Consider the following 50,926-nt stretch of genomic DNA (forward strand, 5'->3'; position numbering starts at 1 on the left):
AGACCTGTTTGGGAGTCAATCACCAATATTTGGCGTCTCAATACCAAGTTTGTACCGAAACAAACTCACCAAGATCACTAAAAAAATTTTTCAATCAAGAACGTTAACATAATTTAAAACGAATTCTTATTTGTTTTACAAAATTTTTTATTTATCACATAACAAATTCACAATATTTTCGTTTAGATTCGTTTTAATTTTCAATTGAAAATATTAGCGTTTTTAATTCTCTCTTTTAATATATCAAGTAGTTTTTGCTAGTGTGGTTTCAATACCGAAGCTGCTCCTCTTAAAGACCCTTCAAGGGGATCTGACACTACTCGTTTCATTAGGTGTTTTCTTGCTGCAGTGAAGCTCTGAACTTGAGCTACTGTTATGAGAAGGATTATCGTCAGAAACTTGATATTAGATTTGTTTAAAAACTTCATTTTTGATTTGAATAAATAAATTATTTAATTTTAAGGTTGTTCGTTTAATCGTTTTTCGTTCGTTATTAAAATGTTGTCATAAATGTGCCCGTATTTATGGCATGAGTTCAGTTATTATGCCCATGCGGTTGCGCAAAATAATAATAGAATTATATATAACTGTGGAAACTAAATACAGTAGAATATAGCTTTTTCATTGCATGACGTAAATCGTAAAGACTGGCCACTTTTCAGCTGATGATGACGATTTGGGAAAACCCTGTCTTTGTCATTTTTAAATCTTTATACTTTTTCTTTTAAAGAGTTTATAATGGACAGTAAGCATTTTGGGAGCTTGACTGTATATTATGCAGTGTGTGTATTTCGAAAGAAACCTGATGGGAAATTTTATTCCTTGGCATATAAGATTACAGGAGATTGGAAACCTTTAGAGGTAAATATTTATCTGCCAATTTTTTGACCAATTTTTTGATTGCCCCAACAATATTGTTTAACGTCAGAACCAATTCCCTGCAAGCTATGTAAAGCGCAGTTACAATGATATTTGACATATGTTTTTGTAATGCGGTTTGACGCACATGGTATCACTCATTTCCGTAAGACTAATTATGCCGCAAAACCGTTATAAATTACTAAAAAGAAACTTGGAATTTCCAATATCTATTAATAGTCTTACATATCATCGGCTAAAGTGTTGTGTATAAAGATCGCTAATATTATGGTCGGAAAAACAACCTCATACAGATTGTGCTATACCGCAAAAAAATTACTGACGAGTAGCTCAGTTTCGGAGAAAGACAAAGCGGACTTGAAGTTTTGGTCCGAGTATTTGTGGAAGCGATTCTGATTTGAATTTTAAACAAATTTAAAGGGTGTAATATATTGAAAACGGGTTGCTACTGCATATATACATATAAGTATATAATAGCGACCGTCAGGAATTGTTGTGATGAACTTCAAAGTGCTCTCACGTCGGTTTTTTAAGGATGATTCACTTTCATGTGTTTCCAAATTAGATATCTAACGTGGAAATTAACATAATCTTTTGTGGGATTCACAAAACCATATCAGCTACCTGGAAAAGAGCAAAACAGTCACAGCTCTACTATGCCGAATTATTGGGCTGATTTGATGCCTAATTCCAGATAAAATGCCCCATTTAACAAAGGAAATTTGTCACTTCACTATGGCAGCGCACCGGTATCACACCTTCATACCAATGGAACGTTTTCCGAGCATCTTTCAAACAGAAGTCTTTGCTATAAGCTTGAATTTGTTCGCTCTGCGGCAGCGTCCAAGATGATGGCGCCAGACCCATGCGGTTTTGTGACATAATTGGTCCTACACTAAAAAGGAACTCCTCCGCACGGAGGAGAGAGTGGGGAGAAAACAGCATTGGCAACATACAGCAGGGAGAGTCAACCTTGCAAAGTTTAACGAAATGAAAAACCTCCATACACTTCCGTCTTCTTGTTACGCTCTGTACACGTAACTGCAGACTCAGAAAGTAATTGTCCAACATGGTCATAGCTTCATGCGCAAACTGCCGGTTCTGCCGCCATGAAGCAGGAAAGTCAAGAACACCAGGATTGCCCTGCAATTTACAATATCAGGCTCAAGGCTCTAGATTTTATCTACTTAGACATGGATCATATAAATTCAGTCGCGCCAAGCAGGCTCCTGGAGTTGTTCAGGATACTGGACCTTTATGATCGTACATTATATAGGGGAGGACACAATAGACCTAGCGCAAAGCCACAATTTTCCTATTAATTACCTAGTTCAATTAAGATCTCTAAAGCAATAAACCACAATTTTTTAATCAATTTTAATAAAACCGAACAAAACTGAGGTATCAGAAGAAATGTTAAATTTTTACATAAGTTACCCTAGTAGTTAATAAATGGGCACAAAACTGATAAAAACGGATTTGCTAACTCTTAGTAAAAGGCACAAATGCTCTTTAACAACGACTTGTAACCAACTATGAATATTTTAGAATATACATAATCTGGCTATAATTTCTGTTACAAAGTTTTCAATGCACATCAGATGTTGTCATCGTTTACGCCTCTGCCTCATATAGCAGGACGGAAATCATGACGTATAGAGTTTGTTTTTTGTTCGTCGAGAGAGGACTTTACTTCTCAGTTGCCTACTCAGTGCGAAGTGGCACCTGTTTTTGGCAAGTGGTATTCTGCGTTGGATTTTTGTCTGACATTTTTGTTGGTGTTAATACTGCTTCCAAGAAAGACGAACTTATCTACGACTTTGAAGTCATGTCAGTCAACAATATATTCAGTTGACGTAAGAGCCTAGTGGCAAGTGCGACGACTGTTTGTTTGATGACAGGAAATATTTTGTTGTGCACTTAAATTCCAATCGTCGGGCATGCTTTCATCTAACCATATTCTACAAAGAATCTGATGTATGCTCCTTATCAGTTCTTCGCTGCCTTATTTAAATAGTTCGGCGGCAATCATTGGCACAAGTGGCCTGCCCAATATGGTATCAGTATTTAGTTTATTTCCTCTGATACAAATATACAGAAAAAGTCTTATTTGTTTGTAGTTTGTGTTCTGTGTTGTATAGTTTTTTGTCACAACTCATTCTTCTTAAAGATCACTCCTTTATTTTCGGAAGTTTAATGAATACTCCACCGCAAGAATTCTTTTGAAAATTGTCGTGTGGTTTAAAATCTCAACTAATAAAGCAGGATCGTTCCAATTGCGAACAATACTTTTAAATTAATTGTAATTGATTAAGAAGTTCAGCTCCACATGTTGTTATAGTGCTCTTTTTATATTGCTCTGCATCTTTGGATTTGGAATAGAATTCTTATGGCTGATAAAATCGGTTATCAATGTGCGTTATGCCGACGTTGTGACATTTTGTACAATAATGATAAACCCATAAAAATCATATCTACTATGCATTCGACATATCTTTTCTAATATGCTAAATACTCAATTGAAATTGCTTGACGTATTTTCATTGATCACTAAACGTCTTGATTATATAAATTTGGATCAGTAGAAACTGTTCGCACTGTAACAGATACTGTTTGTATATATATTTCATTCACAATTAACCAGTAAACCACGTAAACTTTAATCGTTCTTTACGTCGTTAAAAGTTGCTGAAAAGTGCTCTGTTAAAATTTACTTGAAATTTTAACATGCGGTTTAAAATGTAGTACTGGGACACTAAGCGAATCATTACTAAGAAATAATTTTGTATAAAAGACTGCACATGGTAATTGCAGTTTAGTTAACAATCAAAAGCCAAACAAGCAGCTGCTTCAAATCGTTCTATATCTAAGATGTGTTACTCCATTTGTTCTAAATTCGTCGAAATGAAAATTTTTGGAATCATCTTAATAATCTGCATGATATATTGCGCATTCATTTGGAGTTCGCCTGTGTCTGAAACATATCTCATACAGCAACTATTATCATCTCCAATTGATGGTTCGAAACGAGCAGTAGTTTTGACAAACTTAAACCCTGTTTATATGTTGAAAAGAAGGCTGAATGCCATTAATGGCAAAATTTCACAAACTATATTAATAGTGTTTAGTCAAATTTAAAAAATTGTGATTTATATAATGGAGATGATCATGATTGTATGTTTGCTATATTTATTTAATATTAATAAAAAAAGATAAAGGGCAAAGCAATTTGTATAAATTTTATCATAATATATATATATATAAATAAATGAAGTTTCTAACACTTAGAAGGAAACTTCGGAGACCCTATAAAATATCTATATATTACAATGTATATGTGTACAATTTCAAACTGATTCTTCCTCAAAAATTATACAATTGCTAAATATTGGGATTGGTAGAATACGCAGTATAATGGGTCATAGCTGACTCAGTAAACAGCCGATGAATATTATGCCACGTGCATCCCAAAAAAACTGATACCATAACATTGCTAGCCGACTTTTTCGTCTTTCCACGCTTGAGTACCGGTTCATCATGTGCAGTCCATTAGGCGGACTGTAGATTGAAATCCAGTGTAAAATGACGGTGCTCATTTCGCCTCGTTCTTACTTTGCAAATTTCTTTACAAAGGTTGATTTCCCTATTGTTAAGCCCAAGTTCAACCAGTATCCACCAAAAAGCAATGCTTTATTAACACACGAAATACTTTTTAATCAATTTTTTGTAAACTAACACAAATTGATTCACACAAAATGCTATAGCTCATTAACTAATAGTTCCTCAGTTGTAAAATTTCTGTACGTATATATCTTTTAAGGGTAGGGGCTGACTATAAATCATATAGATTGTATTAGTCTTTCTCTGATCTGTATTAGAAAAGCCTATAATGCAGCACATAGTAGCAGATTTCATGACAGGTTGAGAAAGAGAACCTAGTTGGTTAAAGCCCGTAAGAGTGCCGCTAAGAGTTAACTTAATATTATCCTTAAATTCAGAACAATTAGAAAATATATCACTTTGAGATGTATTGTAATTTATAAACATTCAGTGTTGTTGTGATTTGAGTAAAGATTTTTAATAATTGAAGGCGCTTATGATTATTTTTTTTTTTTTTGCAGAAAGGTTAACCTATTTCCAGTATGGTCTGATAAAATAAAACAATCGAGTTAGATATGTTAGTGGTATACATACATGATCACGTATTCATCTTTTCCAAACTAAAAATAACTTTCACGGCAAAGGAGTTTTAATTTGAATTATATACCATGAACAAGGAATATTATATTTTCCTCGAAGTTTGTAAAACCCATAAAAAAGCGTTGAAGAATTTAAAAATTACATACATATACAAATATACAAATTATCGTGACGATCTCTGCCGATTTGCATGTCCGTTTGCCTGTATATATGCGAACTGGCTTCTCGGTTTCTAACGGCCAATACGGGATCAATGTAGCATATAGCTGCAATGCAAATCGAACGATGGAAAGCAAGTGCTCATGTGGAAAGATTTTTCATTTGACAAGATATATTCCCGAACTTTAGCATGGGGTGTCTATGGTAATGATACAGTCTCCAAAAAATTGTTCAGATCGCATCACTATGGCATGTAGCCATAAAAACTGAAAGATCGGAATCATATTTTATCTCACGATTAATAAGTTTTATTGTCCTATATCAAGCATTTTCACAATGTAGCTTGAAATCTCAGAAAGTATGTTGTTTGGCATGCCTGCCGTTCTAGTTTACGAGATATAAACATTAAGCATATTTGAAGGCGTAGACACGGTTACTTTTTGAAATATTTCCTACCATTTGTGCACCTTCTTACTATGACCCTCAGTACAATATTCGCTTGACTACAGTACCAATCTAAATAGAATGCCATGGAGCACTTATAACAAGCTCTATTAAAACTTCTGAATTTGTATTCAAGTTTTCGCTTGTACTCTCTTTGTTTATTAATACACTTTTATCACAATACATATATATTTAATACTTCATATAATACACGCTACAGGTATAACTAAATATTTCTGTTGACTAAGTACTAGCAGCATTCAAACGAGCCTTAAATATGTTAATTAAATCTTGTTTCCAATGTTCAGTACTTCGCCTTTTTCTGAATATTCAATTAGATCTGCCATCACTTGTTAAACTGAATACGTTTTTGTCAAAATCAGGCATTGCACGTGCTCGAAAAATATCAGCATTATTACCTGCGGATATAGTTATTTTTTTCAAATAGTTGTAACCAAAAAATATCCTTCGTCGAAGTCTTTAAGAATTGTATCTCAAAGACCTAGGTAACATTTCATGAAGAGCGGTTGAGTAGTTCTCGAGATATCTTGCCAACCAACTTCAAAATCATAGTTTTGAGAAAACGCGTTTAAAGAACGGCGCACTAAGTCTAGCTAGCCTCGAGTGCACAAGTTCTCCAGGCTGCAGCTCCGGAACTATTACTCAGATCAACTTGAAAATTCAGTACAATATTCTAGAGGTTTTGTAACCCATTATAGACTAAAATTCATTAATACTTGTTCCTATTTAGTAACTCCAAGTAAGTTAACATCTCAAACCACATCTCAATAGCTCATGAATGATATATTTACAATAAAATATATGATATGAGAAAAGATACTAAAATAATATATACACATTATGACACATTAAAATTTTGAGAAAACCATATAATTAAGCTTAATTTAATGAGAAACTCGAAATAACGTAGAAAATACCAGAGTTTTTTTTTTTGTTTTTCTTTTTGTTTTTTGTATTGCTTTCTTGTGTTATTCCTTATTTAAACACTCTTTATAGCGTTATAAACCGCTTTACCTCAAATTCAGTAATCAACTCAAAACCATTCTTTCTAAGAAATATTGTATGATGCACTACGAGTTAGTATTATCAATTGAAGGAGTGCATGCATAAAATCAGACAAAAAACTACTATCAACATGATTCACGCCGTTAATTTTTATTACCAAACTTGGGAAGTGGTAATATCGGAAACCTTTTTATTAGGGATTTGCGGTTTAAATTAAAATTTGACCACTTACTTCCATATTAGGTGCTAAGCAATATTGTGATTAAGAGACCGACTTAATTTCATTTAAGCGTCACTTATCATACCAACAGAATCGGTGTTAAGTCAGATGGAAAAGCCGAAATTACCATACATGGCATATTGGGCCCAATGGAAGGTCTGATCTGATTGCACTCTCTTTTAGTATTACTCAAGAATAGTCAAGAAATTATTTACGGGCAATTTGAACCAAAGTCTGCTAAATATCAAATATTTATATGATCACAAAGGGTTAAAGTACTGAATAACAAGAGGGTATTGAAAAGAGTCTGTTAATCACCGAAATCTTGGGCAAGTTTAGGTGACATGATAATTATTTTATTTATTAAAAATAATTATATTATCCATGAAAAAGTATGCGAATTTATTTCAAGTCGAATACTTAGCAGACGAAATCTAAGTGTATAAAACCATAAGTTATGACACATTTTTTTAAGTGATGTAAAAGATAATTCAATTTACGAAATAAAGGGTGATCCATTTCGAGATTCCCAGCTTTTTTTTTTTTTTTTTTTTTTTTTTTTTTTTTTTGTTTTTTTTTTTTTTTTTTTTTTTTTTTTTTTCTGTTTTTTTTTTTTTTTTTTTTTGTTTTTTTTGAAGAAAAAAAAACAGCAACTTGAAACTTAATGGGGAATATTTATAATTATTCGAAAGAACATTTATTGTTATTGATGTTTTGAATTTTATCTCTTTGTTGGCCATGGCTATGTATCAGATAATCCATGCATTGAGTTTAATTTTCAACGACTCTCTCGAGCTATTTCGATTGGCAACTGGGGAAAGACACGCGTGATATTTTACTTCAAAGCTTAAAGCGAATCGGGTCTAATGGTAGGATATCACGTGATATTGGTGGCCAATCTATCAAACCAAAATGTAAAATTATCTACGCACCGAAGAGTTCTCTAAATATATCCATTGATTGATGCGATGTATGGAAGTAGCGCCGTTATGTTGAGACCAAGTGTAGCCGAGATCACGAGCTTCAATTCATCATGGTTATCGAGACGCGATAACGGTCGTTATTGACGGTTACGTTCTCACTGGCATCATTTTTGAAGAAATATGGACCAATGATTCCAACGGTCCACAAAACCACACTAAACTGTTGTTTTTTTTTTTTTTTTCTTGTATAAAATGACAGCTTTTGAGTCTCGTCAGGTTGCTCTACACGCCAAATGCGGCAATTACATACACATTGAGGCCGAAATGGGCTTCAGGGTTAAAAAAAATTTTTTTCGAAAACGTCGGATCTTGTTGGAACATATGAAGAATATCGACGTAGAATGTGCCAAGTCGTTCCACACGTCAGTTTGAGTGCACCCTATCAGCTACGACTGCTACATTTCCTTCACTGCGTGCTGGACTTAGTATATTCGGCCTAATAATATCCACTATTGAATGCTGGGTCTCAAGAGGGGTGATGGTGTTGGTATAAGTTGATAAGTTGAGCGAAGCGCACGAAACATATTGTTTACAGAACGTGATGTTTTGTAATAAAATTAAAACTTTTGGAAGCGTTTTTCAAACGCAAGTAACTCCGATGAAATGCCAAGTAATACTGAGCAAAACAAAAAAAAAAAACCTTAACAGGTTATTGAAGAAAGTACTACTTGGATCGCCTGTTATATAATTCATATTTATAATTTAGTCCTGCCTCAGTGTCCTAGTGTGATTCGAATATCATATTACATTTGGGTTCTGTCCTTTTGCTTCTAATACAGAGACATGAGTAGAGCTTTTCAAAAATTAATTTATAAAAGAAAATCCAAATATTTAAACAAACCTCAGTGCGAATAGTGATTAATGACTCTAAAAAGTGACACATCTTATCTAAATTTATTCGAAATCGGGCAACCAGGGAAAGTTCGGAATATTAGAAGCTCCAAATATATGGTTTATTTTTTATCGAACATATCAGTCTATATATCTCGCTGACTTTATCTGAATCTAATCTTTCTAACATCTATCGCATATGTCAACTCTTCACTTCTGGTAAAAATACATCTGGTGCAGCGAGCAGTAACAAATCCCAATGAAGATCTGGCAAATGGAGTCACCGGTAAACGAAAGACATGACGAATATGCTGTTAGATCGATTAGAATATGACAATTCATATCCATTTTTATTCATTATTCCCTAAATGCTTAGTGTAATTCACCTGTTATAACTTCCGCAAAACAGTGGACATTATCCGTATGAATTGACAAAAGGACTGTTTTCGCTTTCATAGGAGCAGGTTCTGCGAGTGACTTTTTCTTGATATCTGAAGTGTATGAACAATTTAATTAGCTTGACGGGTTTTTATAGTTTTATTTACAAGAGAACTTCAAGAAAAAATATATTCCTGAGATTTCCTTTGTTTCTCGATAGAAAAAAGTATGAACAATAGTTCCCCATGGCAGAACTATGAACCAAAGTCCTCTCTGATCTGCAGTTTTCTTTGCACTTCTCGATCTCGTCTTGCTCGTCTACATGTTCTCTAAGTTACAATCGATACATATTTATATATATTTATTATTATTACCTTAAAAACATCTTATTTTGCTCAGGTATGTTGAGTAGTATTCAAGTGGGAAACCGGCCGCCTAATAACAGAAAATAACTTACCAGTCAATCAAAAGAACATAAACAGTTGTATGAAGGTAAGGAGAACATATGAAGCGATTTTCGATATTATTTTGTTCATGTCCAATACCAGTCTCCGGCAGATATAAAGTAGCCTTCATGTATCTTTTTTACTCAGATGAAGAGATAAACGGCTAGACAAATATCTGCTATGCATAATGCTAGACAAATTTCTTTATGTTTTCTTCACATTTAATTCAATCACAATTTAAAAGCTTACTCTTTATACATACAAACAGTTGATGATGTTTACATTTTTAGCTTGCTCTTTACTTAAATAAATAAAAAATCTCATACATTCATAGACAGTCACAATTTAAAGCTAAATTTCATATGTACTATGTACTATGTACTATTTGTATGTATGTATAGAGTGTTGAGGTAGACGATCTCAACTGGCCCCGTGCAAATAGCAGCCATCACCTTGAACCCATGGTAGCAGCGCCAGGCTGTACAACATTTTCCGGATCAATAATAATCAGTGCTGTGAATGGTAAAGTATTTAAGTATGTAAAATATTTAAATTAGTTTTCTTCCACAGCATAAACAAAATAAAAATATACAACGGTAATAAAATTAAATTATTTACAAGTAGAAAATAAAAGATGCTGTGTACGCAAAGAGACACACGCTCACCTTTTCTGCTCGTTCTTCGATCAGTGCGATATTTGCGTTGCTGCTGCCGCGCTATCACAGAGTCTTTCGCTTTCGCTTGTGCTCGCTCACGCTCTTCGTGCTCATCCGAGCTGATTGGCTGCTGTTGTAGCAACACATTACCATCGCTACGATACCGACGCACTGGGAATACCTTTCTTCGTGCCACCTGTGGCCCTAGCTCCGTCACATTCAACAGGCTAGCGCATGTACGCTCTGCAGCGCTTACGCTCAGCTGCTCATGAGCGCCGCTGTCCGACAGTTTGAGTGAGCTCTTCGAGCCACTTCCTTGACCGCTCTGTATATTTTCCGTAGATGAGTTGCGTAGCTTACGTCGCCGACGATAGCGGCTAAAGCTCTCCTCTTGCACCACCAGAGTGCCTGCCTTGCTGGTGCGCAGAAAATAGCGCGGTGCGTGATAGACTTCGTGTTCCTCAGCATCTTCAGGTGAAGAGAAGCGTCCCTTATTGAAACTAAAACGTTCCAGTATCGACTCAGAAGTTGCCGGTGAACGCCCAGAACTATGCGAACGCCTGTAGCGACGCTTCTCACGTGGACCCGACGATGAAGAATTACTCGGTGTGGTTGGGGTCGTTGTTGTAGAAGGCGGTGTGGGCAAATCGGCTAGATTGAATGAGTTGTGTGCGCTCTTAACGTTGCCATTTATATCGGAGTTTTCATCGGGAATTTCGTTAACTTTGAAACGTACACCCTTCAAGGAATTGGCGCGTCGCTGTATTTTGTAATCGGGCAGATCATTGGTGAAATAGTCAATTGTTGAAGATAATGTAGGGGTATGTTCGGTGGACGGCGTGGTCTCGAGACTGTTCTTGTTAGAAGGTACCGGCGAGGGTGTCGCCTCTTGTATTTGCAAGCCACTAAATTGTCGTTCCAATGCTTGTTTTATGGATTGTGCCAAGTTAGTAGATGCAGCTTTGCTGACCCGCTTGCGTGCTGGCTGCGCATTATTTCTTTCTTTAATCGGTTTTGGAGATGTAGTCGTTTGTGGCTGACTATAGCACTGCTCCTCTTGGCTGTCCACATCCACCAACAATTGACCTTTATGATCGTAGAGCAGTATACGTGGCAGCGCGATGTTGGAACATGAACGTGATGTAGTCAGCTCCCAGCGCCAATGCTTCGGTTTGCGCAGTTTCAAGCTTAAAACATTGGCGATCTCATCGCCAACATCTGCATCAGCATAATCGTCATTAGCGGTGGCACTGGTGGTCGTTGCCGAATGCTGTGATGAATAAGCTGTATCAGGTGTTCTGGTGTATTCATTGTTTCGGCCATATGAAGCGTTGCCGTGCCTCTTGTTGTTGCCATTATACTGTCTATTTTTTCGTTGATTTGCAATTTCCAATGCTGCAGCTGTGCGCCGCTGCTGCATATCTACAAACAAATCGGACATTATGTTCGCGTGTGCTGAGGCGTATGAGTGACCTAAGCTGAGCGCCCTGAGCTTGCTGGTCTGGCGGGTGGGGAGAGGAAAAAAAAATCACAATTTTTCAGCTGTTCGTCGACACCGCTCATCAAATGATATTTATATATGCTGACAGGTGTGCTCATATATTCGTTTGTTCGTGTGCGCACGTCGCTCACCGCCTTCATACATTTCTTAGTCAGAGTATGACATTCAGCCCACTAGCAACACACCTGTTCTATTTATTTATATTTCTTTCTTATTTAATTTATACTTATTTCTGATGCGCTTAGTTAACTTTAACGCTATTCACCACTCGCAATGCTCTTCCTTATGTGACAGCAGCAGCCTTAACGTTGAAGCAAACAATGCTATGTACACCAACTGCCGCGATAAAATAAACAAAACACAAAAAAACTTCGATAATATTGCCAACATGAAAAATATTTTTTTTTTTTTTTTTTATTTAAATATATTTTTGCAGATAAAGCTGACGCTGAAGATGAAGATCACCATTAAGCCGCTGGCTAAGTGCCAAATAAAAAATGTACAAACAAACGAATTGTTTAATATTTGTACATGCATTTGTATATAAAACAGCACACATACAWACATGCTTATGAGAAATATTCGTATCAAAGTATTTATATGCGGAATTTCAAAAGCATACACCTCATTTGTGAAATATTTCTGTTTTTGCACTGAATATTTTGTGCGTTTGCACTTGATCAGCTGCTCTTGTGGTTGCTCTTGTTGTATATAATTCAGCTTGTTGCACTTTAATGAAATATTGTTGTTGTATAATTTTGTTACTTTGCATTGATTCGTGTTGGTTATCATAATTGCTAAAAATCTTGCAGTTATAACATAATCGCTTGTATTTAACATAATTAGTGTAATAATCGGAGAAAATCGCTTGACCTCTTCAATAATTATGCCCGCATATAAATGCAAACACATTATATGTCTTGTGACCTCCAGCTTCACTCACGTTTTATTCTCAAATATTATTTATCTTAACAGCAAAGCATTGGCTCTTGTCGCACCAAACGTTGACATCACCCGCACAATGCCCCGCATTACTTCGTGTGTATTTATAGAATGCGTGCGCCGTTTTCGAATTTATTTTCAATCGACTACGACACCAGCGACACACTGTGGGACATGGTAGGCGGTATTGAATGAAAGAATTTGTCAAAAAAATCTTTCAACTGAGAAATTGCAATTAAATAATTAACTTACATCGTTTAAGGGTTTCCCCGGGTAAAACCTATCTTTATTCAGAAAGTGTTTTCTCACATAAAAATTAAGATTTTTACTAGAATTTTTTATTGTTGCATTATTAACAAATAAATGCTGAAATTTTTGGAAAAAATATTTTAAACTCAGCCTTTCGACGCCATTTTTCATAATCAATCGGAACATAAAGAATTGTGTTTCAAAAACTTGTGTAAAATTTCATGAAGATCGGTTGAGTAGGTCTCGACAAATATTGCCAACCGACTTCAAAAACACATTTTTGCGTTCAAAGGCGGCGCACTTAGCCTAGCTAAACTCGAGCGCACATGGTCCCAAGACTGTATCTCCGAAACCATTCCTCGGATCAACTTGAAAATTTAGGAAAATATTCTAGAAGTATTGTGGAATTTAATAAGAGAATAAAAAATATATATTTTTTGAAACCCGTAAACTGTGTAACCCATTAAGAAATTTATATAGGAAAAACGACAATTCTAAAACAGTTCTATTAATTAAAATTAACCTTGTTTTCGAGCTGTTCATATAAAGTTTTGTATCAAAAAAACTATTTTATGTTAAACATTAATGACCATCAGTAATAATTTTGTCCAATTTTACTACTTTCTACCCACACTTCTTCGCTGATTATGCGTAAAAAAATATTAGCCTTCATCGATTCGCCATTGCTGTGATCGTTATCTTGTTATCTTTAGGTATAACAGCTTACCAAAATAAACGAAGACAAATTTATCGAGTTGAAAACAGTGCCAGTCTTAAAATAGATTTCTTAAATGTGATCATTTTTTATTTTTTTTTTTCTTATTTTTTTATTTTTTATTTTATTTTTTTTTTTGAATTAAGACGACTTTTGTTATTATCAACTTAAGACATACAATCCAAAGTTTTTATAGATGATCAGCAGATCATTCCTTTTACCATCCCACTTTGACGGAGAAAACCTTATATTAACGATATGATTTCAACATAGAAATATTAGTATTATTTCTATTTAATTCCGACCACGAATACTTCGTAGGAAGCTAATTGGGCGAGTGAGCCGCGCTGAACTTTATTTACAACGGCTTCGCTCTCTGTTCGTTCGCCCATCTGTGCTTTCAAGCTACATCTTGAATATAAATTAAGATATCTTGCTGTTTCTTGGCATCATTAGAAGTCTGGTATTGTTGAAATAATATCTCAAATCAAACAAACGCACGTCTGGTGAGTTTAAAGTGTGAACTTGGTGACGATAGCTTTACCACATGGCAGTGTGGAATAGACACTCTAACTGCCTTAGTAGGGTTCGAGGCCCTCTGCAATAATTTGGGCTCAGCATCCGATTGCAATACAACTCCACACTCAACTGACAAAGTGTTCTTTCCTCATTCGTTTTAATCACAACCACCACGATACTGTCCGAGGGATCAGTCCGCTTGAGCACCTTAGAGCGAACTCCAAGGGCTCCTGCTCTCGTGATATGAGATTAATATTAAGTCTCCGGTCAGACTTAATAGTCGAAGCTATTACCAGGTGAGCATCCATACTGTTCTGGACTAATGACCAGGGGTTAGATTCCATACACGCATCACATATACATACCATTCACGCTAAAACTGAACCTAGTTCCTCGCTAAACTCCTTCGCCGCCTAAATAATTCACACGGAAAAGACCCTAGCTTTTCGGCACACCGACTAGTGGAGATCGCACCGCTAATATCTAAACGTTTATCAATCCTATTAATCCCCATATCACCCAGATACTTAAAGTCCAAGTACATCGGGTATTATGTAATTACATGCACCCAATCCTCGAATCGCGCCCCACGCACCCTGATCTATCAGATAGGTGCAAAAATTTATTCAGAGGCCAATGCTCCGTAAATAGAAATCCCAGACTCAGATATAATCTAAAGTCTGATTACTCTCATCAAACCTACAATCAAATATTTCCTCTATATAATATAATTATAGATAAGGTATGAACTCTATCTGGTGTAATATAAAGAGTTCAATGCGTTACTCTTTAACGCTGCGTGAACCAAAAATATCTACATAACGAGCGCCGGTAGAGATAATTTAGTTGAATACTGTCACCTGTTTTAAAATTTTAGGTCACATTAATTGAAAAGTTAAATGAACACAATAAAATGGGTCTAAAGCTAATGATAATTAAGAAGACCTACAACTGAGAATATTTATAGAGGGTTGCCACCTTATAAAAAGCTTGATTAAATGATTAAACGAAAATAATATATAACGATAAGGAAGTTTAACTAAAGCTTTAGTAAAGAATTACTTATTATTTAAATACACCTACAACAGAGTGTAGTAAATTTGTCACGAACTTTGTAACATCCAGAATGAAAGATAGGAGACTACAGTGATACTACTGTGATCAAATGGAAAGGTGAATTTTTAATTTATACTTCGCGTGTTTTTTGAATCGGTAAATTTCTTTTTCTGTAAGTTGGTAGTACTATTAGTGCTAAATTTCACGTCAAATATTCATTGGTATTTGAAATATGTGTCGTTTTGTGAGATCATAAAAGTGAATTCTTTGATTTTTACTATATAGAAATTTATTGAACAAAGAAGTGCGATAATGTTATCATTTCGCCACATTTTCCACTAATATCGCGGACAAAATTCACCTTTCAATTTGATCAGTATATACACATATGTATATATGTTTATAATGTATATAAGCGAACTAGTACCTTAGTTTTTAAAATATTGATCTGAAATTATGTGCACGGCCTTTCCTCACCAATAATTGCTCATTTGACGGAACCTCGATATCGAACACTATAAAATATGGCAATCATACAAAGTGGTTGATCAAATGCAAGTCCCTCTATGGAATTGACCGATCAAACTCAAATTTTTGTATGGACAACTTTTTCATTTGACAAGATATCTTCACGAAATTTAGCGCATATTATTGTCCAATCTTAGAATAGAGATCGAAGCGCTTTATAATATATGTAGTTGCCACACAAATTGAAATCAAGGTAAAAAAAAAAATTTTTTTATACCCTTTTAAGCTAGAGTATTATAGCTTCGGTGTAGCCGACGTTAACGTTTGTTTCTTAGTATTCGTGTATTTCACTTCACTTTTAGTGCTTGCGCTGAAGTTTTGGCGATCGCCTCTGTGCGTCCACTGTGCAATATCAAAATCGGCAAGTACTAACATATCAACGACAATCAATTGAAATGTTGCCCGCACGATTGCACTATTGATGTGCGTATTCTGAGCATATGTATGTACGAACGTATGTGCAATGTATGTATGTATATAACAACGTCTTATAAGTGGGTCAGAAGCACTTGTTGTGGTTATTGTCATCAGATTAATTGCATTTTTATTATTTCAATTGACTTTGTAGGCATAGAACCACTTTGTTGTCAGCGATTATTAGAACAGATATATAAATAAATTATAATTAGTTCGGAGGTTTGTTCGCTTCAAAAAACATTTAAGTCTTTTAGTGCTTAGATCACATTTTAAAATATTATTTTGTGGCTGAATTTTATTTGTTTTTATTTAAATATACACTTTACTGCTTCGTCAGATTATTCAGAATTTTTGTATAGTCATATATATAAGGTATATAAAAATACACATTTTATGTCATTAAGGCAGTATTTTCAAAAAGATATGCATACATTATTTGCAGGCTTTTTACCATACACTCCACCAGCTATAAATTAATAAAAAAAAATTTCGCGCTGCTTTATATACAAAAACATATGCAATCAGTATATATACATACGTATGCATGTCAACAATAAGCATATATTATATACTATATTTTATATTATGTACAACTCTTGAAATTAATGTATACCACATACTTAAAAAAATATGTATATTTTTTGTTAGCGCAGCAACAGGCTGACGTCTGCCAACAATCACAAAAACAAATACAAAATTCAATTGAACGTCGCGTCGCTGTCGTGATCGTCTATGTGACACTCCGCTTTTCAATAATCGAATGTCCGCAATTTTCAGCTCAAAATTACCGAACAGCTGTGCCCAGCGGAGAATTTCACACTGGCACGAGCGCCAGCGAATTCGGCTAATGTGAGCGATTTTCCTGCCAATTTTCCTATATGCAAAAACAAAGTCAAACACAAAATATTAAATTAGTAAATACACGCTCGTACTCGCACGCTAAAACTTAACGCACCGTCACGCTCAAATTTCGAAAACAAGTTCTCGATTTCTGCAAAACCGCTTTCACTCATTCAGATTTCAGAAAATCACAATGCATTTTTGCTGGCGCAATACTCTCAAAACGGCGCAGCATGCTTCTGCGAGCAGCGGATTTTTGTGGTGGGCGGCATTTAATACAAACAAATATTTATTTGTATATACTATATTTTGTGCTTTGTTTTTGAGTTAACTCATACAAACAATTATTCGAAACATAATTTATTTGAATTGGCTTTCGAGTTAAGATTGATGAGATTTATCTCTATATATAAACCAATAAATTTGTGTTTATATAACATAAATTTACATGGGATACATACATACATATGTTCACTTCTACGATTTTTTACACATATAGATTAGTTTTAGCAAAAATTATTAACAAAACTTGACTCAAGAATAGAAATTTACGATATCCGACTCGAATTTAAAAAGTTAAATTGCGTAGCTCGAGTGCCTTATGTTTATGTACTTTATTTGCTCTATTTAAACGTTTGCTAGCTACGGTAATTTGTGAACCAATTCTCCAACTGTTTGCACCAATTTATATTATGACCCACTCTTAGTCTAAGTCACCTAGTATTTTAGAAGGTATTACTGATTCATTTACTATTGTTGATAAAAAATAGAAAGACCTATTATTTTCAATTTCGCGCGAAAATCCATTCGTCTCAAAAATTTGCAGTATCAGTGACATCTGTGCCAAATGTCACATCAAAATAATCATTACTCTTGAATATACCTTCGCCTTTCTAAAGTTCCTAAAGTTTGCTGGCAATTAATCAAAAAATTAGTTCCATTAATGTTTGTATGTAGAATCAAATTGCTGGTGCTGACACGATCAGAATGTTGGAAAATGCCTACGGTGATAATTGTTTGTCACAATTTTTTAAAGATGGTCGCGATCTCATTGATGACGCACCACGTCCAGTACCGCCATCAACATCAACTGCTGATCAACACGTCAATAATACAAAGGAATTGTTGCTTGAGAATCGACGATTAACGGTCAGAGATCTTACTGTCATTATTGGAATAACGGAAGGATCAGTAAGAACGATTTTGAAATATTATTTGTGCCTGAGAATAGTGAAAATACGATTGGCGCATTGAAGGCATTGAATTGGAAAAAAAAGTTGGCATATGTGTATTGGGGCCAATAGCTTTTCTTTGAGAGGCGTTGTTGTAGAACCACCGGAGCGGTGACTTTACCAAAAACGTTTTTGAAACGTAATTACACACCCTCTATAAAAAAAAGAACAATTTCTTTTCCAAAACATTAAATAATACGTAAACTATTTTTTTAACTATAAATTTATATTTATTTTTTTTGATGATGGCATTTTCGCCTTCGTATCAGAAATATTTATAAGGGTTTGATTTCTCGAAAATTTCATCGATTTACTAATGAAAATTTATTACCATTCGTTTTGTTTGATTTCATCATTTGGTTTAGTTAAAGGCGGCATTAATGTACGACTAGTGCAAAACTTCCTCCTAAAAGTAGACTATGTTTCATTTACTGCTGCAGAACAATGCGAATGCTTGCCTAATTTTAGCCTGCACTGTGTCGAAGCATCCCTGTAGGAAAGGTATAAATTATTTCTCCATATATACTATGCCGATTAAAATGAAAAATATCAGTATGAAAGTATTGTTGATGAACTAACTCGATATCAATCACTAGTTTAATAGCTCAACAATTTATTCATCCAAAACAAGATACGAATTTTACTGTTCACAGGGTATCTACAACACCATCTACATATTATAGCGGTCTCCCTAGTCAATCTCACACTCATAATGTGGAGTCTTGTCACATTTTATAATTAATTCTGTTTTCCTAACTTTTGTTTGTATTCAAAAATGCCTATGTATATAGCAGGTATACACTCAAGTTTGTTTGTTCATGAGTATGTAAGCTAAACTGAGGTATCCAATATGCAAATATACGTATGTACATATTTCACTCTAGACTCCGATGACTATTACTGAGTTATTTGATATTGTAATTGATATATTCGGTGTATATGGACTTTTATCAGTCAGTTTTCTTGTTACACCGAAATGAATTCTAATCGAATTAGGAGAAGCTTTAAAGCGATTTTATCCACCATTTTGCATGTCGTATTATGTTAAGAGTTACTCAATTTTCTTAAGAGAACTCCGATCGCGAATAAATTACTACACCCTATATACATTAAATATTCACCGGGAAAACTGTTGCCTATAATATACGCATTGTGTCAAAAAAGTACCAGGAAATTTTAAACAAAACGCAAAATATTTAATTATTCAAAAATATTTATTTTGTCGCCTTCAAAGTAATCGCCACCAATCCCAACTGTCACAATCGTGGCTCGATGCGATGGTGTATTATCATCGAGTAAAATCTATGAAATGTTCATCCATCAAGCAAACGCCTCAATACGACCAAATATAACTTAAACGTCTGTCCCTCCTGTAACTTCATCATGTACCAAACCACAAATGTCGAAAAAACAATTATCATTCAGCTTTCTCAGAACAACTCCAGCAAGAACCCGTTTGATACCCATAATATCCACCAAAATCATTACATGTCGAGCTCTCTTGCCATCTCTCTAACATTTTCCTGATGATTTTTAAGCACCTTCATTTTTTTAATATTTTCATGAATTTAAGGGTTCGAAGGTCGTTTGGAACGAGGCATGTCTTCAACGATCTCTCGACTGTCTTTGAAATCTTTGTAGCACTCGTAAGCCTGTGTTTTTGATAAATCTAAATTAAAATAAGCATTTTCTAACATTCAGAACAATTTCGCACAAGAAATTTTATGTGAAATACTAAGTTTGAAACAAATTCTTCTTCGATATTTTGTACTGACTTAAGTAATTGCTGTAAACAAACTGGTTGACAGATCGGGCTCATATTTGGCACCGTAATTATTGACAGTCCTAACTACTTAGCAAAATAAATTTTTTTGGAATATCATTTTCCGGGGAATTTAATTATAATTTCCGGTTGCTGTTTTGTCTTAATGTATATAGGTATGTACATAAAGTGTATTTTTTATGATTAAAAGGGAAATATTCGCCACATTCTACCAAATTCATTCCAATTGATTTGATATACTTGCACTCCTGTACATACTATGTATAATTTTACGAGTTCCTTCACTATTTTAAAGTGTACGAAGAAACAGTTAACATAAATCATTACTACCGTCTATTCAACAACTTGTGAGAGAATAGAAAACATAAAGCTAATTGTTACTAAAGTTTTGTAATGTTTACTTTAATTGCCCCTGTTAGTACGTATGTAATGTGCGTTCAAATTACTATTTCCCAATTCAGATATTTCATAAATAAAGGGGCTTTCAATAGAGCCTCGTAGATGATATGATAGAGCATGCATGGAGTTGATGTTATTTTGAAGACAAAATTCGCTGAATAGGGTTTATTTTTGTCGAGTCCTGAAAATCGCAAATTACTGTCCAATTTGCCGAAAGTTACACATTTGCTGTAGTATAACAGGAAATAGTAATGCTCATATTGGTATACTATGTCACCGAAAGCATCAGTTATTCCAATTCAAGGCATACCTAACAAAGATCTCATTATATCAACAAACCATCCTCATATATATATGTACATTATTTATATATGTATGTCACATACATACAATTATCATATATATGCTTGTACGTATGTACTTATAACACTATCAGAAAGTTTAAAAATAAGATGTTCCGCTTAATAACATTACTCACTCCAATTTAATTGATAAAAGCCTTGGTACGAAAATACATACCCACATAAGTATATAAATGTATGTAAGTGGCTAGGCTGAAGCTCCATTACTTAATATAAAACAAGTTGCAGCATTCATTAACTATTACGGCTGAACTTGCGCTCAATTGATTAGCAGCAACAAATCGCATTCCGCAAATGTCAAGCTCTGTGTTCTAAACAAGGAGTATAAATATCTCAAATAAGGGCATACATATCTATACACACACACAAACATATGCGTCTTCTACCGTTTGTAGATACTCTCATTACTTGTTTTTCTTGATAGCGTTCATGCGAAATACACATATAAATCAAACAATAATCAGCATAAGAGCACATAAACCGAGACGAGAGATATAAAATTACCGCAAAAACGGGTGTCTACTTAAGCGTTCGTAAATATGTAAGTCGATGTGTGTATATAAGCAGTTATATTCATACGATCCACTCATGACGCAGTGCTGTTTTCGCGTAATTGTTTGATTGAATAAATTCTTTCGAAATTTGTCAATTAAATAAAAACCGTAGTAGTCGCCTGAAGACAGAATCAGTCACAGTTATCGCGTACCCGTTGGTGGATCATAAACGCGAGCGCAACGCCTTCTATTGTTGGGCAAAACACGAAAAAATCAAGAGATAGTGAAAGTGTGCATAAATAAATTGAAAGAACAAAACATTAAACTAAGCTGAAATGAGAAATCTAATCTACGTGTTTGCAGCAGCATTGCTATGCCTCTGCGCTACCTCGGTACAAGGCGATTTACTCGATTGCAATGAGAAAATCATACCCTCGCTATCGGATTTACCGATCATTGGACCGAAAGTGAGCAGCGCTGAGGAAAGCTCTGAGCATCAGGTGCGCGATTTTTTCAAAAATGTCGGTTGCCAAATTAAGAAGGGCGCTGAAAAGGTATCCGAACAGGCAAAGAAAATTGGTACCGAGCTGAAGGAGGGTGCCAAAAAGTTTGGCGAGAAGGCCAAGGATCTGGGTTCTGATATAAAAGACAAACTTGGCGATATTAAAGATAAATTCTCAAAGGATTCTTCGGAGGAACTTACAGCCCATAAGCTGCTCAATGTGGAACTGATAAATCCGGATATACTCAAAGCTGAGCAACAGTGCGGCCATGGACATATTTTGGACGCTTTGGGCAACTGCAGTAAATTGAGAAAGTGAGAAGTGAAAACATATACGTATTCTCGATTTTAAGGAAGTGATGATTAATCCCAAAGAATTATAAAAGTTAGCGCATTACTAAAATTAGGTGTAGCTTAAAACATAGTTTATAGAAGTTCCATGAAACTATAACAAACACATTTAATGAGTATTCGGAGTCACAGAAATATTTGCAAAGATTTGCCAATAATACTGGAGATTCTTAGTATCAGATGAACGATTTGTTGTTAGTGAAGTTAATATTGCTTAAAAATATATTTTTGTATATACATATGTTTAGATATGTTTATCTGTATGTTTAGTATTTGTTTTTGGTATACTGAAAACAGGCAATGTTATCAGCGTGAGCAACGTGTATAATATTCTCAAACTAAATAAAGAAAAAAAATTAGAGAGCATTAAAATAGCAAAATTATTTTAAAGAACTAAATGTGGTAAGTATGTAAGCAACATTACAAAAAAGAAAACGAAACATGGTCCTCTCAATAGAAGGTATCTGATGGTTGTATGGTATAAAGGTATATTATATGGCTTATATCCAGCTACCTGCCTGACCTGCGGTTATTGTATGATACAGAAAAAATTTTCGGCAACGGGAGGAGTTCCATAAGGTTCTATGCTGGGCCCATTGTTGTGGAACGTATTGTATAAAGCAGGTGCAAATCACGTGGATGATATTATCATAACTTGAGAACCTCTGCAATCATGCAGGGCAACAATAAAAGAAAACGGCAACAAACCTTCAATTTCCTGAGCAAATAACAGACGCAAAAGACGTATGCTAAGAAAACGAAGTTCGCAATGCGGCACATGTCATCAGATATAATGACCTTGGAACTCAAAAGAGCATGGAACAGGTCCATAAGACTTGGCAGGCGACTAACGGTGGAAGTGAAGAAGGAAGGCAAACAAGGCTCAATTAGTGCAGCTACAACGGGGAGATGGACCCACAGGCTAATTAAAAATGTACAAGCATGGCTAGGTGGGAAACATGGAGAAACAGATTTCTACCTGACGCAATTTGATATAAATATGAGAAATATGGACATGACGACGGGGCGAATTGTTGCTTCTGCGACAGAAGAGGAGAAAACGCGCCGTACATCTTCTTTTTCTGCCGGCAGTATGAAAAGTAGAGACCCGATCAAGAGAAATGGATAACGGAACTAGTGACACCGAAGAACATAGTGCGATTTATGACTGAATCGAAACTAGTGTGGCGTCAGAGCGCGCTCTGCTACAGTTCTTAAAGAGCTGAGAAGAAAAAAGGGTAACACAGCGGAATCAGAAGAATGAAGAGGAGTTTAGAGTTTAGTACGTCGGCATATTGGTCTTCGGAAAAATTTAGGTATCTTTCAAAGACTCCCCATACAAAAAAAGTAAAAAAAAACCGCTTCAACGCACCACGCTGATCATTTTTGTACATATATATTTGATACGGGTGTCAACGTTTTCTTTTGCGTGTTAAAAACATGATAGAAAAGTTTATATACTTACAAGCTCAAAAATTTTTATCTCTCAGTTGTTCATACATATATTATGTGCATGTATATCTTACATGAAAGGTTTTAGTTGTGATGATAGCAATTAAGTTTTAAGCGCAAATAACGAATAAACTGTGAAAATTTATCCAATTTTTCGGTACTCTTTGATAATGAATTGGCCTGAGCCTAGAAAATCGATCCTTTTATTGTCGCTATATTTCGAGCATGTCAAAGATCACAAGCTGAGGATAAAGCAAAAAAAAAAAAAAAAAAAAAAAAAAAAATAAAAAAAAAAAAAAAAAAAAAAAAAAAAAAAAAAAAAAAAAAAAAAAACAAGCAAATTAAAAAAATATTTAATATATTTTAAGTCCAATACACGCAATTTTGCTGTCGTGCACTTGTTTGGCGTCAATGCTCACTCATTTTCAAATATCAGGACGAAATGTACAATACCTTTCTTTTATATCTGTGGAATTTCACCTGCCTTGATCACGTTCATTTTTACATTCCACTAATTTCATCCTTTCATTCTATCAAAGATCACACTTAGACTAATAATGTGATGCCATAGAAAAGAACTCCCGTGTTCGAACTTACAGATTGGCGAAGCACTTTGTAGCCAATATATAGTTAAACAGACGCTTAACTTCAAGACCCGCCATTTCGGTGGGATGTCCAAAGGTATGCGCCCACAAGTGTCTAAGTCTTGACCTCCCAAACGCGGGACAGTCAAGCAGGAAGTGCTGGCTTGTTTCTACCGCATCATCTTCCAAACAGCTTCTACAGTCCGCTTCCAGTAAGATACCTATTCTTACCTCATATAAGCCAATAGGACAGTGGCCTGTTAAGAGTCCCATTAATAATGAGAGGTTAGCCTTACTGAGGCTTAAAAGATCATTAGATCACCTGCGATCTATCCTGGGCCAGAATGCTTTTGCAACCGCAAAAGTACCGATGCTGGCCCAGCGTTGGATTAACATTCCTTAGCCCACCTATCTGGTAGTAGAACACAAGACGATACAGGAGCACCGAGCCGTTTCCATTCTACCGATAATGATTCTAGGGTGCCTTTCCTTGCTAACTCATCAGCTTTGCAGTTACCTGCAATTCCGCTGTGACCCGGCACCCAGAGAAAACAGTAGGTATTATATGAAATTTTTCCTACATATTTTCACCTAAAATGCAAAATAAGGTAACATAACTATTCATAAGTTTACAAGTGAAGGAAAAAATCATATTGAAACAAAATGTGTATTTAGGTTATAAAATATGTAGTTATATATTGGTTATCAAACACTCAAATTGAAGCGAAATATGAGTTTTGGCTATAGAATGGTTATATATTGGTTATTATATCTGACTGATTTTGAACTTTTTTGATGATAAACTGTTTTGCACTTTAGGTAACGATTTATTCATTCAAATTATGTTCAAAACTTTTTTCAACAAGATATGCGACTAAAGCTGAAGTAATTGAATCATTGAAATTTCTTATAATTCTTTGAGATTATCAAATTGTTATTATTCAAAAAATTTAAAATGGTGGCTGTGGCTGTCCCAACTTTTTCAAAAATTGTAAGAGCTGAAATAGAACTGGAACGAATATGTGTCAAGAACATTAAAATGAAAGCACAAAAGGTTTTATGAAGAAGAAAGACAAAACAAAAACTCGCATAACAACTTAAGGCTTAAGAAAACATATATAAACAAGACTCACTTTAATAAAAAAACGATCGCATATATGACGAACAGGTTTCCCTATTAGCTTTACCCATATGCAAAGGCCACACTCAAAGTAATTACAAGACCAAATACCAAAGGTGTGCTCTTCCGATGCCCTTACCAGTGAAACATAGTTGTACGTGTAAACGAAGAGGTGACGAGTTGTAAGAAATGCGCTGGAAAACGAAAGAAACGCAAGAAATGAAAGAAGTAGTGCAGCTTTTACTAAAGGTAAATAAAAAAATAAACAAAATAAATTGTCACCCGACAAAAGTCACTCTGTCAAAAGAGTAGAGGCAGTGTCTGCGGCGAACAGAAAGCGTGCAACCCACTGAGCTAGTCGTGTGGCGCATTACCTATGCATGTATTAAGCTAACTATATGTGTACATATGTATATACATAATTCAACTAGGCGCACAAGTGGATCGCGTATCTTAAGAAAACTTGGGTAACCAATTGCATTGGCTTCAAAACAAGTTTTAGTAAAGATTTGTACTTCAAACGCAGCGGATATCGCGCTACGGTAACTCTTAAACGCAGCTACCTTCATACGAATATATACATACATATATACAAAGTAGTTGTCAACACAACCGTCTTTTTTAATACTAACGTTTAGCTGGTGGTTTTCGTGTTCCAGAAGAAATGAGATTTCTTGAAACTTCCTTATTGCGCGCTTTTACACTATTCGGCTGCGTTGTCGCACTGACAACTGCCGCTGTAATTTGTATCGATGAATCATCATTAAACAATACACAAGGCGGAAATGTCAACGAACTGCAGCGTAAAGCAGGTGATGGCGCGGAGATGGACGGCGCTGTGCTAAACTTAACTGATTCCAGCAACAGTTTCACTAATGGCAGTCACCACAGCCAAAGTCAGGTCACACAATTTTTGCAGACTGTACAGGATACATTGGAGAAGGCTAAACCTTGGGTTGTCGAATTGGAAAAGGAAGCCAAGCGACTGGAAGAGACCGCCAAACGGTTTGGCGAAGGTGTCATACGCGGTCTGGGCAGTTTTGTTGATCGTTTGATTGGTGTAGGTAACGGCAGTGGTGGTCTAAAGCCGACACGTCATGAACAGTCATCAACAACAAGCCCTCAACACACCTCTACGGCAGACGATAAAACGCCTGATTTACCGACCACAACCGCGAAAGCTGTTGTTGCTGAAGTTTTGACCGAAACTTTGGCTGCTGCGAGTGCAGTTGATGATGCAGAGAATGAAATATTTGAGCACGATAATGCTCTTTGCCCCGACGGCTTCGTGGCGGATGTAAATGGAATCTGTCTGCGCAATCATAATTGAGTTGACAAGCTAATCGCTTATTAACTGGACAGAATAAATACATACACACCTATATAAGCGCGATAAGAAAATCATTCGCAACATTTATACAATCTGAAAACATTCGAAGTATAAGTAACTAATATATTTTATTGATTTAGTGTAAGAGAAAGTGTCATTTAGATACATAGGTCTTAAAAAAAAAAAATAAAACAGCAGATTGGCTAATAAGTCAATATCATGTGTCGCTTTAAAAAATGTGTACATTCATTTGACTTATACATTATATACTATTTGCAATGCAGAGTAAAGTTAGACGGATGTGCGAAAATTTGTTTATTAGATATATGGAGGCTAGGGAAACTGCTGAACCGATTATACACATTTTGAGCAAAAAGTCACATTATTATAAAAAAAAAGATTCTATCTGAATTTCATTAATAAAGGGCGGTCCACTTCGAGGTTCTCTACATTTTTAAAGAAAAACCACAGCACAATAATGGGCATTTGCTTTTTAATGATTATCTCTTTCAAATGTTGAGTCCAATTTTCAATGACTCGATCGAGCATTTCGACTTGTAACTGGAGTATGACATGAGTGCTGGTTTGACCCAAGACTTGAATCGAAGCGAAAATGTCCGAATAAACAGATAGCATGCCACGATAACGGTCGCTTTCGGCGGTTACGTTCTCATAGGCATAATTTTTGAAAAATGTGAACAAATGATTCCACCGGCATAAAAACCACATCCAATCGTTGATTTTTCTGAATCAAACGACAGCTTTTGAATCTCTTCAGGTTGTTCTTAGTCCCAAATGTGGAAATTTTGCTTGTTTACATGCCCATTTACGCAGAAATGGGAGTCATCGCTGATCAAAATTTGGTTCGAAAGCGTCCGATATTCTTGGAACTTTTCAAGAGCCCATAGTTTAGTTCTTACACAAGCTGTATTTTGTACGCTTTTAATTTAAGATCTCGACGTAAAATGCGGCAAGTCATTCCATACGTCAGTTCGAGTTCCTGCAAATGGCGCCGAGTCCACTTTGCATGGTCTTCGTGTAAACTCCAGCTACGACTGGATTATGTTGATTATAAGTTGAGGGAAGTGCTTCCATAATGAAATGTCCAACAATGCTGAACAAAAGTAACATGACGGCTTGACACGGCTCACGGGTATCCTGTCAAATAAAGGATATAGAAAAAAATAATTATACTTTGATCACCCGTTATAACTCAAAGATTTCCGAATATTGTTGATATAAAGCCAAATATTGTCCCAAGTGGTTCATGAGCTATAGAAGGCGATGGGATGGAGATACAGCGTATTTATTTATTTAGTTATCGAAATTCATATTAGAAATTGAATGAAAATGAAGCCCATTGAAAGCGAAGAATAAAGTATCAAAAATTAAACGAAAAATAGTTTATGGGAAGAGGAAGCGGTGGGGTAGTAATTACTAAGATATATAACTATCGTGTAGATATGACACACAACAATTACTGCTGAAATAAATCCATCCCACCATTGGGGCATCGCTTTTAACCGCAATTGTTGCTCGAACTTCGTTAGTAACCCACAAAACCCACAACTCAAATCAATCACTGTGATTCATTCCAATTAAAGATAAAGTATTCAGATATTATAGAGCACAGATATATATCTTACACTTGTTGTTTTAACTTAAAAATTGTGGTGTAATTATTCTTTATTCTAGAAAATTATTGTTAAATATTTAAATTTTTATTCACTACATACAGAAATGAATAATTAATCTATTTAGTTTATTGAGATTAAAACTAATTTTTGCCTTAGTTCATTAGAACAGCGCTTAGAAACAAATGAATTTTATTACTACTCTACATCAGCCAATTTGTGGAATAAATATACTTATATGTATACGTCATGTAAAGGGATTTGACAGCGGCCCAGCAGTCAATGCCGATCTCCGTTATTCCAGTATTTGTTCCTAAGTTTCTTAGAGTCTGTTGATATTTGTATATCCGGTCATCTCTCACAAAACGTTATTAATTTGTCTGAACCTGCGATATCGAACCACTTTAGCACAAAGATGTCACACAACTGACCGATCCAAATCAAGTTCTTGTGTCAAACAATTTTGTTCAGTTTTTTGCAAAGATTAATATTCAAAGAAACATTACAATCTTCGAACAAATTATTCTCATCAGAACTTTCTAACTCCATTGGACCGGGTACTTTTCCGTTGACCTGTCCATATAAGAACTTCTGGTTAACTCTAGATCGTATTGGTTGGTCAATATACAATACATTTCAACGACATAAAATTATCTTTAACATACTGAAGTATGGTCCGAAGTCAGTCATATAATGATATTTACATAATATTTCGATCAATGTGTGAGTTTTCTTGACAAAAATTGTTGAGATATTTAGTAATTTACGACTTTCCAGCCGAGTTTTGCTTTACGTTTTGATATGAGATTATAAATTTTTTTATTATAAAATTTTCTTCGCATTAACCAAAAGCTACTGTTTCAGAACCCTAAAAATATAAAGGTATATATAATGAAATAGGAGCTGAACCAGTTTAGCTTTGTCCGCCGTCCGCTGTCCGTCGTCCGTCCATCTGTTTATATAATATAAACGCACTAGTTAATAAGTAGTTTTGAGATATCGATTTGAAACTTTGCACACGTTCTTCTCTCTCAAAGAAGCACCATATTTGCCGGATTCGCTGATATTCAACCAATATTACATAAAGCTGTCATACTAACTGAACGATCGGTTTTAAGTATTTGTATGGAAAACTTTTTGTTTGACGAGATATTTTTACAAAATAATAATAACCATTCAATAACATTTTTTTTCTTATATACTTGGTATGACTGTGAGCGACATACGTGACAAATGTCAAACTAATAATTAGTTTTTAGTGTATGTTTATTTTTCTCAAATTCTCAAGTTTCTCATCATCAGTGATCAACACGTCAATAAAATAAAGGAATTGGTGCTTGAGAATAGACGATTAATACTCAGAGTTATCACTGCCATCGTTAGAAGATCGGAAGGTGCCCAGTTGTGCCAATTTGTGACGAGTGAAAACACAATTGGTTCCAAAATTACTAATTTTTTTTCAAAAAACAACGTCACATCTAACGTCTGTGAAAAAATGCTTTCCGACCACCAGGATGTTATGAAACGTATTATTACGGGTGATGTGTATTGGATCTACAGTCGACCAGTCGGCTGAATATCGTGGAAAAGGTGAGCCAATGCCGAAAAACCCTGTCAAAGTAGGTCAAAAATCCAGATAATGTTCACAGATTTCTGCGATTTTTGAGATGTGATGCACTGCGAAGCCTTTGATTCCGATCCTTCGGTTTGTACGACAGCTATATGTTATAGTGGTCCGATATCGGCAGTTCCAACAAATGAGCATTTTATGGAAGAGAAAATGACATTTGAACAATTTCAAAACGATATCTTAAAAACTGAGGAACTAGTAATAAGTAAGTTGCTTAATATTGCAATTCACTAAAAATACGAAAGTACAGAACTAATTTGACATAACCGCAGTTAAGTTAAACCATAGCATCAACCTTTTCTCTCATAGATTTATAAGTTTAACCAGAGTTTACTATTGAATAAAGGGCCTTTCGACCACACTTTAACAACTCAGCTGTTTCGTAATCGCTATACACACAATTGCTTGTTAATTCTTGCTTTAAAAATTAAAGGAATATAATGCGCGTTTCACACTCGCTATCTTGCGGTAAAGATGAAAAATTCAATCAGTCTAAAACTTAATCGTCTGCAGCGAATGTCAATCAGTACACTTTGAAAAGTCACAACGTTCACAACAGGTCGCTGCCTCCACTAATCGTTTAAATATTCATTTGCATTCGTGAATCAATAACAAGCGAATCGCGCGTGCGCTTAACGCAAAACTCGGCTGAAAGCTCGTAGCTCCAAAATGCGTTTCATCAAACACTACTTGAAATTACTCACCATCTGTGTTTTAATTGTAATCATGCAATTTAGTAGTTTTTGCGAGACGTCAATTTTTATAACAAGGCCAGTACCGAAGGAAAACAGTACACAGCATTTGGCAATACCGATACGACCAGCTAAGAATAACTGATAGATCCGGTTTATAGTTAGAGAAATTTGAAGAATATCAATATGCCTAAGATATCTTATTATATGTTTATATGTATGTACTCCAAGTAAATCTGCGGCATTTCATTACAGTCTTAAATCCAAAAAATATTATATGAAGTATATAAACCATTTTAATTTTAGTTAACTTTTTATCAATGCAAATGAATACTTAATTAAATATAATATTTACAGATCTGTGAGTAATTATTGTGTGGAATTATCTTTTCCACTGTAAAATTCGAATTAAAAAAAAAATCTAATTGGAAGTTATGTACTTAATTTGTTTGTTTAGGCAGTAAATATTATTTTTAACATGAAAATAAAAGTTTTAATTTGACTGATCTTGAAGATTAAAAACTTCTTTTCTTTATCTTATTAATATTATAGTTACTTAACTGTCCCGCATCATTTTGCAAAAGAGGAAAATAGTCGCGAAATAATTTCGTTTCACAATGTTAGTCCAATAGATAACCTGGTGAAACATTGGTATCGAACATACCTAGGTGGGTATGGTAAATATTCAGAACTTCAGAACTATCACATTTAGACAAGGTCGTCCAAATTGCATCGAGTAACAATTGCGCTCGAAATCGCCAATTCGTCATTGAGGGTCATATTTTGACGTACATAAGTGATCATAACGGGTGATCCCTTTAGAGGTAGTTTTTTCAATAACTTTTTATTGGCAGATTATGTGTGAGTCATGTCAAGCTGTCATGTTTTTGTTGTTCCGTATTATTTGCCATTTCATCATGTAAAGACTTACGGCTGAACAAAGTTTACAAATCGTTTAACTTTATTACGAAAATTCACGTTCTTCACTAACTTATGGTCAACATAATCAGACTACTGAGCGAACTAATCGCAACACCATCATCCATCTGGAGACCCAGCATACATTATTGGATAAAATTCGACCGAACAGATCACGACCAGCATGCAGTGAAGAAAGTACAACAGCTGTAACTGAGCGTACACGAAGGCAGTAGTGAGTCGATTCGGCGCCGTTCGCAGCAGCTCGAATTGACGTATGGAACGACTTGGCACATTTTACGTCAGGATCTTAAATTGAAAGCTTACAAAATACAGTTCCAAGCAACATCGCTTCGCTCTATGGGCTCTTGAAAAGTTCCAAGAGTATCGGACGTTTTCGAACCAAATTTTGTTCAGCGATAAGGCCCATTTCTGACGCAAGAACAACCTGAGTAGAATCATTGATCAATATTTTTGTGATAACGTAAATGTCAATGGCGAGCATTATCGCACCACTATTTGATGCCTGAAATTGAAGCTCGTGATCTCTGCGATACTTGGTTTCCACAAGACGTCACCACTTACCACACATCGCATCAATCAATGGATTTATTGAGAGAACACTTCGGTGAGCAAATAATTTGACGTTTCGGGCCGATCGATTGACCACCAAGATCATGTGATATCACAACGTTGGACTTTTTCCTACGATATCGACAATCTAAAGTCTATGCGAACAATCCGGCTTCGATTTAAGTCTTGGAGTAAAACATCTAGCATGTCATTCGCCAGTTATCAGTCGAAATCCTCGAACAAGTCATCAAAAATTGGATTCAACGGATGGACTGTCTGAGTCGTAACCGCGGCCATTATTGGAAAAAGGTAGTCTTCAAAAATGTTAAAGAATGTTCTTACGAATGATAAATAAATTTGAAATTTCTATGTTTTTTGTTTAAAAAAAGTAGGAAACATCAAAATGGATCATCCTTTAGAATTAATTATCAATGGTTCAATTGATTGTAAATTTGTTTAATTTTATCGCACATAAAGCGATTGTACCATCATTAGGCCCAATGTGCTCTCAAGTGAGTGTTAGTTAAGCATTATTTAACAAGTCAGTGGATTCTATGAAATTAGTGAAAGTATTTTGTCTTTTTCAGAATTTCTATTAAATTGAAACAGTGGAATTGATAATATGATATATCTCAACAAATGAGGATCCAGACATTCCAGACAAAATTAAAGGGTAAGTACCGCAAGATGAACTTTAAATGGTTTTTTCATTGCTTCAAATAACCTTAAATAAAACAAATGTATGCAGCGAGAACCACATCGCGTTTCATAGCGGGTCACTACTTCGTGCTGCCTTACATTTTTTTTTAGATAAATACTTTTTTTATTCTACAATACAGTACATGGTATAAAATGAATACCTTAAATTCAGAAAGTGCAAGGATACACATCTAGAGATTTAAGAAGTCCATTTTGAAATCAGCATCCCTACAATACAATATTTGAGACATCCTCAATAAATCCTTGACCGATAGTCGCATAGATGGAGGATAGAGTCAATAATTTCAAATCATCTAGTATATTCTCGTAGACGGCCACCCTAAAGCCCTCCTTCAGCTGAAACGGATTCGTAATTTTATTTCGAACACTTGAGGAGGATACGTGGATTTAAGAAAAATGGTATAAGCTCAATGTGGGTCGGTGATTTGACCTTCTCCACAGCAAGCTAATACAGTTTTATTGGACGAAGATGGAAGGCGCACCGCATACTGAGATTCACAATATATTATCTATATTGACCACCCGAAAAAGGTCAAACTTTTCACAGGGCCCTAGTAATATACCGAACTTTACTAGTTGCAGAAGAAAAAACCCTATTTTCTTACTATCCGGAAGCATATGCATCGTTAAGTATTTAATCATGTATCTTGTAAACTTTTGATTTATTACGCGTTTGATGGTGAAATAGCTTGGCAAGGAGCTCAGTCATGACGAATTGATTGCACGTAACCTTTGTTCAGTTTTTCACAGCTTTCCAGCCACCTGCTGCTTTGTCCGACAAGTATTTTTCCGAGAAAAATCGGCAATGAGAACGTATTTCATTGAAATTATACTCAAACTTTGACGCCTATGTTTTTAATGTAACCACAAAAATGCTGGTTTTGCTTACGTTTGACTTCATATGTAGTTCATAGGTAATGTAAGTATGTATTACAAGTAACACACTAAGAAGTAAATTGGTGCATTTCAGGTTCACAAAAAAATTATTAATGTAAAGCTAAAAGACTGTGCAATCCTTATAGGGATTAAGGCCTTATCTTTGGTTTCGCAGAACTTCGCCGAGATCCAGTTGGAAAATTATATTCCGAAGATTCGCCTACTTTGATTAAGAAGTCTTAAAGAAAGAAAATCGATACTTCTTTCTATTTCTAGAATAAATTCTCCCTTTTTAGAGCTCTTAATACAAATAAAAACTAAATTGAAGTTGACTATATTTTCAATAAATATAACGAATTGAACAAAGAGCGCTACACAAACTTTCTGTTTTTAATAAAACAAAATCGGTTTGGGATATCAATGAAATTTGTATTTCCTGTGAAACTTAATTCGATGCCATTATAATACTCAATACAGATGTCCAGACGCTGAACCCAATTTTCGACGGTTCTCTAGCATAAATTAGGCGGCACTGCTGAAATTTCAATTTATTTATTCAAGTTTATCAACCGTCGCTGGCTTGTTGGAATGGACCATAGACTAGACGTAGCCTCATAGGAAATAGTCTAATGAGATCAAATCCCACGACCGCGGCAGCCAATTGACTGAACCATTTCATGAGATAACACGTTCACCCAACTTGGGTTTCAATAAATCGTTTGTGACATTCGCTGTGTGGCTTGGGGTGCCGTCCTGTAGAAACCACATATTGTCCAAGTCTATATTATCCAATTCGGCCCAAAGAATATTTGGTTATCTTTGAGCGGTAGCGATTCCCATTCACAGTAACGTGCCGATCTTCATCATTCGGAATGCAATGGTTACTCATGGAGTACGTGTGGATTGCTGGCTGACCAATAACGCATATTTTGCTTATTGACGAAGCCATTCAGCCAGCAATGAGCCTCATCGCTGACGATGATTACTCGATGAAAATACGAATAGTTTTCAAGTTGTTGCGATTATGGTGGTCAAACTTCTTAAGTTCTGACGTAAATTTGATCTTGTACCAGCTTACAAGGTATTTTCAGACAATTCGTCCCAAAGATGACAGAGACGCTTGAGAACGACGTGTGTGAGACTAATTTGGGTCTTTCTCAATTGATGCGCTAGCGTCATCACTGGCACTGGAACATTTTGTAGAAGATCTGTGGGTTCAAATTTTTCCACTAAACGCTCAATTGTTTATCTGCCAGCGGGATTACAACGAATATAATTACAAGTAGCGCTCTTAAAGTTTAGGCCACTGACTCCGAATTTGGGTAGAAAATTTTAATAATTTCGACTAGTTGTTGGACGGGGAAACATTATGGCCTATGGCCTATTGAAAACCCCGTTATTAGTAGTAGTAATCGATCAGTGAGAGAGCAGGGATGGAAAAGAACTGGAGGATTCACAACGTTTATTATTTGTGTATCTATCAAATACAAATTCTTTTAAATAAATTGATATATGAACTACTAATTGATTGCTTCAGCTAATTGAACGCCTTGAAGGTAATTTCGCATACATATTTTAAGTATGTATATGGATATGTATAAGTACTAAATCAGTTGAGAAATATTTAATTTTTTAGGCCTAGGTTGCCTATTTACTTCACAATTTAAAATTATCGCATATAGGCGTTTAAAAACTTATGATAGTTAAATAGAAGTACAAGGTATCACGGTACTACTTTTAATTGAATGTTTACCGGAACATCTAATTTATAATGATTACGTCACAGAAAAATTACAGGCAGATGATCAGCTTAGGTATATTATATGCATACATAAAATATTGTTTATGTCGATGCTTACCGCTATAGTCATTATAGTCTAAATTGTCATTGATTTTCTACTATTATTTGGGTTTTTCAAAAGTGATAATAAATATTACATTTCTTATGTATAAATATGTAAATAATATAAGTGTATACACAGGTATTCATATAAGCACAATTTGTTTAAATAAAATTAGCGTGTGCTTTCTCAGATTTCTATGATGCAATATTGATAAAAAATATGTTTTATGTTTACAATATTTATCGCAATTATGTTCTCTTAGCCTTAGTAGAATAGAAATATGTTCTCGATATCAAAGTCAATAATCCGCAATTAAATATTTGTTTAAAATTCGTTTTGCTGTCTGCCAATATAAACCTAAATACAGACTTGCACTAATTTAGATGAACCCTTTAGCTAGTGGAACTTTAAGAAACTCTGCGAATAATTTTCTTTGGGTCAATATGCACACCGAAGGAAAGTTTTTCCGGATATTCAAATTACTTCGTTATATGGAAGATGCTGAATGAGTTCGGTGGACGGATAAAAACGGATATGTCAAGATCATTGGAGTATAATCCCGCCCCTACTCCACTCTCCATTTTGGATCCATTGATATAAATCGAGATAGTATTTTCCAGCCCTACTTATCCTTTTACCCATTCACGTCTAGAAGGTATTCTCACCCGACAGTCATAATTGGTATCTAAGCTTTGGTGCATATAGTCTGATTTACCTAGTTGAGCAGGAGCATACAAATATTAAGCGCCTACATCGGACATGAAATACTGAGGTTATTAATCCCAGTATCCTCTGCACAGTCTTCTCTTCATATTCTACTTCGTTTTCTAATACTTTATTGTTTCTTTAATGTTGGCTATCAAATCAGTGTTCCATATGTTAGAATTGATATAAAGACGGTCATATAGGGGAGAATAAATTGAGGTCTCCCTCCATAAAATGATTCGAAATTAGCAATAACGAAACTGAGTAGTACCTCCGATTATGTAGCTTCTGTGCGTCGTTGAGCCTTTTTTTGCTATAATCATTCAGTTCATAAGCATGGAAGAGCCATCCGCAAGCTATATCGTCAATACCGCCAGATGACAGAGAATCGGTAATCATGCATATTTCAATAGTGTTGAAAGTTTCGTCTATGTTAAGAAAGGCTACCGTTGTGCATTGGTTGTGATATAGTGATTTTTCAATTATATTAATCACTTTTTGTAGGAAAGTTTCGGTTGATTGAGTATGGATTTGAGTATCTCCCAGAATTTCTTTTAAGTAAATGATGAATGGTTGTTTCAAGATGTCTTTGTAGGGTTGCCAGAATTTGGTCTTATAGTTAACATTGAATTTCCTTACTTGTGTTCTCGGTTTCTTGAGACTAACATTCTCTCAGGGAGGAAGTTTCTCTCTTAGAGAACCGTTAAAGAGTTAGTTAAAATATTTTTTAATAATTCCAGGTCCTCATTTAATTCTTGAACATTATTGATTTAATTCTTATAGATATTTGCTATTTTTTTGTTGCTATCTATATATATTCATCACATACTGCTGTCCTAGGCTTTCGGTATCGGAAGGTACTACTGGATTTTTTGCGAATACTGAATAGAATCCAGGATGGTTTCTGGAATACTATCCAGTCATCAACAATCAGTTTATCCGTTTCTATTGATAGCGAAAGATCTAGGATCTTCTTCCAACCCGAAAAATTTACCGAGCTTGGAAAAATGAAAGTTAGCATAGCGCTTTCAGTACATATACTTAAATTAATTTAGAATAAATTGTAAGAGCGACTCATCCCTGGTGTTTGTGATTGAGTTTCCCCATATGGTGTGCATCGCGTTGGCGTCACACTCTTTAGAATGTCTTCTTTATTGTTCGCCTCTGTTAAGTTTGCTGATGGCACGTCTCTATTATCGACCATGGCTGAAACTAGAAAAAAGTTACTTCTCTGTTCATCCTCCTCTATCAAGGTGGTATGTGCTGTGCTATCATTATTACAAAGAAATGCTTCTATATCGTTTTTGACGATAATGCGCTCGGTTTACCATCATTTTTTTTTTCTAAAATATGTGGGACAGACTGCTGTTTAGCCCCTTTACAGCATTCTCTTTCACCCAGAGCTCTTGGATTAATCCCAGGGCTGATGTCGACGCCACTCTCATATAAGAGGGTTGTCAGATTGGCTGCAATACTGTTTGAGTGCTGCAGATTTATCTTCATGCATTTAAGTTATTCTGTTATTTTTCTGTATTTTCATTCAAATCCCTGATAGTTGGCTGGGGTCGTTAACCTCTTCCGTGTCGTCTTCGCCGCGCTTGCAAGAGAAGGACACAAATATTAAAGGAAAAATAATTTACGGTTGATCTAAAGTGCGGAAAAGGAGCGATTTTGAATTTTTAAGATAAAACGTTTAACTCAATTTCCAAAAAAATCATCAAAAAAAATAAAAATCGTGCTAGAGCAAAACATTGCATAACTTTAGGTGCTGGATTTTGGAGCATTATTTGCTACCGATTATTGTGAATGACAAAAGAAACTAGTTTGAAAACTTATCGTTTTACACACTTCACTGCCCCTCCCTGAACAGTTCGGCTGAAAAGCTCACGCTATAATTCTTTCGGCTATGAACAGTTATTACTTGCAAAGCCAAGATTCAGTTGTTCCGCGACTTTCGCTCACATCGATTCGTGTTAAAGAAAACTTAGCAATATTTTATTTGTCAAACCTACCGAAATAAAAAGTATACAAACAATTTTATAAAACAAAAACCAACAAATATTTTAACACGAAAGCAACATGAAGTCAGTAACTTTGGTCGCAATATTGGCATTCGCGCTTTGCTTCGCCTATGTGCATGCAGACTGTGATGATTCTGTACAGAGCAATGAAGACGGCGAAGTTAAACAGTTCTTCAAGAATTTGGGCTGCAAAATACAAAAGGGTGCCGAAAACTTACAGGAAAACGCCAAACCATGGGCAGAAAAGATCGGTACTCAAGCTAAGGAGTTCGGCAATACAGTGGCGCAGAAGTACGATGAGTTGAAGCACAAATTGACCGATGACAACAATGCAAACGGCCCATCGACTCCCTTCCCAGTGGCAAATGCGCCAACTGAGAAGGTGCCCTTGGCACCGTTGAGTGGAGAAGCAGCCGCATCGTCTAACAATCCCGCTTTAGCCGCACCAGTACCCGCCGCTGGCAAAGGTGAACAGGCCGACACTATTCCTACAAAGCCTTTAAGTATTGACGATCGTTTCCTCTTTCAGACTCATGAATGCCCTAGAGGTCAAGCACTTGATCACCTCCGTCAATGTCGTCCGAATGTTTAATGTATTACAAAATTTACTCGTCTCTGAATGTTCTGCAGTGTGGTGGATCATGGTAACACAGGTTGATAAATTCAAATTAGAGTATAACTTATGTTGACTCATGAAGTATAATTCAATAATTGGCAATGTAATTAATAACGTAATCATCTAAAAGTAGCTGTGAAATTTTAAAGCCTTTGAACAAATCACAATTATTTAATTACACATACACATACATAATACATTTAACAACTTAACAAAATAGTTCGTTTCATTGTCAGTGGTTTTATAGATTTACATTGATTTTTTAGCCTTAATTTCAACTTATCTAGTTAGTATTTTCAGTGTGCTGCGAGTTCAAAGTCATATCTTTGAGGACAAAATACAATAGCTTCCGAGAAACTACTGCTGTTAAAAACAATTCAAAACTCAAAATAAACTAAAGTGGAAGTCGCACATTCATTGCACTAGGCTTGAGGCTAGATCAGTTGTCTTTGCTATTGGACAAATTTGCATTGAGTATGTTTAAAATTCAACCCTCATACCTCATACTTCATATTCCGAAACTACTTAAATATGTACGATCATATAATCGACGCTTATAACTATCGAGGGAACATTTAAATCACAACTTTTTTGTTTAACTACAGCTGCACAAAAGTTATAACACACTTCACTGGTACTTTTTCCATAGCATTAAAGGCTATAAGGGGATAAATTGAGCGATCAAAATTAAGATGGCAGCTATACTCGTAATCTATAGTGGTCCAATTAAAACACATATACAGAGATTGTATACAGAGATGTGTACAATTCTCTTCTCCTGTAAAAAATGAAATATTTATTATAATTTAAAGAAATTCTCTACTTTTTTCAAAAAAATATGTTAAACTCGGCCATGGCGATCTCATTTCCAGTGAATCCGTGGTAAAAAGATGCACTCGTATTGTCAGGATAGCTGCTTACAGTATCATCTAAAGTGAAAAAACACGTGTTTTAGTTAAAATCTTAACTTAAAACTTGAATGAAGGAAGAAAAACCTGAAATTTAAATTTTCGTAGACATTTCTATAAAAAAATTTAAATTTCAGTGAAATTTCGCAAGATTTTGATTTCAAATAGCTGTAATCGAAAAAAATCCTGCGTCCAAGTCTTTAATAATTGTATCTCAACGACTTTTGTAAAATTTCATGAGAATCGGTTGAGTAGTTCTCAAGAAATCTAACAAACAGACTGCAAGAACACAGTTTCGAGAAAAACGCGTTTAAAGAGGGCGCACTTAGCCTAGCTAGTCTGGAGCGTACATGTTTTCAAGGCTGTATCTCCGAAACTTATGCACGGATCAATTTGAAAGTTTAGTACAATACTAATCAATAGGTCTTGTAGAATTTAATCAGACAATAAAAAATCGAGTTTTTTAAACCGAAAAACCCATGTAACCCCTTAACACAAGCCAAATTTCGCGAAGACACTTTGCAAATAAAAATTTTCCTCACACAGCTATATGCTGCCTAAAATGAGGCTGCTGAGACAGATTTAAATTCGTCAAAAATTTTATTGGAACCTTTTATGAGCCTTATATGTATATTATATATGAAAGAGAAATATAACTATGGGTTTAACAAAATTAAGACTGTTTATTTTAGTATTTTGAAAAAAAAAGATAAATTAAAAATACTAAATTAAAAAAAATATATATATAATTTTTAGTGGAGTCCAACTGCTATAACCAAGTTCTTAAGTAAGAGAATTTATTAACTCTTACAATAAATATATCAACATTTTATATACTACAGTATGTGTATATTAATAATTTATTACTTATTCACATATTCTTGTCTGTGTAATTATTACCTTCACTCTGAGATCACGCATCTAAATTGGCTGCATATGCGCTTTCGTTGGTTTAAATGTATGCATGTATAAACACTTTCATTTATATATAAAAATGTATGTACATATGGGTGTGCTGACATTGATCGCGTGAAACAACATCTGCGGTCACTTAAAATTGCTCCCGTAAAAAAATGTTGTTTACGACAGTTTTTTATAAGCCTTCCAGTCTGAATTCGACAAATGGCGCTTTAAATTTATCGTTGATGAATCGGTGTAAAAGTACGTTATAAATCAAGAGGTAAAATAGTTGAGAATAAAGGCAAGTCAGTTGGGCAGTTGATTTCTTTGACAATTTTAAGTTATTAGTCCCTTAAGGCTAGTGTCAAATTTTAAGAAACGAAACATTTTTCATATTTTGATATTTTTTTTTTTTAAATTTTTGATGTCTACATATTAATTATGTAGTTTTAAACATATTCCCGAAATTTTCATGTAGTAGTTTTATCTAAACAAATATCCAGCAATCTATTTTAGGCGGTCACACTAGGTGTATGCTTAAGCCTTATGCTGTATAAATTTTGAGTTACTTGAAATATTATATATATTTTTTTTTGTATTTTTTGTGACTCTTTCATTTATTAAATGTACAAAAAGGTACTGAAACCCTTAATTGAGATATTTAAAATACAATGTTAATTTTAATTTCATTGTGCGAGTCATTTTTTGCGCAAATATTTTATAGATAATTCCCAGCTTTGTTTGCAACAATGAATTTGGCGCAATTTGCAGGTCATACAAGGTTATTATCGTTCTCTAATAAGTAACACAATTGATAATCGTTGAAAATAAAAATATGTTTTCAGTATGTGTAAATAAGTCTGAATGCGTTAGGAGATTACATGGAGTTCCTCGGTTAAAAAACAGCCTTTTTTATTTAACTATTATCTATTATTAGAATTTTTTGATGTTCGAAACATAGAAAATACGTGTTTTAAAACCTTGACATAAAACTTGGACGAAAGAAAAACACACAGAAAACCGGATTCCTGGCAGAACATTTTACAAAAAAATAAACATTTACTGAAAATTTGCCGACAGTTTTTTTTTTTTTTTCAAATTATTATAATTGAAAAAAAAACTCTTCGTCTAAGTCTTTAAGAATTGTATCTCAAAGAGCTTTGTAAAATTTCAAATTTGAGTAGTTTACCTGAGGTCTTAACAAACAACTTCGAGGAAAACGCGTTTAAAGACGGTGCACTTAGCTCAGCTGGACTGTATCTCCGAAACTATTATTCTAGAGGTTTTGCGGAATTCAATAAGACAATAAAAATTTGTTTTCACAACCATATTCTGGTATTCCAGTTCGTAAAGTTGTGTAGAAAGCAAAAGATGATCGGAAAATATTTTCATTCATACTGATATATGGTTTTTAAATAATAATAATTATTAGATTCGTACACTTGTCAGAGAGTTCATATGTAAGCATAAAAAAATGTTGTTGTAATATGTATTGTATAGAAAACATGTTATGATTATGGATAAAAGGCGGATGCTATAAATTTTCAAGGTCGGATTACTATAAAATATACCGTTTTCCTCATTCATCTACTTAATAGTAGCAACTTTTTTTGCGTTGATAGTAAATATGTTGGTGAGGTTTTCATCCAACAATAATTTCTAATTCGAATCAGGAAGTTACCTTCGGTGGGGGTTTTTAACTGATTGCTAAAAATCAACGACTTTCTTTTTAATGTTGTAGACCACACTAGAAAAAAATAAGTAAACAATTTGTGTTTTGTGCATGAGATACCTTTGCACTTAAATATAAATACACTCTCATACGTAAATATAAACTATTTCTAGGAAATCGCTCATAATTTATTAGGTATGTATGAGCAGTAGTGATTCTATATGTTCCTTAACCAGATATGCTCTACTTATGACCGCAGTAAGCAATTCCAACAGAGTTGTGAGTCAGCTTGTCAACTTGTAATTTTGCTGCAATATAACTTATGACTATCTCTTGACATTTTGATCTGATACAAAGGTAAAAAAGTAAGCTATAATTATTATTATACAGCGCAAATTGTTCATACGCGCAAAATATGAGCTCGAAAAAATTAATTAGCGTTTATTATAGCAATTGGCACTTCAAGATTCAGTCAGTCATGACGTTTAATTCGCGCAGCTGGAGCTTGGTAATGACGATACATGAGTGTTGATACACATGTGTTCATATAAGCATATAAAAATATATAAAAAAAAAGAACAAAAATTTAAGTTTGGTTGCACAGAAGCTATTATACCTCTTCACAAATACAAAAGATTACATACAACTACTTGAACTCGATCGGTCTGCTTGTATGGCAGCTATAAGCCGTACTGATGCCAAGTCGACAATTTCTTCGAAGTTTAACCTTAGACAATAACCGATGCTATATGTCGTGTCGAATTTTGATCGATGACCATATGCTATAATGGTCCGATATCTGTTGGGCCGCCAAACATGCAGCTTCTTAGGGAGTATTGATATCTGAAGAACTGAGGTACTCGTTAAGGCGCCTCAGTTCTTCATGCTGTTCATCTATGTATGTTTATATTTTATTTTATAGGAATTACAAATTTCATGTCAAACTTTACATAGCCTGTTTAGGGTATACAAAAGAACTGTGTATCTGCGAACAAAATGATTATAATTAAAACAACAAATACTGTTTATTACAAAATTGCTCTGATATTTTAAGTTACTATTATTATTGTTATAGATATTAAATGCGTTGCACATATAAGTGATTTTATTTGCAAAATTAAATCATAAAACTCCATGCAGTTGCGGTGCCGAACTGACATTATCTATTATTATTTCTGTTTTTTGTTTTTTTTACTCTACAAGTTCATTTGCATAATATAGTAGTATATTAAGAACCCTTCGAAGGCAGCATTCATTTTGCGAAAACGAGTTGTGTTCGATCTGCCAAACCTTGCAGAGTGGCAAAACGAGCACACAGCTAGCATATTCCAAATAGATAAAGAAACTAGCGTATGGTTAATGTAATGATATATTTACAAAAGTAATCTCTTCCGTATACAAATATTTGGTGATATTAAAAAATTATACATATATTTGAAAGCAAAAATTATTTCCATACAAGAAAAAATAATATTAATTTCGCAAGATATCTTTGTTTTTAGTCTTATATTCAAAATTTTTCTCAAAATATTGGAATTAGAATTAGACGACGAACTCTTGTATCACACTGATGTCTCAACTGAGTGTGAAAATATACTTAACACTATAGTTCTTCATACAGATATTATAAATTTTGACTTTAAGCGAAATGGAACATTAAAATAATACTTGGTGTTTCAATAAGTGTGTTATAATTTCTTTTCAAAAAACAAATTGAAATGGTTTTTCGAAATACAATTCATACAATTAATTTCTCCATAATACATCATACAAATGGCCTTCTTTTGCGGGAACGAATTCTATAAACCTAATTTCTGAGCCCTTTTTCCGCTATATGAATTGTATGTCATGAATAGCTCAATATTAACTTCAAAAGCCAGAATAGAATCCGATTTATTGCTAACTACCAATGACTTCAAAAACCCCACAAGAATTAGCCTAAAGCTTTTAAATCACGACTTCTGGGGGGCCATTCAATGTCACAATCTCTGAAAATAATCGAATCTCCAAACTTGTCTTGCAATAACTCAGTTGTTGCACGTGGCAAGTAGTCTCGTCTTGTTGGAACCAGATGTTGTTAAGATGTTGTTAAGAATAACTAAAAGATGGTTAACATTGCTCTATACCGCTCACCATTGACAGTAGCGCCGTCACCAGCTGTATTTGGAAAGAGGTACGTGGCGACGATTCCACCAGACCAAAAACCATACAAAATTCCCAATTTAGGTGAACGCAATGGTTTTTCATAAATAATTTGTGGATTTTCTTCGAACCAAAATTAACAGTTTTGTTTATTTGGCGCACCACTCAGATGAAATGGAAGGAGAAGATGATTTTCATAAAAAAGTCGTTATCATTTCTCAGTTGTTCCATACAAATGTTTATGTATACATGCATATATATATGATTCTATTACAATCCACTGTTACTTTCATTATCACTTTCACACCGTTGTGCTACTCCTAACTAACTTACGAATTCTAGCGTGACATTCTAAAAGTATTTAATTGGATTGAAATTAAAATTTTTGTCAATATCAAATTATTGTAAACAAAAAAGGGAATTATTTCTTTAGCGTTTTGCTTGAAAATCGATTATTTTATATTATTTGTGATTAAAACGGACATATGTATGTTGAAGAGGAACTACAAAATAATCAAAAAACAAACCTATAAATATACATACATACAAATGATTATTAAGTCGTGTATATTGTATGAGTTATATAAGATTTTATTTACTGAAACATCTCGACACTTGTTCTCATTTGCTGCCAGCGACACGAAAAGGTTATCACTAGACAAAAAATAATAGACCAATGCTTAAAACACACGCATCTAAGTACATATGTACATATGTATATGCATGTATAAAGCATTTGCTATCAGCCAATAATAGAAAGTAGTTTGATATATTTAAAAGTACAAACGTAAATAATTTTGTTTACATACGAATTATCCCCTAGCTGCTATAATAAATTGATAGAGCTATTTTCTCTGGCACGTACATACACACATATGTACATATAAGTATATTATTTATGCAAATATATGGGGTCATATAGGCATACATATAACATAAAACACATTTTTGACAAAAACTACGAGGGGAAGAAAATTTAGTTGCTCTGTGAATTTGACACAATTATTGTAAGCTATATTTTGTTTTGATCACTAGAATCAATCAAAATTTAAAAATAATAGCTAGAGTAAAACTTGATAAATAGGCTAGCCGAGCTAGAGCTGGGAAACTCTCAACCCATTTTTAGTACCAAATCAATAAACTTATTTAAGCAAACCCCACTGATTTTATGAAGTAGTCTCAGATATTTGCTGAGGAGTATTGTGTGAATCAATATTACTACTAGTGAAATATGCCTATAACGGGTGATCCAAATAGAGGTACTTTTTTCAATCACGTGTGAGTCTTGTTAAGCTGTCATGTTACCCATTTTGAGAACTAGCATTAGTTATTAGATATTATTCAACCGAATAGACCACGTCCAGCACGAAGTGAAGAAAATATAGCAACCGCAGCTGAGAGTATACACGAAGACCGTGGAGAGCCAATTCGGTGCCGACTTGGCGCATTTTAATAGATTTTAATAGATTGTGCAACAACTAAAGCCGCTCGAATTTCCCAAGCAACATCACTTCACTCTATGAGAAATTCCAACGAGATCCGACGTTTTCGAGCCAAATTTTGTTCAGCGATGAGGCTCATTTCTGGCTCAATGGGTAAGTAAATAAGCAAAATTGCCACATTTGGGACTAGGAATATACTTAAACGATTGAAGAGCAGTCATTTCATCCAGAGAAAAAAAAAAACAACGGGTTGGTGTGGTTTGTGAGCCGGTGGAATCAGCGGTCCACATTTCTTCAAAAAAGATGACAGTGAGAACGTAAACGTCAATGGCGACCGTTATCGGGCCCTATAAACGGCAATTTGATGCCCTAAATTGAAGCTCGTGATCTCGGCGACATTTGGTCCCAACAAGGCGGCACCACTTCCCTCACATCGCAATCAATGGATTTATTAAGAGAACGCTTCGGTGAACACATGATTTCACGTTTTGGTTCGGTCGATTTGCTGCCAAAATCGTGAAATATAAAGTTTAAACTTTATACGGGCAACCCCGCTTTGATTCAGTCCTTGGAGTAAAACATCAAATTGGGCTCAACGGATAGACCATCTGAAACTTAGCCGTGGCAAACATTTTTTTAAGAATGGTAATAAAAAATCCGCATTTAATTTGATGTTATTGTGTTCATTCTTAAACGGGGAACCTCGGCATTGGACGATGGATCACCCTTTAATATACAAAGTGGCTGCTTACTTAAAGAAACACGTCAAACCCTTTCTGTCACCCGTTTACTATACGAACTTACCCTTCTAATTTACCAAAAATCATATCATATTTGTCTGGTTTCCATATAAATTCTAATTATTTAAGTTATACATTGTCCAAACAGATGAATCGATAAAAAGGCACATAATCACCATTAATAAATTCAGGTGTAGAAAATCAGAAAGCAGATGTTAAGTAATGTTTTAGCCAGCATAACTTCAGTCTTCATGTGAAGTTTCAGAAATAAATAGAGAAATAAATTCAGATAATTAAATTCGTTGTTAAGTTGGGTTAACTTAAATGTTTCGCTCTTAAAAGGGATCAATTGAACAGCTTATAACCGTTCGTGGTATCTAGAACTTCTAACAAATTGATCATAAGGACCCTCATAAGGGGGTATTCTACTCTAGAAATGAAATTTTGGACAGTTGTTTGAATTTTATTAAAAAAAAAAACAGAAATATTTTTACTATCCATTTCTTTATGGGGTTTTTATTCATATCTTAAGAATAAAGAAAAATTAATTTATAAAAAAAAATATTAAAAATTAAAATAATTAGAAGGAGGAGGGGGCGCATCCTGGTGACATTGATCCTGATTCTTAATCAGTAAGGGTGCTGTGATAGTCCCTATTTCAGGGAACACGAAAAAAGTGTTTTTGAAAAATGGCGACTGCCTGAAAATAAAAATCATTTTTAATTTTTTTTTTTGAAATTCCTGAATTTTTTTTTAATATTAAAAAAAAAAAGAATTAAATATTATATGATGATAAAGGATAAAGGATTATTTTTTTAAAGAGGGTTCACACAAAATTTCAAGTAAATCGGTTGTATAGAACTTGAGATAATGCTGTGGAAAAAAGTAGTTTCCAGAAAAACGCGTTTAAAAAAGTGAGTACACCTACCTACCGGTCTAGGTACTGCGTCACTAAAGTAACTGTAGCTCTTAAGATAATTATAATTTTTAAAAATCCTTTGGAGGATATGTTCTTAAGGGTCTAAATTTTAAACATATGGAAAAAAGTCGAATTTTCGAGTAGAATACCCACATAAATCGATTATGCGCTTTGAGTCTGTGACGGCGGCTAATGCCAAATTTTGCTATGTCTTCTGGTTCGCCAAAAGTATGATGACAATGAAGAAAACAGTGGTTGGATACAACTGTACTTTGACAGTTTGCGTACGCGTGGATTTCGAGTCTTACGGAAAGAAAGCTGATATTGCTGGCCACTTTCTTTTTCTGTGAAGAAAAAACTTTCGACGATCAATCAACCACAAAAAGGCGGAGAGTGCAAGTTCTCCACGTTGAGTTTCATACCCTCTGGTCTGAACACAACCTTTATATTTAGATATTTGTAATACTAAATAACATGCGTTACATAATTTACTTATAAAACATTCCTTTTTTACAGTACAAAAACCTCACTTCAAACCGCTCAGAAATACATTTGCCAATTTCAAAAATACAATAAATATATCAATTATAAATTGTCGTGATCAAAACTTAATTTTTAATATAGAATTATTTTGATGTTAAAATAAGTTGTTTACTATCAAATTAGACACCGTTGATCAGAAATTTTGTTCTTTTTTAATGGTTATTTACAAGCTAATTATATATTTTGTTTAAATAAGTTATATGTAGATTTTTTGTTTATAACTTTATAATATGTAAAGAGAGACGGCAGTCAACTTGCTAAGTTATTACATACTTTCAGGCAGAAGAGTAGTGCCGAAAGACAAACACTTGCATGTCTCTAAATAAAAATAGTGAACACACTGGAAAAAATTTAATTATGTCTTATATAAATTTTTAAAAAAGTGTAAGTAATTATGATATGTTGCAAATGTTGATTAACAAATTTCTAAAGCTGAGTATTTTTTTTTCTCATTTAAGAAATATAAAAACATCAGGTATTTAATAATACTCAAATATTGATTATTAATACTCAAATATTAAATACCTGATGTTCTGATAAAGAGGTTTCAAAATTTCGTATTTTTTCTCGTTTAGGAGCATCCACAGATTATATCCCTAAATCTTAGATTTAGAAAGACATTTCACCAAATTATTAAAGATGAAAATGAATTGCTAGTCTAGAAACAGGTTACACTTAGTGCGAAATTTAGAAAAAACAATGATTTTTTTTTTTATATTTCAATAGCTTATACCTTTAAAACTAACAAATGATCTGATAATTATGAATTTTTTCTGCCTGTTCTGTATATAATTCAATATACAATGACCTATGAATTTCTGATCAAGCCGAAAAAGACCAAATTCCACTTTTGTGCTTAAATCGCTTTCATTTTGTCTGTTTTTGATTATTTTTTTGATAGTAGATTATTATACAGAGAAAATATTCTAGTTTAGGTTTCATCCACGGAGAAGACTGAAGTGACTGCAGCAGTAGAGGGCCTTGCTTAGCAGATATCTCTACGTTTTTTTAGGTTACTACAAAAGATTTGCACCTAAACCACTTCCGTCTGTTGACCGTCTGCATATCAATCAAAGTCCCTCAGTTTTTAAGGCATCGATATGAAATTTTGCACACATCCTTCTTAGAGTATAATAAATCTTAATGAGGGAAGTTAACATTTTTCTGAAACACCTTAATTTGATAAGAAATTTCTTCGACCGAAGTTGTCGAAGAATTTAGATTTTCCGATGCCGCATACTATGCATGCATTTTTGTTGTAGTAGATATTACGCTTTCAAACCCAAACTGCATCTTAGTTTATAGCAGTGTGTGTGAGCGGCGGGAAGTCGTAACGCTACTGCATGTCAGTGGAAAACTTTCGAACTTCCAACACAAGTGACACTGCCGCCACACAATCAGCTTACAATGTCAATATACCGCAACGCGGAGCAAAGTGGCTTCGCTTGGTGTACCATAAGCTTACCACCAATGCTATGTTCAGTTGTTCTCGCCTTGCTTTAACAGCGCTTCGCATGCTTTTATTTTGTGAATTGTTAATGCACAACTTTTTTGTTGAACACACCTACCCACAAGTACAATTGTATATACAGATATATATACCTTCAATATAGATCTACTTCCCGCAAGTGCTGCTACGGGTCTCTTGCTGCAGTCGCTATCGCAGTACTCACATATATCGGTACCTCGAGTCAACCGTCAATTCGCACAGTTGCAGTTCTAACCGCAGCTGCAGTTTTACTTCAGCTACGACTCTGTGTTGGAGTTGCAATTGCAGTGATCCGTGTGCCATTCGCTTAAGTTTGGTCCATTTGTGCTTTTGTTCGAAACTTGACAAACATTCCAACATTCGGTTTTCTTTTGTTTTTTGTTTTGCGGCGAAAAGTTTCCTGTCGGACGGACTAACAATACATTGAAGTTCTTGCTACAGTGTTTAAGTTTTGTATACGCCACTCCACGGTTATTCTTTAGTGTACAAACGGGTAGAAAAGTATCATTACCTTGAGTTCGATATGCTATAGTTATCCGATCTTAACAATATGTTTATACATTGTTGCAATACCTTAGATAACAATACATGCTGAATTTTGTGGTTTGAGTTCGATCGGTTAGTTTTTACAATAGATATATCCTGAAGTTGACTGATCTGACAAATTTTCTCGAAATTTTAAGCAATGACTTGAAGAACAAGCTTGCCATAAATTTTGCAACACCCCGAACGAAATGTACTCGTATAAATTATTAGCATATCGAGCATATAGTATAAACCGAACATTCGAAATGAAGTGCTTTGAACTTCATTATGAACTTTGGACTTTGTTTTAGATAGAAAGATTTTTATTTGGCGAAATATCTGCCAGAAATCCGGTATATTATATTATCCAAGGCAATGGTGCATTCTTCGAAATTGTTCAGATGAGATCACTATAGCGTATAGCTGTCATACGAACAGATCAAAATCATTCACTTGTATAGAAAATGTATTATTTGTGAAGGTGGTTCTAGCTTTGTTATAATCAAAATTCACGTTTTCTTGCTTTTATAATATTTTAAATCTAGAAAGTATCATTTCAGTATGACTAAAACCACTGTGCGCTTGGAGAACTAAGTCATGCACGGAATCGCTAGACAAAAAAGAAAAGCGGCAAGGCAGTTGTCTCGTGAGTATCGAATTATGACACTTTTAGTGGTTTTTAAAAAATCGCAAAACTCTTACTCTAGTGCAAACACTAGTGATTTGATTTGTGAGTGTTGTTGCATCGGCAACTACTGGCTGCCGCTTATAACTAGTATGTCTGTTGGCAGTTCCTGGGCATTGTGCTTTCGTTGTATG

At 34.6% G+C, this 50,926-nt stretch overlaps 4 protein-coding genes across 4 annotated transcripts; 3 read left to right on the top strand and 1 right to left on the bottom strand.

Annotated features, from left to right (window-relative positions):
* Positions 1-9,765: 9,765 nt before the first annotated feature.
* Positions 9,766-16,954, bottom strand: LOC108966652. Its single transcript, XM_018929706.1, has 3 exons — positions 16,770-16,954; positions 10,232-12,059; positions 9,766-10,079 (listed from the first exon to the last, which is right to left on the bottom strand). The coding sequence occupies exons 2-3, from the start codon at positions 11,661-11,663 to the stop codon at positions 10,015-10,017; spliced, it is 1,497 nt and encodes a 498-aa protein (XP_018785251.1). The 5' UTR covers positions 11,664-12,059; positions 16,770-16,954; the 3' UTR covers positions 9,766-10,014.
* A 4,451-nt stretch (positions 16,955-21,405) lies between these two features.
* On the top strand, positions 21,406-22,484 carry LOC108966944. Its single transcript, XM_018930150.1, has one exon. The coding sequence runs from the start codon at positions 21,595-21,597 to the stop codon at positions 22,078-22,080; it is 486 nt and encodes a 161-aa protein (XP_018785695.1). The 5' UTR covers positions 21,406-21,594; the 3' UTR covers positions 22,081-22,484.
* Positions 22,485-25,784: 3,300 nt separating this feature from the next.
* On the top strand, positions 25,785-26,835 carry LOC108967264. Its single transcript, XM_018930603.1, has one exon. The coding sequence runs from the start codon at positions 25,933-25,935 to the stop codon at positions 26,596-26,598; it is 666 nt and encodes a 221-aa protein (XP_018786148.1). The 5' UTR covers positions 25,785-25,932; the 3' UTR covers positions 26,599-26,835.
* An 11,281-nt stretch (positions 26,836-38,116) lies between these two features.
* On the top strand, positions 38,117-39,039 carry LOC108966745. Its single transcript, XM_018929813.1, has 2 exons — positions 38,117-38,678; positions 38,741-39,039. The coding sequence occupies exons 1-2, from the start codon at positions 38,270-38,272 to the stop codon at positions 38,746-38,748; spliced, it is 417 nt and encodes a 138-aa protein (XP_018785358.1). The 5' UTR covers positions 38,117-38,269; the 3' UTR covers positions 38,749-39,039.
* The last annotated feature ends 11,887 nt before the right edge of the window (positions 39,040-50,926 follow it).

This window comes from Bactrocera latifrons, unplaced genomic scaffold, assembly GCF_001853355.1.
Source record: "Bactrocera latifrons isolate USDA-ARS-PBARC rearing strain unplaced genomic scaffold, ASM185335v1 scaffold_0, whole genome shotgun sequence".
Classification (NCBI taxonomy): domain Eukaryota; kingdom Metazoa; phylum Arthropoda; class Insecta; order Diptera; family Tephritidae; genus Bactrocera; species Bactrocera latifrons.

Coding starts and splice junctions, on each gene's coding strand:
- LOC108966652 (XM_018929706.1), bottom strand. CDS start 11,663: ATGTCCGATTTGTTTGTAGATATGCAGCAGCGGCGCACAGCTGCAGCA. Junction 10,080..10,231: donor TCGAAGAACGAGCAGAAAAG/GTGAGCGTGTGT, acceptor TACCATTCACAG/CACTGATTATTATTGATCCG.
- LOC108966944 (XM_018930150.1), top strand. CDS start 21,595: ATGAGAAATCTAATCTACGTGTTTGCAGCAGCATTGCTATGCCTCTGC.
- LOC108967264 (XM_018930603.1), top strand. CDS start 25,933: ATGAGATTTCTTGAAACTTCCTTATTGCGCGCTTTTACACTATTCGGC.
- LOC108966745 (XM_018929813.1), top strand. CDS start 38,270: ATGAAGTCAGTAACTTTGGTCGCAATATTGGCATTCGCGCTTTGCTTC.